We start from the raw sequence: 72,089 nt of genomic DNA on the forward strand, positions 1-72,089 counted from the left end.
GCCAGTTGTCAAACCCTGCCATCCAAAAACTTATATCTACTTACATCTTTCTTACACCATTTCCCCCTATGGACCCTTCAATCCAGTCACATTGACTTCCTTGTTCCACAAACAAGACACTCCATTTCTTGACTCTAGGCATTTTCTCTGGCTGTCTCCCATTCCTGGAATACTCTTCCTCCTCATCTCCCACCTCTACCTCCTGGCTTCCCTGACTTCCTTCAAGTCCCAACTAAAATCCCACTTCTCCAGAAGTCTTTACCAATCCCTCTTAATTCTAGTTCTTTCTCTCTGTTAATTATTTCCTTTTATCCTGTATATAGATTGTTTGTAAATATATGTTTGCTGGTTGTCTCTACCATTAGATTGTGAGCTTCTCGAGGGCAGGGCCCTCTTTTGCTTCCCCCCATCCCAACACTTAGCATAGTCCCTGGCACATGATAATTACTTATTAAGTGACTGACACACAAAGGCACTGGCAATGATACAAAAAACTAAGAAATTATCATCTTTGCCCTCTGTTTTTCCAATGAGGAAATCTTCAGGGGTTCCCTATGAACTATAAGGATGAAAATATACTCCTCTTGTTTTTCAAAGCATAATATGGCTTCAACCAAAGGTATTGTTTCTCATGGCTTTCCTCACTTTCTCCTGATACCTCGATGGATACCAAAGGAGCAGGAAGGCCTCTAGAATGCTGAGCAGACTTCATATTACAAACTTAGGCAAAGACATGGACAATGATAGCAGGGATGGACTGGCTAGGATCTACATCCTTGGAGGTAACTTCTGAATCAGTGAGAAAACAACTCCATTTGAAGATTTCACATAACTCTTCTTCACTCACCCTGGCATAGTGGATAAAGCCCTGGACAAGTAATGAAGGTTACCTCTGTTCAACCCCTACCTCAGACATTGTTTGACCCTTTGCAAGTTACACTCTCTCAGCCTCAGTTTCCTCATCTAAAAAATGAGAATAACAATAGCATTTACTTCACAGGGTTGTTGTAAAGATCCAACAATATAATGTATGTAAAGCATATTTACAGACCTTAAAATACCACATAAATGTTAACTATTATTACTATGTTCCAGCCAAACTGGACCTAGCTGTTCCAGAATCTTGTGCCCTTGAGATAAACCAAATAAAAAAAACAAAAGCCCCTGGGTGGTACCAAGGAACCCCACCTTACCAGTAGGGCACTAAGCTCACCATCTCCATGTTTGGACTCCATTTACTCCTTGTTGAAATACTTTCCTTCCTTCAAGGTAGCTCTGGAGCAGCATGGTCCATGATGCCTTTCCTAAATCCTCTCATGAAAGTAGCATCTGCTATGAAGTGTCCTAGAGCACTTAGCCCTGATGTCTCCTGTGTACTTATGTACTTCGTGACATGCTTATTCGTACACATGTACAGTGGTAAATTTTCAGTATGAGCACTGACATCTTGATAATCAGCAAACACTACAGATCAGGGCTGGATTTATTGTTTTGTTGATTGTTTATATTTAAGAAAGGGATGGAAAAAGTGTTAACAATGAAGATTAAACTTATGAATGGGTTACGGGTACTTTTTTTTTTCCTTTGGAAAGACAGTTGTTAAATATTTACCAGTTCTACATCATAAGCTCTTGGAGTACATAGTTGAAGTCATTCTTCATCTTTGAAACTGTAGCACTTAGCACTGTTTTTTGCATGCGGTAGATCCTTAATAAATGTCTGTTGGATTGAACTGATTGAACTAAAGGGAAGAGGGCTAAAGAAATAAAGATAAAGAAAACTTTTAGCACTGGAAACAGAGGAGGCAGGGAACCTTTCCAGCTCTAAGTGCTATCCAGTGCTAGAGGCTTTACTATTTAGTGCACTCTTCTGCAGGTTCTGTTTTGAAAAAGGTAGATAATTACCCTTCAGGGATGGCTAATTGGCAAGAGGTGAATTCTTTTATTTATTCTTGACCACAAACTCAGTTTTCTGTTAGGAGTTTCCAGAGTAGGGTGGGGTTCCCTGATGCCACTCTGGTGCCTGTGTTCTTCATGTGGTTTGTCTCAAGAGCATGCACACACACACACACACACACACACACAAAACCCCAAACTATTTATCCCTGGCATTTACAGGAAACACTAACTGGGTTGCATAAAAGGAGAGATTGATTTACATGCAGCAACAAAGGAAAAGGAGCTCTAGATGCAAACAAGAAAACTCCAAAGCAGTGATCAGATCTGCTGACTACATAAACTTTATCTAATTTCATTTATTGTAAATGAAAACTTTTGTACCCCACTCTGCTCACCATACACACACCTTCACATCTATGTTTTGAGAGACTGTTGAACGTTGTCATCAAAGAGCTAAGATGCAAGGCCGAGAGAGTTTCTGCAGACAGTCCTTCAAGTTTCCAAATTCTCATTAGGTTTCCAGTAGCATCCCCTCATCGAAATTTACATCTTCTTTCTTCTTGATAGATAGTTATCTTTCAAAGACAGTGATTTTCAACTAAGCCCATGGTACTCACCCCAGTGAGTAGGTCCTCCTCTCCCTGAAGGTTTTCTGACCTTTGCTTGAAACGTCCTGTCGTTTCTCTTGCAGGGCTGCTGGCACAGACATGCCCCATTGAAATGAAGGATGTCTTCAGTGTATGCTTGCTTCAGAACCGCATTCCACAGACCTCCCTGTACCCAACACTGCCAACTATTATTGAGTGACTTAGGTTATGCCTTTCTTTCCTGATGCTACCCTGTTCTTTAGCTACATGTGAGTGGAGATCACATTTTATGTCCCTTAGCCGCTAGCCAAGTGCCTTACATATAGTAAAGATAGTGAGTGTTTTAAGGTTCATGAAGCACTTTACATATATTATTGCATTTGATCCTCAAAACCACCTTTTGAGGAAGGGATTAAAAGCATAGAGGCAATGTGGGACAGTGGTAGAATGGTGAATCTGGGGTCAGAGGGAGCAGGGATTGAATCCTGCCTCTTCCACTTAATAGTTATGTGACCTTATACAAGTTATTTTACCTTTGGGGGCCTCGGTTTTCTCATATGTAAAACTAAAGGGTTTGGACTAGCTGTACCTTTGAGCTCTACATGTATGATCATATTTTGGAAACTGAGGCTCAGAAAGGTCATAGGATCATAGCATCATATATCTAGATCTGGAAAGGACCTCAGAGGTTGTCTAGACCAAACAAGACAGTGCTGGCTAACTTTGGATGGATTTAATTGTGCACAGATGTAGCACTGCCCTTCTGACTGCTCTCCATAGGACTTTGGTTATCACCACATTGAAAGTTCTTCACCTTGGAGCTTCATTCACCTGTGGGCTTCTTCTCAGACAGGAAGTACTCTCCATCCTTGCGCCTCTCCCTTTAATTGTCTGGTTTTTCCCCAGAACTTCCATTTTCGGGTGGTTGGCCCCAGACCAACCATGTTTTCATTCCTCTATAGGCAGCAATCCTGACCCATCTCCACAGGATTTTTTGGATAACTGTATACCCTGTAGTCACCTTGTCTTGAAATTGCTGTTGTTGTTGTTGTTTGGTCTTTTCAGTACTGTCTGACTCTTCATGACCCTATTTGGAGTTTTCTTGGCAATGATACGGGAGTGGCTTGCCATTTCCCTCTCCAGCTCATTTTACAGATGAGAAGCTGAGGTAAATAGGGTGAAATGACTTGCCCAGGGTCACACAGCTAGTGTCTGAGGTCAGATTTGAACTCAGAAAGATGAGTCTTCCTGATTCCAAGCCCAGTGCTCTATCTTCCGTGCCACCTTTCTATGCAGTTTTTCCATAACTGTGTGTATGTTATCTCTTCCCAATAGTTTGCAAGTTCCTTGAGGTCCAGGATTGTCTCATTACTGCCTCTGTATCCCCAATGCCTAGTTTTACAGAAGGCATTTAACAAATGCTTGTTGAATTGAAGTGTAGCTAGTAATGATCAGGATAGGGACTAGGATGCCTCTGCCATCATCTCCTATCCTTAGCCTCAGTCTTGCTCCTTCTTGCACGCTTTGTTCCCTGGTATTGCTTTTTATTTCCTGAAGCATACAGTTGATTGGGCAAGTTAGACAGAATGCCAGGAACAAACCTGAAAGCATTTATGCCTACTCTAATGTGGTAGTGTATATAGAAGCCTTTGGTTTCTAACTGACCAGCAGCCTCCACTCAGGAACCAAATTAAATTAAACTGTATGGGAGGGGGAAAATTCCCAGATGAAGTAGGGATACTCTGCTTTCAATGGATTCTGCAGAGACTCAGCACCAGTGACAAATGTTCCTAGTTACTCTGCCACCCACTTGAAAAGCAGCAGGCATTAGGAGACAAATAGCATCCTCTGGCCTCACCCTATTACAGCAAGCCTCATTTTGATGGAATGCAAGTATTGCTATGGAATGGGGGGGGCAAAAAAAAAAGAAAAAAAATGGCCATGGACAACTGCTTTTAATGGAAATGGTATGATGTCCGCTTCCCCTTTTCTTCTTGGTTTTAAGTCAGTGATCCCCAGAGAGAAAATATGAAGCTACAATGAAAAGGCTTCATTTCAGAAAGTCTAATATGTAAGTTCCCTCTTCTTTGATGCCCTGGTAAGGGGGAATGTTTCCATTGTGTGTGGGTTTTTGATATGTAGCTTTGAAAAGAATACTAAATCTTTCCATGAAAAGGTTGTATATTCTACTCTTTGCTGAGCAAAGGGAGTTGTTGTTTTTGAATGAGAAGGAAATCCCACTCCTAGCTCTTACTTATTCAGAATAGTCCCTTTCCCTGGGAGTCTTATAAATTCAGTGCTCTTTTATTTTTATTGTTAGTGAGATGATCATTTTATTCTTTAACATGAAAAAGAAATATTACAGAGTGAAAAGGGAGAATTCTAAAAATATATAATATGTACATACATACACACTTAAGGTAGTCATCGTAGGATCACAGATTTAGAACTGGAAGGGACCTTAGATTTACAAATGAATGAACTGAGGCCCAGAGACCTAGTCCAGGTCAAACAGGGTGAGGTTTTGAACTCAGGGCTTCTGTCATTAAATCCAATGCCTTTTTCCCTGCCATGGGAGGCGATTGTGTAAATATCAGACTTAAAGTGTATCCTTAGCTATCCTTTAGTCTAGTGATGTCAAACTCAAATGGAAATGGATCACTGCTGCCTGCATATTGACTTAGAAAACCACAAATCAACATTATCTATGTTGTATCACATTTTTATTTATTTTTGTTAAGTATTTCTATTACAATTTAATTAGGTTTGGGCTTCACTCAGGAGTTTTGCAGGCCTGTTTGCTGCCTTTCTGGCAGCTATGAGTTTGACACCTCTGCAGTCCAACCCACTCATTTTCAATATGAAAACCCAGGGAGATGAAAAGTCTTGCCTAATGGAAATACAAATGACTCAGACAATTCCACTGCAGGCATCATCTTTTGAAGCCACTGTTACATGCTTCACAGTTAGAAAAGGCCTTTTCATGTCAAAGTATGTCATGTCCAGTTCAGAGAAAGCAGAAGCTTTCCTAATAGGAATCCAACAATCTAGAATCTTGGATTAACCAGATGTTTATTTTACTAGACTTCACGTGGACTCAGATTTTTAGAGCTGGAAGCTATCTGAGAGCTTATTTAGTATAACTTTCTCATTTTATAGGTTAAGCATTAGAGGCCCAGAAAGTACCTTAAGTCACACCGCAAGCTAATGGCAGATCCATTAGATCTCCTATCATATAGCTCAGGGTAGCTCTTCTACCACACCTGGACTTTTAGGCAAGTGAGAAGAAAATATATTAATAACCTCCAGGAGATCTTCTGAAACTAATGTGCCTTGAGTTCAATCATTTTTACCCTCTGCATCTGTACTGAAAAGTAATGCTCAGACTAATTCTTCTGATTATTGGCCTTAGGCATTCACTAGCTGTGTGACCCTACGCAAGTCATTTAACTCTGTTTGCCTCCATTTCCTCATCTGTAAAATGAGCTGGAGAAGGAATGGTAAACTACTCCTCTGTCTTTCCCAAGAAAACTCCAAAATGCAGTCGAAAAGAGTTGGAAAAGATTGAAAAACAAATGAACAACAAAATCATTCTGAGGCATTATAAGGTCACTCTACCACATCAAAGAAACATTAAGGCAGTATAGCATAAAGGCTACTGGGCTTGGATCAGGAAAACCTAGTTTATATGCTGTCTCAGCTACTAACTAGCTGTGTGAGTTACTTGTCCTCTCTTTCTTATTCCTTCTTCATCTGTGAAATAGGTTTAATAATAGTACCTACCTTGCAGAGATAATATATGTAAAGCACTTAGCTAATTTAAAGTATTCTATAAATGTTAGCTATTATTATTAAATTAGGCTCCAAATATACTTCCTATCATGAAAGGAAAGATTCACGTGTACTTAATTTTTTTTGACATCTGAATATATTTTATTTGGGTAATTTAACTGAATCCCAATTGTGCTATGATAACCTCAACATACATTAATTTTTAGAATATTTTAAGCTCAAGGAAAAGTAGTTATAATACATTTTTTCATGGAATTACCATGATGATCATTTTTACCAAGGCTGTTTTTTTTATAATACAAATATGTAATAGATTTCACTGTTTTCATGTGTACTTTAGAAACATATTTGATATGGTGCGAAACAAAAAAAAAATTCTACTTGAATTTCAGTTTACCAAAAGATAAAGACAAGAAGACTTCAAGAACTCTGATAATCATTAAAAAGTAGTATTTCTTCATTCCAAATTTTAAAAAATGGGATTTCATAGATTTGACACCTTATTAATGTTAATATTGAAGTGGAAATAACATCATGAGGGAAACTCCAATTGGATTTATAGGCCTCATTATTTCAATTTAATTCAATTCATCAAATTTTTATTAAACTTACCTTCCATCAACTTTTCATTGACCTTGTATGTTCTCATTTATATATATTTTCTCCCCCAATTGGAAGAAACTCCCACTCTCTTTTTTTCAAACTCACAGGATAACTTCAACAAGATACCCACAGAATGGGCATATAATTGCAATCTGCATCTTTGAAGAGAATAGTCATACTGATGGACTTGCATATCCATTTAAGTATTTGCCTACATATATTTCATTTACAGGCTGATGGCAAATGGAAAAACTGTGTAACATACAATCCCTAATCTTAAAGATCTTATTGTATAGCTCTAGGAGATAAATCCCAGAGGACAAATTATGGTATGGTAGAAAGGATGCTTTCTGTGCAGTCATTTTTCAACTGTGTCCAACTCTTCATGACCCCATTTAGGATTTTCTTGGCAGAGATACTGGAGTGATTTGCCATTTCCTTCTTACAAACAAGGAAACTGAGACAAACAGGGTTAAGTGACCACCCCAGGGTTACCAGCTAGTAAGCATCTGAGGCCAGATTTGAACTCAGGAAGATGCGTCTTCCTGACTCAAGGTCGGCATTCTATCCACTGCAGTCACAAGCAAAAACTACAATGAGACCAAAATTGATAACTTGATTACTTTTGATATGAATGGTATAGTCATAGTGTGACATTCAGTATTTGATCTCCTTTTCCACTAATTAAACCTACAAACATTTCTATGCAACTAAAATGCCTTTTTGCTAAATCTCTCACTTATTTCTACTGTTTATTGTCTATTCATTAGTTGTGAGCTTCCTATAGAGGAGAACAATGAAAGCTTATCTAATTATTCTTTATCTAATTAGGTCATCTGAGTCTCCAGTTTCTCCTAACTCCCCCCACTCCAACCACAAAAAAAAAACCCACTATTTGTTCTATTCTGTTTTCCTCATATTTCATACCCTTGGAAACAGGTGTAATTTTTTTACCCCTCATAAGGATTTGCTTCTGTTTTCTTTAAACATCCTACTTCCAAACCTCTCAGTAAAAAAAGGTTCATTGTATCAGTTCGGGCAGACACCTGTGTTATCCCAAGAAGATGAGAATCTCTCTGATTCTTCAGGATCCCCTGGGAAGGAGATTCCACAGCTTCCCCATAAAAGCCAATCCAGTGTCTTAACTGCAATCAGGAAGTGCTTTCTTCTATCTAACTTAAATCTCTCCTGCAGTAATGTAAGCTCATCTCTGCTATTTCTGCCAAACAACTCCAGTGCTCCAAGAATGTTGTTAAATCTCTCAAGATAAGAAAGGACTCCTACACCCGTTAAGAGTGCAAATTTAAAATTCACTTACTTTTTGTTCACTCACCACTACAGTATTTTCACCCAAAGAGCTTACATTTCTCAATTAATTATGCTTTCTTAACAGTTTCAAAGAGTCATAACTGAGTTGCAGAATGGGTAGTTGTTAATTAGAAAAAAAAAAAAAGAATGAGTATATTGTCATTCCAACTCAAAGTAATTGCATAGAAAGCACTCCAAGCATATATGGGAATATATGTTTGATACATATTTCACTCAACCTACAACTTTCAAAAAGCTTTATTTAGCTCAATTTCAACAATAATCCAAAGGCTAATGTTAGTTCTGTGCTGCTCTCCATAGAAGAAACTTGAGCTTAAAGAGAATTTGGGGGCTCACAGATGAATATGGGGTATCATATATATATATTTTCTATTGCATATTTGCATGTACAGAGTTAGCTAGATGGCTTAGTGGATACAGCACTGGGGCCTGGAGTTAGGAACTAAGTTCAAATGTAGCCACAGACACTTAACTAGCTGAGTGACCTTGGGCAAGTCACTTAACCTTTTGTTTGCCTTGGAGGCAGCTAAGTTGCTTAGTGAATAGAGCTCTGGGCCTGGAGTCAGGAAAACCTGAGTTCAAATGTGCCCTCAGATACTTGCTAACTTTGTGACCCTAAGCAAGTCACTTAAGCTCTGTTTTTCTTTAGTCCATTGGAGAAGAAATGGCAAACCACTCCAGTATCTTTATCAGGAAAACCCCATGGACAGCACTGGCACAGTATGGCCCACAGGGTCATGAAAAGTTGGGCATGACTCAATGATCAAACAATAACAATATATGTATACACATACACACACACACATATACAAATCGTGTATCAACTGCAATTTTAAGCTACATTAAAGTTTTAAGATTTATTGTATATGGCTTTATATAATCTTGTACTAAGTGGCAGAACTAGGATTTGAATCAGGGTCCTCTGATTGAAAATGGAGCCAATTCCTTGGTCGAGCTAATAAAATTTGGTGAAGAAGGAACTGAGTGATGGGATGGAGGACAGAATTGTCACAGGGAAAATCTTCCCTACTTTACTGTGCAATGACTAATTCTGCTCTGCTTTTACATTAACCTACTAAATTTGTACTATGTTGCATTAATTCACACTTCTTTGGATGTTATTTTGTTCATGTTCTCAAGTTGTTTTCCATGTACGTGTATGAATGTGTATGTGTGTGTGTGCATGTGTGTGTATACTCTGCTCTACTAATATCCTTTCCTGATGCCTCTTTGAAGTGTGAAAGTTACTCTGAGTCCTCAAATGCCACGCCAAATTAGGCTGGGAAATACACTATTTGTCTATTGTCTGATGACCAACCTAGTGAAGGTTGGAGAGGGTCATCGACCAGATTGGTTGCAGAGGTATGATTTTATTAGAACCACCAGTTCTCCAAGATTATCTAGTAAATTATAGCAGATTGGTTACCTACATTTGCAGAGGGAGTGACCTCACTGATGAAGCATTGAATTATTTAAGCCTTCACTTCTGCACAGGAGTATGAACTCTTCTTGTTTGCTTGTATATGTATACCCAGTGCTTAGCATAGTATCTAGCATATAGTGAGCACTTTATAAATGCACCATATCTATCTGTCTGTCAGTCTGTATTCAAGTTGTCTAATGTGTTTATACATGGTGAGTATTCATTTGATGTAGTCACAGGTACTTCATAGATGATATCTCCTGTTACATATTGAGATACTCGAGGAGAAGGGATAAAACCATGTGGAAAGGGCAGGACTGAAACCAGGTAGAAGTGCAAGGTTGGTACTTTTTGGGGTTGAAGGATTTGGTAAATACAAGTGAGTGTATTCTGGATGGGGGGACTTTTACTATATTATTAGGGCTCCTGAGTTCTCCCTCTTTTTAGCCATCTACTGGCTTTTCATTCAATGTCAAGAGAATCACAGAATGTCAAAGTTGAAAGGTTCTCACAGGCCATCTAGGCCAACCTGGACTTGATCAGGAATGCCCTCTACAACATCCTTAGCAAGCAATCATTGGTCCTCTTCTGAAAGACCCCCAATGAGAGAGAACCCACTGTCTCTTGAGGCAGCCTATTCTACTATTGGACTTCTCAAATTGTTAACTGGTTTTTCATTACATCAAGCTGAACTTGTCCCTCTACAACTTTCACTCATTGCATATTATTCTGCTTGGGGCGAAGCAGAACTAATCTAATCCTTCTCCAACTGATAACCTTTCAAATAAGCAGGACCACTATTATATCTCCTCAGGTTTTCTCTTCACACATCTAAGAATTTACAAGTCCTTTAATTAATCTTTGTATGCCATTGTCCTCTCATCATCCTGATTGCCCTGGAGATAAATGTACTCCAATTTGCAATTCATGTTGTAGATTGCTCTTGGTAGAAATGAAGCCAAAAGGAAAGAAAGGCCAAGCACATACAAACAATCTGAATGGGAATAAAATATTGCTGAGATTAAAGATTTTAGTCAACCCATTGACATGGTAGCTCTGATCTGTTGCTGTATGATATTTGCATAGCTGAAAGAAACATGTTAGTCTCATGTTTCTCCTTCATGGAAATTAGGGCCATTTTCTCCAGGGAAGATCCCTAAAGAAATATACAGTGCCACTTTGTAGCTATTATCAAAATCAGCTTCATGACCACTGATACTTGATTCTAACCATATTATAACTCCAGTTCTGCTGGGGTGGTCCCTTTTTGCCAGAACCCTGCTTAAATGATTCTTCTGCAGAATTGGTCTTGGACCACGCGTAGGGAAATGTCTTGTTTTGGTTTTGCAATGTGTGAATTAAATTCACTATGGTTGCTGTGGTTTGGTATTCATTTGAATGAACTCAAGTCATTGTCAGTGCCATTACAGTGAAGAGCTTTAAAGAAGACCCAATACCCCCAAGAGGCCTGGGTAGGCAACCTCAAATGGGTGGGCCTTACCTACAGAAAGCAGCAATTAAGTGGTTAAAGAGCAACCAACCCAGTCAACTTGTAATTTGTCTTATAGAAATTTGAGTCAGCACGCTCTGGGAAGCACTTTGTGCCAACTGAATATGGAGATGGTGAATGTAAAGCATGGAAGCATAACAACTCGATTACTGACTTCCTTTTTATAAAAGAAATATTGTTTTAAGCAAGTTGTTCTAATGACCAAGTGTCCCACAGGAATGTGTCAGCAATTGCAGCAATCAGTACAGAGCACTTGCTCCCCTCCCCTCAATATTACCTTATCTCACAACTTCTAAGTAGTAATAGTGGCAATGTCTTTTGCCTGGAGCTAAAGGGAAGGGGGGAAATGCAGGACATCAACCTTCATTAGTCAGAAAGAAATAAGAATTACATAAATGTAAAATGCATTCCCTGCCTTAAACATTATAGCCCAATACAGGATAGACTATAATTGAGATCCTTATGAAAAGTGGAGCAAATACTGTCTTTTTATTTCCCCTGAGAACTAAAGTAGGGGTTGCTCTGTGAGAGATAAAGCTTTCAGCTTTTCACTATGTCTCTGCGGGAGAGGGAGATGAAGGGCAACTTTGTGGGACTTTATCAGCTAAGGATGAGGCTAAAGCAGAAGCCAAAGGAAGGCAAATCAAAGCATGCAAATATTTCTTCAATCAATTTTCTTGGCAAGAATTTCCACAGTACTCCCATTATTGTATCCTTCCCTTTACTAGTAAGGAAAGTAACCCAGTGAATGGATGGCCTGTTTATCTAGTTGTTGATGCCAGGAAGCTGAGGATAGCTAATATGGTGAATGACAGGATAAGGACTCAAAAGTACATTAAAACAAACAAGATTAAATTTAACATGGATATTTTAGTATCCTCTGCTTATGTTTTTTTTTTAAAGTCAACTGCACATTAAAAGCTGATATTTATTGAGTGTTTTAAGATTTACAAAATATTTTATATACATTATTTCATTTGACCCTCTCAGCAATTCCAAAATATAGGTAGTTCATCTATTATTATCTCCATCTTACAGATGAAGAAACTGAGGTTCAAAAAGGTTAAAAATCAATAAGCATTAATTAAGTATTTGCTATGTGCCAGGGACTGTGCCAGACCCTGGAGACGCAAAAACAAAACAGTCATTGCCTTCAACAAGTTTACATTCTATTAAGAGGAAAATATGAACTCATTGTAGCAAAACCAAAATATATTCCAAGTTAATACAAGGTGTTGAGGAGTAGAAAGAAGCACTGGTAGCTGGTAGGATCAGAAAAGCTTTCATGTAGATATTGGTACTTTATCTGAGCATTGAAAAAAGCTAGAGGTTCTAAGAAGTAGAAGAGAGGAGGGAGTGCATTCCAGGCATAGGAGACATTGAATTTGCAAAGGCTAAGAGATGGGAGACATATTGTTGTGTGGGAAGAATAGCAAGTGGGTAGTTTGGCTGGACTGGAGAATGAACGAAAGGGAACAATGTTTAACAAGCCTGGAAAAATAGGTTGGAGCCATATTACGAAGGGCTTTAAATGCCAAAAAGGCATATGTATCTAATTCTAGAGGCACTAAGAAGACTCTAGAACTCTGAGTAGGGTAGTGACAAGGTCAGATTTGTGCTTTTATTAATACCATGTGGACAACTCAGTTAACAATCCCTTAATAAAAGAATTTATTTTGTAACTTGGACTCCATCAAAAGGCCACATCCAAGGACCTAGAAGGCTACATCTCAAAGCTGCAAGTTCCCCACCCCCTGGATACAGACTGGATTGGAAAAGGGAAAGACCAGAGGCAGAAAGACCAATTAGGAGTTTATTACAATAGTCTACCCAGAAAAGAAGAGATGGGACCTGAATGAGGGGTGGTGGTGATCATGAGATTGGAGTAAAGGAGACAGATGTGAAAGATGTTGTGGAGGTAGAATTGAGAGGACTTGGCAACTGATTAGCTCTGGGAGATGAGGGAGAACAGAGAGTTAAGGATGATTTCAAGGTTGTGAACTTAGATGAATGGAAGGATGGTGGTGCCCTCAGCCAAAACTGGAAAGTTATCAAATGGAGTGAGCTGGGGCATGGGCTCTGGGGAGAATGAGTTCTGTTTTGCACATATTACGTTGGAGATGTCTAAGGGAGATCCAATTAGAAGTAACCAATATGCAGTTAGTGAAACGAGACTATCTCAGGAGAGAGACTAAGGCTGGATATCTGTAAATAATCTTCATAGAGACGATAACTGAATCCATGGGACTTAATTGGAGTACCAAGACAAAGGTATAAAGAGATGAGAGAAGAGCACTTAGAATGGAGCTTTGGGGACACTGACTTGCCCGTGATCATACACTTAGTATGCAGCAGTTTCCAAACCCAAGTCCATCCTGACCTCAGATGCAGTTCATGTCCCATTAAATGCTCTCCCTGCAGTTTATAAGACTGGGAAGACCTAGATTAGTAACAATTCATAAAAGATTTGGAGATTTAATTAATTGCAAACTCAGTATGGGCTAACAATGTGACCTCAGGCTGGATTAGTGACAATAGAAGCCCACATTTCTATCACACTTAAGTTTCATAAAGCAGTTTAAGTATATTATCTCATTTGATCCTTTCAAGAATCCTCTGAGGAAGGTCTTATTATTAATGCTAGTTATACAATGAAGAAACTGAGGGTCACAGAGCTTACATGACTTGCCCAGGATCACACAAGAAATAAATATCTAAGTTGAGAACTGAACTCAGGGCTTCCTGACTCCAAATCCAGCATGCCATATGGCACCTTTTAAATAAAATATAATGTCCAGATCAAAGAGAGGTAATTAGCCCACAGTATCCAAAAGGTTCAGACCACACCAGAAGCAGTAGACCGTGTTTTAACACGGGATATTTATAAACTAGAAAGCAGTCAGTGACCAGTATGGTAAAGAGTCTAGAAATCATGTCCTATGAACAGCTGTTGAGTGACACAAGGGTGTTTAGCCTGGGGAAGAGAAAACTCAGGCAGAGAAGACATTCCACTTGCATGAAAAGCTTAAATGACAAAAGAGAAAATGAAGTCATAAATTCATATTTAATGCTATGAAATTGACCAAAGAACACTGCCTTCTGGCCTGTAATTATTTGAAATAGGAGATTAAATCTTAGTATACAAAAGCCTGCTGGAACTTGGAGGTGAAACAAATAGAGATTTTCATTTGAAGCAACTGTGGGAAGCCAGTTTGCATCCAGTTCATTTTGTCTTCATTGTCTTGACCCTCTTCTAGGGCCCCAGAAAAACCCAAACTGTTCTACTTCCTAAGACTTGAATGTAGCCAAGGGGCCGAATTAAGAACATTCTGTCCCCATGATGGGGCTATAATGCATTTGGCATGAAAGGACTGGCCTCACTAAAGCATACGAGCCTTATTACCAGAAGGGTGGATGGACACCAGGCAATGAATTTTTTTTTCTGTTCCAGAAGCTCATAAAGATTGTCTAGCCTTATATTTGTCACCAGAGAGCCTAATAAAATCCTAAGGGCCAAATATCAGCTAATAGCTCATCAAGGGCAGGGACTCTGTATTCTTTATAAGCTTTATAAACTAGAAATAAAAGACCATGCATACTAAGTCTCCTTTACCTTCTTCCTAGGCCAGTGACTTACTTGATCAAAATTACCCTCTCTGGCCACCACTCCTCTAAAGCTTTTATCTTTCCCTATTTGAATGTCAGTTTCTTGAGGACAAGGACTGTTTTACTTTTTGTATTTTCATTATCGGCACAGTGAATAGTGCCTGGCACATAGTAAGTGCTTAATAAATGATGCTTCATTCATTTATTCATGACATTCATTCATTCTCTATAATTGAGGAAACCTCTGCTTCTAACTCTCATTCCAATGACAGGGGGGCCATGTATACAGGCTTATTGCTTTCCAGTGAGAAACACCCATTCCCATGGATGCCTTCATCTACCTAAGGTTCTATGATTTGCCTTTTCAATGAGAATATTCCAGTAGTTATCTTCCAGGCATCAAAGAGTTATTTGCACGTTCAGAACAGCTCACAAATTGGGTTACATCATGAAATTTGTGTCTTGCTGTTAAAATGACAGGGCATTTCCTTTGCTAAGTAATTATAATTCCAATGGCATAAAAATAATTGAATAACAAAAAATAAGCCATAAATTCATAACTAATGATATGAATAGTCACTAAAAGGAACACTGCACACTGGCCTACAAGTATTTGAAATCCTCAATTAAATCTTATCACACTCCTCCAGTGTTCCCTTGTTGCTTCAAATTATGAACTTCTGAAAAGCAACTTTTCATCTTTTTCCCACTAAACCAGAAACTTTTCAGATGTCCCTGTTTTTCCATTAACACTACCACCATTTTCTCCGGGACTCGGCATCAAAATGTAAGAATCATGCTTCACTTCCTCCCTCCATTGCCACCCATATTGAATCAGTAATCAGGTCATGTCCTTTATTCCTCTGCAGCATTTCTTTTTTTTTTTTAATGTAAAAAAAAATTGTTCTGAATTTAACAAACACCAGGAAAAGAACATTTCCCTATACAAAGAATAGAGGAAGATATATGTAAAACAGTGAATCTCTTTTATGCATAGCAAGCTTTAGAAAAAAATTAACATGTTACTTTCTATGTTGTCATGTTTGTGTTTTCTTCTGAATTTGCCTCCATTTTCTTCGGAGTATATTAAAAAATTATTCAATGGCTTTCTTTTGTTTATTCAGGGTTTTTTTTTTGGTAACACGATCACTATCTCACTTCTCCCCTCCCTTAACTCACTAAATCCTATCCTCCCCCCACAAAAGTGGGGTAGAACAGTCTTTGTAACAGTTGATCTGCAATGTTTCTCATATCTACCTCTTTCCATTCCTGTAGCTACTACTATTATTTATTTATTCCCTTCTAACATCATACTAATATTAGTGTCGAAGGCTGAAGAACTAACTCTGCAATTCAGCATACTGCACAGGTAGTTGGGTAATGTGGTTAACCCAAAGTGGTGCATGGACACTTGGCTGGCACATCCTGGGGAAGCCATTCCCACTGGCCCTGAAAGAAAGAAGAAGGACTGATGAGACTGCTTTCCTTGTATGGGGGGAGGACTCATGCTCAAGGTCTATACACTTTTATGAGTGGATCCTTGATTTCATCAATGTGGGTCCTCCTTATATTAATGTATATAGAAACCAAATTCTCCATATTTTCTTTCCTTGGGTGATATTTGTCTATGTTTTCAGATTAACCAGTTTTAACTATAGCTTCCCTACCCCCCCACCCCACCCTTGAAAATCTCATTCTTTGACTCAAAAACCTTCAGCAGTCACACAATGCCTAAATAAAATCCAACAAAATCCAATAAATCTAATCTTCTCTGACATTGAAAACTATTATATCCCATGGGTGGCTTCTATACAGCTGCTGATAAGATCTTCCTAAAGCTTGTGACCTAAAAAAAAAAATCACCCTTGATGGTAGGCTTTCTGTTCACGTCATCTAGATAGGTGTGACTATATTATATATCCCTTCAATAAACTACCATAGCTCCTTATTGCCTCTAAGATCAAATACAGCCTTCTGTTTGGTATTTAAAACCTTTCACAACCTGGTTACAGCCTACCTCTCCAGACTTATTAATGCTTTATTTTATTCATGTACTGCTAGGTCTAGTCAAACTGGCCTTCTTGCTCAGATATGCGATCCATTTCTCATCTCCATTCCTTTAAATGAGCTACCTCCCACACATGGAATGTCTTCCTCACTTAGAAGAAGTACATCCTAGAATCTCTGGTTTCTTTCTTTTGTTTTGTTTTGTTTTGTTTTTGGACAATGGGGTTAAGTGACTTGCCCAGGGTCACACAGCTAGTAAGTGTCAAGTATTTGGTCTGCGGCTGGATTTGAACTCAGGTCCTCCTGACTTCAGGGCTGGTGCTCTATCCACTGCACCACCTAGCTGCCCCTCTAGTTTCTTTAAAAGCTCGGCTCAACTACCACCTCAACAAGAAACCTTTCTTCATTCCTTTCTAGTTGCTAGTGCCTCCCCCTTCAAAAATATCCTAAATTTATTTTGTATATATTTATATCTGTACCTGTTGTTTTTCATGATAGTATGTAAGTTATTGAGGGCAGGAACTATTTAATTTTTGTCTTTGGATCCAAAGTACTCAATACAGGGGCTCATTGATGAATTCTCCTTCTCTCTTTCTTCCTATATACATTCTATATAGCTATACAGAAGGAGTGCCTCTCTTTTTTTCCTTGACCCTTCTCTTCTTTCTCCACCTGACTTCTTTTTTCTTCTCTCCCTGCCTTGTTCACCATTGACAGAAGGAGTAAAACTTGGAGGGTTTCAAGGTATTCAAGAAGGATGTTCCAGAGATTTTTAAAGGACAAATAATAATATCTACTGATGATGCTAATTTATCAGGAAATCACATAAAGGTCCTTCACAATATCCTACTTTAGTGTCTCGATGCTGTGGAGGTGACCCTAATCAGGGGTGGGGAACCTTCAGCGTCAAGGTCACATGCGGCCCCCTAGGTCCTCAAGTGCAGCCCTTTGACCTTACAGAACAAATTCCCTTAATAACAGGATTTGTTCTGTGAAGTTTGGATTCAGTCAAAGGGCCTCACCTGAGGACCTAGAGGGCCACATATGGCCTCGAAGCCACAGGTTCCCCACCCCTGCTCTAGATTCTCAAAGATGTCTGCCAACATTGTTTAAACTCTAGGAGGTCTTGCCAAGATGGAAGGACTTTCAAGATGGATCTGGTGATAGACTGTATCTATTGACCGAAGACCAGTTAGCTCATCACCACCCACCCACCCAGAACATGGTAATTCATGAAGAAGGTAAAGAAGAGTTTTAGTCACCAATGAAATCATGGGTTCTTGACCCTTAATTGGTATTTCCAAAACATATGAAGTCTTTATTTTATTTTTATGTAAATAGCATTTAATTTTTTCCAATTACATGTAAAGACAATTTTCAACATTTGTTTTTTTATAAGATTTTGAGCTCCAAATTTTACTCCCTCCCCTTCTCCCCAAGACAGCAAGCAATCTGATATGGGTTATACATGTACAATCATGTAAAACATATTTCCACATTAGTCACGTTGAGAAAGAAGAAACAGAACAAAAGAAAAAACCACACACACACACACAAAAAGAAAGTGAATATAGTATGCTTCAATCTGCATTAAGACTCCCTCAGTTCTTTCTCTGGATTTGGATAGCATTTTCCTTCATGAGTCTTTTGGAATTGTCTTGTATCGTTGTATTGCTGAAAAGAACTAAGTCAATCATAGTTGATCATTGCACAGTGTTGCTGTTACTGTGTGAAGTCTTTATTTTACTAAATTAAAAGAGTATAGCAGTGAGACTATGATGTATGCCTTTAAATGTGAAGTGTAATTTAGAATTTTAAATGCTTACAAAAATAGAAATCATTCAATTTTACTTAGTAAGTTTCGGTTCTCAGTAGGAACTGTAATTATCTCTTTAAAAGTCCACCTCTTTTATTGTTCTTACAAACTAGATGAAAGAATGAATAAATGAAAAGGAATGTATTAAGTGCTAAGCTTCTATGTGCTAAACTCTGAGAATACAAATAGAAAAGCAAGACAATCCCTGCTTTCAAAAAGCTCCAACTCTAATTGGAGGAGACAACACATATAGGTAGGAGGGGTTTGGTGATTCTTAGGGCAAATCAGTAAAGCAGATAGTAAGTCCTGGTGGACTAAAAAACGTAGTAGTGGCAAAGGATACGGTAAAACCTAGTCATCCTTAGGCCATAGTGGCACAGTCTGGTGGTTACTTTATGGCCTCCTTCCTTACTGAAAGCTTTCCTGCTCACCCAAGTGGTTTCAGGTTCAGCAACTAAAAATTTCCACTTACTGAATGACCCTTATTTTGTCAATATTTACTTATTTTGACATATCATATTCTTAAAAGGTGGCATGGCAATCATATATTAATTTTCATCTGAAATTAAGATGACTCAAACATTACCTAGAATGTTATTCATTAAATTGGCATATGTGTTTCATTAAAGTGAATTTTTTAAAAAAACAACTTTTTTTTTTACTAACATCCCTATGAGACAGTTGTATAGCCTAAGTAATACTCAATGGGTCTATTGAAACAACTCACTTAAACTATTTCATTTTGGTTGTAGTGCTTAAAATCCCAGTGAGTGGAAGTGGCAAAGAGACAAATTTAGGTCTATTATCAGGGGAAAAAATCCTAATAATTAATTTTATGAGATAATGAGTTGCCCCTCCTTGAATGTCCTCAGAGACTAGATGACTACTTGTCAATCTCATTATAGTGGGGATTTCTTTCACATCTGAATTGGACTAGTCCTTTGAGATGCCCTTCAACTCTCATATTCTATGATTTTGTGATTTAAATCTTTCATCTAAAGGAACCATTACATATGATATAAAGAAGGCAATTTCTTCTTGTTACTTCAATATATACAATTACCCTTTTAAAAAAAATTAACAATTATTTCAGCAAAAAAAAATGAGAAGTAATATCTTAATAGTTGCTAGGGGTCTCCCCAAACCCCCTCCCCGCCATTTTGTTAGTGTAGAAAAGTGTGAAGAGCATTGCATTTAGAGTCAGAGAATCTGAGTTCAAAGCATAATTACTAGCTGTGACTACTTACATGACCTGGAGCAAGCCACATTACCTCTGTAGGCCTCAGTTTCCTAATCTGCAAAAAGAGGAGGTTAGATTAGATGGTCTTATCAGTTATAAATCTACGATCCTACAACCCTAGTTGGAGTTCTTTGAGACTCCCAGACTTGCTAGCCTATATTAATTTACATGGGTGTATGTACAAAGAATGGGGAAATTACAATGAACCACATTATTTTCACATTTGAAATCAATTTGCATAACTTTATGAGCATTTCACATATACTTCTCTAAGTACATGTTGTATTTACCCAGTAGACTATAAGCTCCTTGAGGCCATGATCTGTTTTGGTTTTGTATCCCCAGAACCTAACACAGTATCTTGGACATACTTCAATATTACAGCAGTTCTGTGATTTCATTAATGTGTATACTACTACTGCTATCACTACTATTACTACTAATAATAGCTGGCATTTTATAGCACTTTTAGGGCTGCAGAGTACTTTACAAATATTATCTCATTTGACTCTCCTGCGGGAGGTAGGTACTATTATTATCGCCATCTTTCAAACAAGGAAACCAAGGCAGACAGAAGTTAAAGGACTTGCCCAGAGTCACAAAGCTGTCTGAAGCCAAATTTGAACTTAGGTCTTCCTGACTCCACATCTGACAGTCTATCCACTGAATCACCTAGATGCCTCTATCACATCCATTATGCCTGATTACTCTTTTCCATGCTTATCCCTGTATTCTCGTAAGTTTGCCATAGTAATTCCCCTAGGTACAGTGAAGGTACCAATGGAGCTTGTGGGCTGTCATAGTTAACTTCCACATAGTCAATGTTAAATAAACGTTTGTTTAATTAATAAGTGACTCAGGCTCAGGAATCTGTGCTGTACCTAAAATGCCCTCTCTCTGTAACAATAGCTATATGATTACGATACAATATTTAATACAATTGTGTGCATGCTGCATTGATGAGGAGAGTAAGAGGAAGGATACATAAACACAGTAATTATGTATTTCCTGTATCTATTGCAAATAAATGCTCTATTTCAGCATTTCTTTAACATTCTATACGACCTTTTTGGTATTTCCTGGGGGAGTGGGAAGGGATGTGAGTATGTTGTAGGTCATCCAAAGCAGGAACATGTGGGCGTTTGCTCAAATAATAGAGTATGGAGGTGGGATACTGGAAAAGGAGTTTTTCCATACATCTATTAAGACACTACTCACTCGGCCCAAGAGACCTAGACTTTAATGAAAATAAATTTAAGCACTTCAATTAACTTGTCCTCTAGAATACTAAACCAAATATGACAATAGCACTGTGATTTGCGGGAGTTTCATTTCATAGCATGAGAACAACTGTAGTCCTGGGAAATGGAACTGGAGGCCTTTACAAGGCCCAACCAACAGACACCATCTTAGTTATTGGAGGCCTAATACTACTAAATGGTAGCTCTAATAATTTCTGCTGCAGCTGATTGTAAGTGGCATTCAAACATAAATTATGAAGAAGAGAAAGCAGCATCTCTCAGCTAAGGAGTCATTGTGATAGATTGCCCAGGAGCAGAGTCAAGGAATTCCACTACCCTTTAAGTACTGAACATTTGCTGAGAGTATTTCAGGAAATGTGTTGTCTAAAATCCAAGGTCAAATTTATTGCTTTTAAACTTATAAAGACGCCACAGAGGTATAATTTCTTGGGATGGGGGACACAACCCTAAAGTGAACTATCAGAATGGAAGTGGGGGTGCAGGTAGAAATCCCTCATTGCTCCATCTGCGCCCCCCCCCCCCCAACCGCCTCTCCTGAGTACTACGACTAACCGTGGTTTCTGGGAAGCTTTTAAGTGTTGAAATGAGACACAGTGACCTCATCAGACCAACATGTTTGCATCATGATGTCGTTAAGTATCCACCCAGACACAGACACTTTCAAGCACAGAGATGTCTATGAACAATCCTCCGCTAGCCCCTTCAGGGCCAGTGCTAAGATTGTCCTGGACTTGGGAAGTTTCCAGCATACCAGTGACAGCACAATTGTCTGAGTGGCTATACTAGGACCTAGAACACAGAATCTCAGATTTTTTTTTTTTTTATCTGTAGATCTCTTAAAAGCAGATGGTCCCCCAAACGACTCCTATCGCTGCCTTTTTCATGTCACTACAAAGAAAGAAAAAAGAAAAGAAAAAAAATTGCGGAGCCTGGAAAAATAAGTGCTTTTGTGGCTACATTTGTTTCAAATGTTCACTTTCCTGCTTTTTAATGTATGTTCAAATCTACAGTGGAAAATTTCCCTTGCTAAGCAAATTAAGAAACCCCACATCTGAACTCCTTGGGTGACTTGAACCAAAAACCAGCTCACAGACAGTGCGGAAGTGATTTACTTGGAGAGCAGCTGCACCAGAGAACAAAAGTGGAGTTGGGGAGAGCTGAGCTCCTAGGACAATCGATGCGGATCTAGAAAGAGCCTCAGCGACTATCTAGTTCAACCCCCTCATTTTAAAACACGAGGAAACTGAGGGACTAAGGAAGGGTAAGTGATTTTGCCCAAGGTCACTGACACAATTAGCCTCAGGGGGAGAATTTCTGCCCTGCTTCTCTGCCTCCAAAGTCAGTCCACCTTCCCCTGTACTCAGACTGCTCAGCCGCAGCTAACTCTCTGACTCATGTTGACTTTCCCTCAGTTTACTTTTTGAAACAACAGGGAGTTTTTCAGGAGATTATTCTATGAAAGGTGAATTTTCTATCCTGAATATTGAGAAGGCTTCTTGCTGGAGTTTTCATTTTCTCTGTCGCCAAGAATAAACAACCCTACCTACATTTTTTTTTTTTACCAAACTGGTTTTCTCTTCAGGTTCTGCCATAATACAGGATATATTTTAAGCTACAATAGCTTAAAACTGCACTAAGACTTTTGGGACATGCTATACTATAGTTTTACACCATATAATCTATTCCTGTTCCTTCCCTAAAGAGAATAACAGACTCCTCCTGCCTCAGAAATTAAGACGAGAACATATCAGGCCTGCAAATTCATTTCCTATCCTTTGCCTTATGTCCAAGATCAATCAATAAACATTTATTAGATGCCTACTATGTGCCAGGCACAGTGTGAAGTGCTGAAGACACATAAAGAGGCAAAAAGCCCTCAGGGAACTTACACTCTAACAGGGAGACAACTTGCAAACATGTACATAGAAAGTAAGCTATATACAGGATAAATAGGAAATAATTCATAGAAGGAAGGCCTTGCAATTATGAAGGGTTAGGGAAAGCTTCCTGCAGCTGGTGGAATTTTAGTTGGGACTCTTTCAAATAGTCTCTCTGCAGTTGTGGGTGGCTTCACTTTAAATGATTCAAGTTACCGGCTTCTGCCACATCCCTTGGGGAATCACTATATTCCTGAATCACTTTTAATTTAATTGGTCACCCTTTGGGGAGATAGTGGGGGAAATGACTTCATTATCCTTGGTTTAAACCAATGCAGTGTCTCCAGACTACTTGTGGAAGAAATTGAAATAGGCTTATGACTCAGTGACAACATTTCCTAAATGCTAATCAATCGGGCTCTAACAGGCAAACCATTAGAAATCCAACTATCATCTCCAAAGCAGAGGTGTGCTGGTAACTATTTAAAAACCAGATCTCAGGAAAAAAAAAAGTAGGGACAGCACACTTTCAAGTTTAATCTGCATAATTAACATTTTCTCCTTCACTTTCTTAAGTCTAGACCAGGGGTGGGGAACCTGCGGCCTTGAGCCAGACTGCACTTGAGGACCTAGAGGGCCACATGTGACTCAAGGCCACAGGTTCCCCACCCCTGGTCTAGACAATCAACAAAATACATCAAGCCTTGCTGTGTTATATTTGCTGATTTGTGAGGTGCAAATACTCACACTGAAAATTTAACAATTGGCTTAGGAGATCCCTAAGTGCTGGTCCCAGCAGCACCTTTGCTATAAATTCTAAATCAAATATGATTAAATCCTGGATACCCAGTCTTGGTAATTTGTGATCCCTTCAGCCTGTGATAAGTGTTATTCTCATTCCCATTTTACAGTGGAGGAAACTTAAAAGGCAACAGTTAAGTGACTTGTCCAGGGTTAATTCAATTCAATAAACATTTATTAAGTGCCAACTATGTGCTAAGCACTGGGGACACAAAAAAGAAAAAGAAAGGCAGCCCCTGTCCTCGAGGAATTTATAATCTAATGGGGGAAGACAACACATAAAAGGAAGCTGGAAAACTGAGTTGGGGAAAGGATGGACACTAGTGGGTATCGCTCAGCCAGTAAGTGTTTGATTTGCACTCAGGTTTTTCTGACTTCAGATCCAGTTATCAATCAACCATGCCATTTACCTGCATAAGCAAAAGAAGCAAAGTTTGATTAGAATTTCATCAATTTGATTAGAATTTCATTAATACACAATTTATGATAATTCAGATAGGATCTGACCACTTTAGCTCTATCTGAAGAAAAAGGTTTGCTAAGTAAATTAAAAGACTGTAAGAAGAATAACAAATGATTTTCAAGCTGATCTACACATATTAAAAGCAGCCTTTTATTTGTCACTGATATATGTGTAGTAACCCTTAAATCAGAGCTCATTACATAAAGGGTCCACATACACTTTGAAGGATTTTGCATATCTCTGGTTCAGGTTTATTGTCTTCAGCCAGAGAATCTGGAAACTTCATCATATGGAACCACTCAATGTATTCCCCTTGCAAACACAATTCACAAAGCTCAAAGGAGAAAAAGTTTATTTTCAGGTGAAAAATAAAACAAAATAAAAACCAAAAAAATAAATAATGCTTTTAGCAGAGTTCATGGAAAAATCAAGACCACCAATGAGTGGCCCATTCCCAAAGACTTGTATAAACAGTTGTGCTTCTCTCTGTAATTATTGCTACACTATGTGACACTCATCTGATCATGGTGGGTCTTCATATCGCCATATCTAATATTGCCAAGTCTTCATTCGTCTTCTTAATAGATTCCAATTCTAAATATATTCTTATTAATAATTATTCTTAATGCTTATATAATTCTAAATAATTATTGTAATTCCATAATTCTTAATAACAATAGTAATTTTCAGTAGATTTCAAAAAAGTAGCATATCTCTAACCCTTCTTTCTAGAGTAAAAGGCTCTGCGTCATGTTTCCTGTATCATTGTCTCCTATATTTTGGAATTCCCTCCACTCTGTAGCTTCTCCCTTACATTGAGCTGAAATCTACCTGTCTTTGACTTTCACTCATTTCCCCATTCTGTCCTCTCAGGGGAAAACAGAAAAAATCTGATTGCTCTTCTAAAGGTAGTACCTCAAACACTTAAAGATACCTCTCATATAGTCCCTATGTCTTTTCTTTCTTAAACTAAAAATGCCTATTTCCTTCAATTAATCTTTATCAAGCATGGTCTCCAGTCATCTCACCATTATGGGTTGCTCTCCACTGAACTTGTTCAGTTTTGTGATAGATTTAGAACTGAAGAGGACCTTAGAGACCATTTGATCCAACTTCTTCAATTCAAGGATAAGGTGCAACTGAAGCCTTCTAACATTAAGTGATTTGCCTGAGGTCATATCTGTAATAAACAATAGAGCTAGGATTTGAACCCTGGTCCTCTGGTTCCAAATACAGCACTCCTTCCATTATATTAGCAGTGTCCTTCCAACTCTATGCACCATTAGATTTCTTTTCAAATAGAATTAATGTATTCTGGTAAATGTTTAACAACCAGCTCTATGAAAAAAAATCTATCTATCTATCTATCTATCTATCTATCTAAGCATACTCACAACTTTAAGTTTAACCTGTATTATTAACATTCTTTCATCATTTTCTAAAGTCTTGAAAATTGACTAAACAATAAATCAAGCTCAATCAGCTCTTGAGAGTTGGTTTGCAATGGCTCCAGGACACCCCTGTGTCATTGTATATAATGTGGTTCAAGACATTTTCCTTTACAAAGAAGCAGAGCAGGCATGACCTAAGCCCCTTTGAAGTCAAAAACCCACAATCAACAATCCACACATGGTACAAAGTAGAAAACATACACACAAACTATGTTATATAATCAATTTAGAAAGTAAGACTTACAAAAGAACAAAGATGGGATATTTTATTTTATTTTTTATTACATTAATATCTATTTATGGAATAAAACAAGCATGTCCATAACATAGTACAATTAAAAAGAGGATTGTACATGAAACTGCATGTACAACTTGCTATTCCTTTAAAATAAACAATAAAATTATCATGTAAATTTCTTTTTTCTTCCTTTTTTTCCCACGTTCCCCCAACCCTGCCCTAGAGATAGCTACCATTAGACACAAATACGTATATATATGTGTGTAAAATTGTTCTACACATACTTCAGTTTACCAGTTCTTTCTCTGGATGCAAATAGCGTCTTTCTTCCTATGTCCTTTATAGTTAATTTGGGCACTTATAATAGTCAAAATAACTTATTCGCTCAAAGTTGTTCTTAAAACAATACTGCTGTTACTGTATACAATGTTCTCTTGGTTCTGCTCTTTTATTTCATGCAAGTCTTTCCATGCTTTCTAAAATCATTGAGCTCATCATTTCTTACAGCACAGTAGTATTCCATCACAATCATATACCATCATGTTCAGCCATTCCCCAGGAGGTCCTGCAGTTTCCAGTTCTTTGCCACCTCAAAGAGAGCTGCTGTAAACATTTTAGAACATACAGGTTCTTTTCCTTTTTCCCTAATTGTTTTTGGAAATAGACCAAGTAATGGCATTGCTGGACCAAAGGGTATAATAGGCAGTTTAACAGCTCTTTGAGCATAATTCCAGATTGTTCTCCAAAATGGTTGGATCAATTCATGATTCTGCCAACAATGAATTAGTGTCCCGATTTTTCCACATTCCCCCCACCTTCTATCATTTTAGCCAATTTGGTAGGTGTAAAATGATATCTCAAGGTTGCTTTAATTTGCATTTCTCTAATCAATAATGATTTAGAGCATTTTTTCATACGACTATAAATTGTTTTGATTTCTTCATTGGAAAACTGCTTGTTCATATCCTTTGACCATTTATCAATTGGGATGTGACTTGTACTCTCATAGACTTGACAAAATTCTTTTATATTTTAGATATGAGACCTTTATCTGATAACCTGTCTAGAAAAAAATTTTTCCCAATTTTCTGCTTTCCTTCTGCTCTTGGCTACAATTGTTTTATTTGTACGAAAACTTTTAAAATTTAATGTAATCAAAATTATCCATTTTACAACTAACTTTGCTCTCTATCTCTCATTTATTCATAAATTGTTCACCTAACCATAAGTCTGATAATTGACATGTTCTGTGTTATAATTTTCTTGTAAAATCTCTTTTTATATCTAGGTCATGTATCCATTTTGACCTTATCTTGGTAAATGGTGTAAGATATTGGTCTATGCCCAGTTTCTGCCCCACTGCTTTCCAGTTTTCCCAACAATTTTTACTTCCCTCCTTTTCAAGCCTTCTCTCCTCTCTGTACCCACTCCCCTGTATGTTCTTCTTTCCCTGAGACCACAAGGATCACCTTGCCACATTACTAACATTCAATTCATGTATCCCCTCTATATTCCTCTCTCCGCCTTTGATACACTTTCCTAGTTTGTAATGTAGTTTTATAAAGAACATTGATTCACCTGTAGACAGAATGTCATATGGTTCTGGCAATAATGTCCCAGGCCTGCCTATTCACTGTTACCACCAACTGACCTCTATCATCTTCATCTCTTTCATATATTCATTTAGAAAGAAGTCTCTTGGGGAAGCTAGGTGGTTCAGTAGATAGAGCACTGGCCCAGAAGTCAGGAAGTCCTGAGTTCAAATACGGACTCAGACCAAACACTTGACGCTTACTAGCTGTATGACCCTAGGCAAGTCACTTAACCCCAATTGCCTTAAAAAAAAAAGTCTCTTACTACTGTCTCTGCTGTTGCTCTATTACTATTGCTATCGCTGGCTACTACATCTGATTATCTTTCTTGCATTTCTGTTGCCTGAGGTATTAGAGAAGTAAATCATCTCTTCAGATCTGGTTTTCTTTCTAAGAATGTTTCATTATTATTATTGAATTTATTCAATTTTATTGAATGTCCATCTTTATTATTGAATGAACATCTTATTTTTAAATGTGTGGTTAAGCTCAGATTTGCAGTGTAGTTCACCTTCAGCCATATTTTGAACTTCCTTAATCTTTGGAACACATTATTCCATTCCTCATTTTCTGGCAGAATAATCTAGTGTTATTTGAATTTCCTTTCCTTTGTATTTGAAAGATTTTCTCTTGATCACTTGCTGAACTTATTTCAGAATTGAATTGTTAAATTTAACCACTATGTGTCTTGGAGTTTGCATCCTTGAGTTTTTTTTTTTCCTAAAAATGATCTATGAACTCTTTCAATTGGTATTTCATTTTCTGTGTCTAGAAGTTCTAGACAATTTCCCTGTATTATTTCTTGCATTATAGTGCTCAGGGCTTGGTGTTATTTCGTTTGTTTTGTTTTTTGCTTGTTTGTTTTTTTGTTATTTTTTCTGAGAGACCTTCTTAGGTTGTCTTTAGATATTCTGTCTTTAAGATCAATATGTTTCATTTGCATAATGGGCATATTTTCTTTTGATATGATTGCTGTTTGCTTCTCTTTGTCTATATTGTCCTTCCCTTCTTTGTATTTGTATTCCCAATCTATTATTCTCTCATGTTTCTTTGATGAAACATCATTACAGTTTCAAGTTTTTCTATTCTGTCCATTATTTTTGCTGTTTAGATCATAAATTCTGTTCTCATAATTCTCATTTCTCTTTTAATCCATTTAAGCATAGTATGTTGTGGTTTCATGCTGTCAAATTCCACAAGGTCCTCTGTTTCATACATACACATATTTTCTGAATTGAGCAGTAGCTTTGATGTTCTGAATAAAAGGTCATAAAATCCATTATTCAATTCAATCATCACTTTTAAATGCCTATTATTTTCCAAGCATTGGGCATTACTGGACAGTAGAGCCATCAAAACAAAAATACACAAATGTAACAATTCCTTCAGTCAAGATCTCCTTGAATGTAATTGGCAAGGATTCTTATAATAATGGAATCAGTGCCACTGGTTCGGGTGACATGTGGTGGAATTTGACCCTAATTAATCCCCTAAGATTTTCCTCCATTTTATATGTTATTGTAGTTAAGTTCTACTTAAGAACTGTCATTTCAGCTAGAACAGTTCATTTTAGGTTGCTTTGTGTCTTTCAATTGAGCACATGACCTACTAATAAATTCAAGTATTTTTGTTTCAATAAATTCAAGTCTTTTAATGATTTTAGCCTTGTTTCCATCTCCATAGACTGAAATTCACTGTTGGCTCATAATGAATCCTTCTCTGTGGCCTTCTTACAACTCTATTAAATCTTTGTGAACACTGTCACAATGGCTTGGTTCAGCATTCCTCCACCAGAGAATACATTAGAAACCAAACAAAACACTGTCATACATGAAGGAGTTCATAAAACTCAGCCTGTGAAAGGCCATCCACAAGCTGTGCAAGTCACGTTCTAGACTTTTGTTTGACAGACTTTCCCAGCAGATTGGCCTGAAGTTAATAGAGAAACTGTACATGAAATGAGAAAGGGAATCGGGTCAGCTGACTTACAGGGGATCTGAATTTGAATTCTTTCCACAGCCCTATGAAACATGCCAAATTGACTATCTCTACCATCTTCAACTAGCACCATATAATGGATTAAAAAACAACAACAACCTGAGACTTTCAAATATTCCTGGCTCAGCATTTTGGATTTCTCTCAGCCAAGAGACCAGAGAAGGTGTGTTTGTGCACATGGCTTGTATGCAGACAGGGGCCAGACAATAGTAGCATACCCTCTTGCCCTATTTAGGACCCTTCTTAATATGATTGAAGGAACTTAAGAGAAAAGAACAATTGTTTTCATTTAGTGTTGGTTCTTATTCAAGTATCATTATAGATAAACCCTTGCTTCCTGTTTCCATAACTGCGCCCTCCAAGCAGAATGGCCTGACCATCAGATACCAGAGGTGTCAGGCCCAAGTACAATTTCTCACCGAAGTCAACAGAGTCAGCTTTGACATTAATCACTGTGCTGAAAGTTATACTAATATTGTTGTTGTTGTTCAGTTGTTTCAGTCCTGTCCAACTCTTCATGACCCCATCTGGGGTTTTCTTGGCAAAGATACTAGAATGGCTTTCCATTTCCTTCTCCAGCTCATTTTACAGATGAGGAAACTGAAACAAACAGGGTTAAGTGACTTACCCTGGGTCACATAGCTAGTAAGTGTCTGAGGCTGGATCTGAACTGAAGAAGATGAGTCTTTCCTGGGCCCAACACCACATCTACTGTACCATCTACCTACTGATTATGCTAATATATGTGCATATATAAAAACACATACACATATAATATATGTATGTTTACATGTATACCATGTATTACATATTTTATGTATTAGTTACCTGCAAGTATAGGGTTAAAATTACGCAGTGAAAATGAATAGCTCCCTTTTCCTCAGTTTCAAATACCAGATACAACATGGTATAGTTCTATAGATGACCCCTGGGCCCAGTTAGGAGACCTAGGTTTGAGTCCTGGCTACTTACTGGGGAAATCACTTCACATTCTGAGGCCTCAGTTTCCTTTTCTGTACAATGAGGCAGCTGGACTAAATCTCATCTCAGATCTAGCTCTTGTTTGTGGTTCTAAGTAGGATCACTGGGTCAGGGATTTAGATTTGGAAGGGGTATCAAAAACTTTCTAATGTACCTTGCTTCATTTTACAGTTAAGGAAATTGAATCTCAGAAAGTGACTTGTGTATGCACATGAAATAGTTTTATTGTGATCTATAACATTAAGTCTGTTTGGTTAAATGAATACTGTGGGGGAGGATGGGAAACACTGTCACGGCCCAAATTCAGTAACTTGATTCCTGCTCAGCATCTGACTCCCTGGGTGACCTTGGCATGTCAATTAATTGGCCTGTGTTTCACTTGTTTCAGCTGTAAAATGGAATTGGTAATAATTACCTGTTGCCCAGGTGCAAGGTTTTATTACCACCAGCTGGCTTGGGTTCTCAACCAGACAGGGAAGCTGACTACAAAGGCTGGTGAAATAGCTCATTCCAGGTGACCTGGCAAGCATAAGGCACAGTAGGCCTAGAGTCTGAGGTAGTGGTGCAAGGGTCCTACAACCAAGATAGAAAAGATGGCAGACACTTCTCTATGACAAAATGAAGACTTCAACCCAAATTCTAAAAATGCATCCAGGCTCCTAGAAAATGGGCAGAAGCTCAGGACTTTAACTAGACAATACATGTTGAAGATACTGAACTTTCAGGCGATTCAGTTGTTTTTGTATCACAGTGTTAATGAGTGAGTCTTCAGTAACTCGTGCATTGACAAGAGACTCCGTGTGCACAGGAGGAGGGGAAAGGGGAGGATGGAAGGTGAACACATTTAAAATCCATCTTAGTGGATTAGATGAGATAATACTTGTTAAGACTTAGCACAGTACTAAGATTTTTTTTTCAGTTGTGTCAGGTTCTTTGTGACCCCCATTTGGTGTTTTCTTGGCAAAGATACTGGAGTGGTTTGCCATTTCCTTTCTTCTCCAGCTCATTTTATGGACGAGGAAACTGAGACAAACATAGTTAAGTGACTTGTCCAGCATCACACGGCTAGTAAGTGTCTGAGGCCAGATTTAGACTCACGAAGATGAGTCTTCTTGACTCCAGGCCTGACACTCTAACCATTGCACCACCTAGCTGCCCTCTAGCTCATAATAGGTATTTAACAAATGTTTGCTTCCTTCCCCTTCCCATTTGCTGATAGACGACCACAGCTATAGAAAAATTCCATAGTGTTCTAACATTTTGGAGTATAGCATGATGCAGTGGAAAGAATGCTACACTTGGAGTCGTGTGAACTGAGTTCAAATCCTAACTTTGCCACTTCTTGTGGGACCTCGGGCATATAATTTAATCTTTCTGGGTCTCAGTTTCCTCATTTATAAAACAAGGGTGAGTGAGTTTAGATCAGCAAGTATCAAACTCAAATTGAAACAGGGCCACTAAACCATACATTAGAATCCCTGCAGTATTGACTTAGAAAACTACATATCAACATTATCTATATTTTATTATATTTTATTGATTTTGTTAAGTATTTCCCAATGACATTTTAATCTGGTTCTAGGAGGCTTCAGAATGTTATGAGACTCATGAGGCCTTCTGGCTCCCTGTTTGGCATCTCTCGACTAGATAAGCTTTAAAGTTCCATTCCAACTGTAGATCTATCAGCATATTCCTATTCTTCCTTCTCTTGTTCCCCTTCATTCTTTCTTCTAAGTCTCTCCACACACCCATCTACCCTTGCCCCATAGAATTGCTGGATATCAAAGCTCTGCCACTCGTAAAACTCCCAAACATAGACCTTGCCTCACATAGGGGTAACCACACTGTGCATTTGCCCAAAGGAAGCCAAAGGGATTTTCTGGAATCCCCACTCAACATGCATTTAGCTCACAGGGCATATCCACATCAGAATCTGCCGTATTATATAAAAGCTCTGATTAATCATTCCACAGGGCCATATAATGACAGGCATGCATTTTTTAACAGCAAAGGCTGAGACCAAGAACTTGAACATGGTGGCTGTTATGATTTTATATCTACCCAGTGGCAAGTGCTTAGTGCATTTAGGATAAATCACAGGAGGATGAAAAGAGCTTTTGGTGCCTCTATAATTGGTTTTTATTTTATTTATGGTAATTATTAAGCAGGTCTCTAAAAGCTACATCTTCCCAATGATCATGATTTTTTCAGCCTTTTAGCAGTGCCTAGGTTGGAAAAACAGCTTCCTTCTCCAGGGAAAATAAAGGTTCTGGCAGGGAGCTGGCTATTTCTTAGCAGAAGGTGATTTTTCAGATTTGCTGAGTGGATTACACAGAGTTCACTGAATAAAAATGCACAGTCTGGCCTGAATCAGTCTTTTTAAAGCATGTGGCCTCCTACAGAGCATGAGGTGTGCAAGCATCTTTTTATCTCTGAGCAAAAGGAATGGAATAGATCCCTGGATCCCATGATAGTAATAACAGCTACCATTTATATAGCGCTTTACATAAATTATTTGATCTTCACAACAATCCTGAGAGGCAGGTACTATTATTATCCCCATTTTACAGGTAAGGAAAATTAAAGGCTTAGGGAAAGCAAGACATTTGCCTACAATCAAACAGCTAGTAAAACAGGATCTGAACTCCGATCTTCTTGACTTCAGGTCCAGTGTTCTATCCATTGTATCACCCAGCTGTTCCACTGTGTGCTGCCAAATTGATGCTAATTTATTGCTGCCCTGCCAAACCGGAGGTGAAAATCATGCCACAACCTTGTATGCCTAAGGACTACAATTGGGAGGCTTCCAATACATCATATCATGAGATTTAGAAGATAAGAACTGCCTAGTCCAGCCTTCTCTTTTAAAAAGTGAGGAAACCGAGGCCCAGAGACATTATTTACCTGGAGCAACATCATGCAGATAGTAAATGGCAAAGCCAGGATTCTGTCTTTTTTCATTGCTCACTGTCCTGGATGATCTATGTGGCTGGTACTGCTTACAATGTGAATGAAAGCAAATTATTGCCTGCATCACCCAGGACAATAAGATGTTCATATTTCACTTTTAAGAAAGCCCAGGGATTCTTTCTCTAACCAGGGATGCATAAAAGGCTGTTCTTGAGTATTTTCTCCTTTAAAATAGAGAAAATCTGCTTCTGCACTTTCTCAGCAACAAAGTTGCATTTGAGAATGTTTTCCTCCTGCCCAATAATTAAATTTCTCTTGATTCTAATCAAGTCTATTTCCATGTGTGATTGACATAGAAGCCTAGGACTTAAAGACAGGGACATGTGAGATCATTTAGCCCAATTCCCTCATTTTACACATGAGGAAAACTAAAGCCCAAAGAGGAAAAACTCTCCCAAGGCCATGGACATAATAAAGAGCAGAGTGAGGTTTTAAACATGAGTCTTCCGACAGAGGGGTCCAGGATTCTTTGCCCTACATCACGTTGACTCCAATACTTTGGGGTACAATTTTTGAAAATTTTATATGTCAGGGGGCAGCTAGGTGGTGCAGTGGATAGAGCACCGGCGCTGAAGTCAGGAAGACCTGAGTTCAAATCCGGCCTCAGACCAAACACTTAACACATACTAGCTGTGTGACCTTGGGCAAGTCACTTAACCCCGATTGCCTCACCAAAAAAAAAAAATTTATATGTCAGATTTTTCTTCATCAGACCAAATAGTCCTGATGGACTTACTAATATGTCCCGCTTTCTAGCACTATTAGAGTGTATAGAGAAGTGTGGATATAGGCTCCGGAGTCAGAGAACCTGTGTTCAAACACTATCCCTGATGCTCACTAATTATATGACCTTTGGCAGATCACTTAACTTTTTTTGGCCTCAATTTATTCCACTGTAAAATTAAGTGTAATAAGGATTTTTCTAATATGAAATATTGTTTCACAATTTAGAAACTAGAAATATAAATGTGAAAATAGAATAACTTTAATTTTATAATAGCCTTGTTGAGTTTCTGGGGTCCATGACCCAACATCTTTTCCAGATATATTTGTCTGTGTTCAATTCTCTCCTATCTTGTGAAGTTCATCTCACATACTTCTCTGTACTTACACTTACTGAACTTTGATGTCTATATGTATAACCATATCTCCAGCTTAAGTTCATGAATATTAATAATAATTATAATAGTTCAACAGAAGAGAGGAAGCATGATATGGTAGAAAGACAGTCAGACTTGGAGTCAGAAAAAACTAGGTTCAAGGCCTGCCTCTAATATATAAGAGCTGTGTGACTCTGGGTAAATCAATTCACCTTTCAGTACTCCCAGGTAATTCTCTTTTGTTGTTGTTCAGTTGTGTCCAACTCTTTGTGACCCTATTTGGGATTTTCTTGGCAAAAATACTGAAGTGGCTTGGCCATTTCCTTTTCCAGCCCATTTTACAGATGCTGAAACTGAGGCAAACAGGGTTAAGAGACTTGCCCACAATCACACAGCTAGTTAGTATCTGAACTTGGATGTGAACACAGGTCTTCCTGACTCTAGGCCCGGCACTCTAACCACTGTGAAACGTAGCTGCCTGATGACACATTTTTCTCTATAGATGTAGATATAGATAAACACACACACACACACACAATTGAGCAGTTGCTATTCTTCATTGGTAAAGGGAGTTTCCTCACCTGACAGCAATGAAATCAGAGATCCAGATACCTTCCCCCTCCAAAAAAAATAATAAATCAACAGATTATTTTCCTAACAACAAGCCTGTGAATTAAACAGTACAAGCATTACAAGTCCCATTTTATATATGGAGAAACTGAGGTCCAGATAAACTGATAGACCAGTACTGGATCACAGGACCGTAGACTTAGAGTCATAAGGGATATTAGAAAAAAAAATCTAATACAACACTCTTATTGTACAAATGAGGAACCTGAAACCCAGAAAAGTCAAGTGACTTGCTCAAGGTGCTGAGTTTGCGAAGACAAAAACAGAAGAGTCTCTGCCCTTGAGGAGCTTAGAGCTAGAAAACTGTGTTACCTTCATTATTCCAATAATATAATGAAGTACAGTACAGCATAATGGATAGAGTGCTAGATTTAGAGTCAGGAAGGGATATCTGGATTCAAATCCTGCCTCTGACATTGACCCACTAGCTGTGTGATCATTAGTAAGTCATTTTAACCTCTCTGAAAAACTCAATTTTCTCATCTGTAAAATAGAGGCAGTAATGCCTGTGGTCCCTATCTCAAAAGGTTGTTTTAAAGCTCAAATGAGATAATGCACAAAAAAAGGCTTGGTAACCTTAAAGCTATTTTTATTATGATCAGTTTTTGAAGTATCAGAGACTAATAAGGTTGATGAAAATAAATCAAGGATAAGGTTGTGATGATGGGAAAACCCATCACTCAGATTTACTGTCTCTCATAATTTAACCCTCATAAATTGGCCCAAGAATCAATAATAGTGGATTGAGGAAATTTAAAATAAGTTTTTTCTTTTTTTAGGAAGAGAAAGACAATAAAAGAAAGTAAAAAACATAAGATTTCAACTGGGATAGTAAAAGAAGTAGAGGACAAAAGGTGGCAAAGAACAATCCCATCTTTTAAGGTTCTAGAAGTATCAGAAAAACTCTTTTATAACCAAGAAAAATCAAGCCTTCATACTATTAACACTAGAGCAATTGCAAAATACAATATAGTTACCACTGTAACAAGAGACAAGAGGTGCCAGAAGGTCTGCAGCCTATCCACTTAACACTTACCTAGGATATATAAATTCATTTTCTATATCTGAGATTATTTAGAATTAAAAGAGAGTACATTTGAGATCTCACATATTTACATTATGTAGCTCTTAAAAATATTAGGTTGCCATCTTTGGGTGAACAAATTTTATTCTGATTTTGGTATCATCAGATTCCTAAGATCATCACTATGTCCTTTGCAAACATGCAGACACTAGTATTTTCCTATTGCCTTTACTTTTCGGGTTTGAACTCAAGACGTGGTTTTCTAAAAATGCAAATAATCAATTTTGCAGGTGAATCCAACAGCACTACTCCCTCTCCCCAAAGATCTTTTCAAAGTTTGGAAACGAGCATTGAAGTAATTGTTTCTAATACTTAGCTCTAAGGTAAACAAATTCCATTATTATGCATAAAAAGACCTTCTCAGTCTATCCTTAACATGACCAATCTTTCCCCAAAAGCACATCATTTGAAGATGCAAGAATACATATCCATTCAGTTTAATTCAAGCTTATAAGTGTTCATGCTCTATAGTCTCTGACTCTGCTATTCAACTTCTAGATCCAAGTATTTTTAAGATTTTTCCAGTATTAAGATTACACTTCATTAATGCACTCTATATTTTAGCCAAATTGGACTATTAGCTGTTCTCCAATTTTGTCCTCCTCCCTCGTACCTCTGTGCATTTGTGGGGGTGGGGATGATCTGTAACAAAGCCATCCCATACCTCATGACCACCGGAATCTTTCCACGCCTAGTTACCGCCACCTCCATAAAACCTTCTCCATTCTACTCTGATCCAATGAAAGCGATCTCTAGCCACAACTTCAACCAACAAGTATTTGTTAAAACTTCAGTGTGCCAGGCATTGCGCCAGGCACCTAGCTTGGGCAGCTAGATGGCAGCAGTGGATAGAGAACTGGACCTGGAGTCAGGAAGACCTGAGTTCAAATCTGACCTCAAACAATTACTAGCTGTGTGACCCTGGACAAATTACCGTTTGCCTCAGTTTCCTCATCTAAAAAATGGGGATAATAATAGCACCTACCTCCCAGAGTTATTGTGAGGATCAAATGAAATAATAGCTGTAAAGCACTTGACACAGCTCCTAGTACATAGTAAGTACTATATAAATGTTATATATTATTATTAGCATTACTATTAGGCACTGTGGACCCAAAGACAAAAGTGAAATAGTCCCTTCCCTCTAGGAGCTTACATTCTAACAAGGGAGCCACTAGGTACATATCTAGGTATGTACAGTCAGGTAGAAAGCGACAACAGTTAACATTAGAGGGAATGATCCCAATAGCAACTGAGGAGAGTACAGTCCTTGAGCTGAATCTTGAAAGAAACCAAGGATTCTAAGAGGAAGAGGTGAAGAGTGAGAACATTCCAGGTACAGGGGACACTTGGTATGAAATACAATGGAGTAACAACTTGTGAGGAGTGGTAAGAAAGACAGTTTGTCTGGACCATAGAGCTTATGAAGAAGAGTAAGATGCATTAAACTGGAAAGGCAGGATGGGGCCAGATTGTAAAGACTTTAAAATGCCAAACAGAGGAATTTTTTATTTTATCCCAGAGGTAATAGGTCTAGAGATCAATGAGTAGGGGAATGCCGTGGTCAGTCCTTCAGTACAAAAGAAGCACTTTGGTGGCTATGTGGAGGATGAATTGGAGAGGAGAATTATTTCAGGCAGAGACACCAATTAGAAGGTTGGGTGAGAGGTGAGGAAGGTTTGAACTGCAGGGGCGGTTGTGTGAATAGAGAGAAGCGGATGGATGTGAGAGATACTGTTGAGACAGAAATGAGATTTGGATATATGGAGTGAGTGAAAGTGAGCATTGTGGATGACAAAGAGGTTGGAGCCCTGAAGGATAGTGCCTGCCTATAAATGCTTTTTCATTCACTCATTTTTTTTCAAGTTCTCAAGAAGGCAGGTTTGGGGCAAATATAATCAGTTCCATTTTGGACATTTTGAGATCATACACGTCAGAGCTCAGGAGTAAGACTAGGGATGAATATAGTTGAATCCTTTGGAGTTGATGAGGTTAATAAGAGAGAGTAGAGAAAGAAAAAAGAAGGGTAGAGTCTTGAGGGACACCCACAGTTAGGGGGGCATGATATCACTAATGATCCAACAAAGAAGACTAAGAAGCAACGATCAGATGGGTATGAGGAGAGAGTAGAGTCATGAAAACCTAGTGAGGAGAGAATATCCAGGAGGGGAAGTTAATCACTTAATTGGTGAATGCTGCAGAAAGGTCAAGAAGGATGAGAGCTGAGAAAAGGTCATTAGATTTGGCAATTAAGACATCACTAGTAACTTTGGAGAGAGTAGTTTCAATTGAATAAGATTAGAAGCCAGGATGTAGAGAACAAGAGGAGAGAAAGTGTAAATCTTGGATTCGACTCCGCTATCATCACGCCACCATGCTGCCACTGTTGTTGTTCAGTCATTTTTCACTTGTGATTGACTCTTTGTGAATCCATTTGGGGTTTTCTTAGCAAAGATGCTGGAGTGGTTTGCCATTTCTTTCTCCAGCTCACTAGGGTCACACAGCTAGTAAGTGTTTGAGGCTGGATTTGAACTCAGGTCTTCCTGACTCCTGATCTGGCACTCTATCCACTGTACCCCTAGCTGTCCATGCTACCACTATCAGAGAGACCAATGGAATATTATGCCCAGTGGAAACACCAACCTATACCAGGGAAGAATAGACCAAACGAGAGCAGCATAATGATATCAGCTAAAGACACTGATGGTCCTGCTACATTGGAGACATAAGTTGCCTCTCCACACATAAGGTCTGGCCACATATTTCTGCATCTGTGGCCTTCATGAGTTATAGCTATACTAGGTTTGTGTATCTGTGGAAAGGTATGGTCCCAGATTATGGAGAATACTTAATTTTGTTTTTTCTTACTTTGATATTTCATTAAAAACTTTTTCTTTGAGCTAATTGTGTCTACTGACTGACTAGAGAAAAAAAGTTAAGTACAGTGGTGTGGGCTCATATGGTTGAATGGATCCAGGCCTATGGATGATCTTAAACCTGGTGAAGCCCATATGTGGTCCCTGTGCTTATGAAAGTAGTTCTCCCAACAGTTACAAGCGAAACTACTATTCTGAACCCGATCCAACCTTTAAGGAGGAACTGGTTACTGAAGTATAAATGACAAGAATCTGCAGAGGAAGTAATTGCTCCATTTTAGAGGACATGAGAGATAAGGAGATATATTGCAAGTGCATTGGATTTTAGAAAAACAGTTTTCAAAGAGTTCAGAAAAAACACAGCTAGTATCACATAGCCTACAAAGTTTACACCGGAAATTTGTAGAAGAGGGATGAGATAGCCTTCAGAAAAAGTTATGACCACACAAACCCAAAGGAGTCCAGTCAGGAAGAAGAAGGCAAACTGTCTAAAGAAAGTGATGCATTCAGGAAACTCTTTGACCAACTGACATTTTAAATACATGAACAGAAGATAGAAGCAAGGGCAGATAACTGAGGATGAATACAAAAGAGTGGCTCAATCCTGTAAAAAAAAAAGCCAGAAACATTAAAATTTAGATAATAACTATAGCTAGCATTTACATAGTGCTATAAGGTCTTCAAAGCAGTGTCTGTATTTTATTTCAGACAATCAAAGGGGCTCTTAAAAAGTTTTATGGGGGAAAGAAGATGGGAAGGATAAGATAATGATAATTGGAAATAAAGTGAAAGTAGAATTGCTTGACTCTTATTTTGCTATTCCTTTCTCTACCAATGATGATTTTAAGACTAGACAGTATAGAAAACAAATGGTCTTGGGTAAAAATGGGAGTTGAAATCCTCAATGAATGAAGAGATGGTTAAAGAGGGTACCAATGAGTTCAAATAACCAAATCTGAGCTAACTACATTAAAGTTTAACAATTAGCTCTCTGAAGAAAAAAAAAAGAAGCCTGGCACACTTTTAAACTTAATCTGCATTATTAACATTTTCTTTATATATTTTTCCTTAAGTTGATATAATCAATAAAACAATAAATGGAGTTCTAATTTCTGATGTATAAATACTGACACTGAAAATTTAAGTTTTGAGCTGGTTCCAGTACTCCAGCCTGATTCTAACATCAATTCCTTATTCTCCTTCATTTCATCCATCACACATTCCAAGTTTCCTACAGTTTATTTACAAGGAAAGAGAAAATATGCAAATTCAGAAATAACAGACTGGGAATAGTCTGTATGTGAATAACTGAATATGTGAATAACTGAATATTTCCCAATCCAAGACTAAATGGCACTTGAATTTCCTATGCTGTTTTGAGTAGTTTTCCTGGGCCTAACTTGACCCATTATGGGCCTCTGTTTTCCTATCTGCAAAATAAGAGAGAGGAGGGGATTGAAGGAACTAGGTGACTTGTCAGGTCCCTTCCAGTTCTGAATCTATGCTTTTCCAATCCTTCTATGGTTTTTTTTTTTCTGACCTAGAGCATCTATTCCCTTGTAACTGAGGACAAAAACATCCCCTTTCATTCTAGAACATGCCCAATGGAATTAGGAGTTTGGACCAGATGGTCACTTGACTTCTAGCTCTATGCTTTTATGAATATGTAGTCAATAAGTAAATTAAATCACTGAATATATTTTCTTAAGTTAATAGTACCAAATATTACATGAAAATTCATCTAACAAAACAGACCTCAATTCTTTTATAATTGTTGCCTTTAAACAATGGCACTGAAGTACAAGTTAATTTTTTCAACGAGATGTTCCGTATAATGATGGCTTTACAGGTATAAAACAGTATTTCATCATTTCAGAAAACCTGCAGAGTTCATTTTTTTAATTAATTTTTATCAATATCTTTTATTTCTATATTACTGTATATATATTTCCTAACATATCCCTTTCTTTTCCCCCTCCCACAGGGCTATCCTTTATCACAAGAATGAAAAAGAAGGGGGGAGGAACATTTCATCAAAACTAACCAAAACATCAAAAAAAAATCTGGCATTATATGCATTGTTCCATGACTATAGCCCAACCCCAACTCCACTTTTATAAAGAAAGGAGGGAGGTAATTTATCATATCTCTTTTGGAACAAGCTTAATCACTATAATTATATAGCATTATTACAATTGTTTTATTGCTCTTCTATCCATTTACATTGTTGGAGTCACAATGTATGTTGTTTTTTTGGGTTTTTTGTTTTTATTTTGAATTAGTTCATTCCTATGATTCTCCAAATTCATAATATTCATTGTTTCTTACAATGTAAGATTCCATTATATTCATATACCACAACTGCAGAGTTCATGTTAAAGAAATCTATTCTTTCAATGCATCCCTTCCTTTGAAGGTAAGTTTGTTGTTTTCTTTTTCAGCAATAAGATACCTACTAATGAGGCTTCTGGTATATTTAAAACTACAAGCTTTAGACTTCATGTTAGGAGCACTAGGATCCAATCCTAGCCCTGACACTTGAGAATTGTGTGACCTTGGTCAAGTTGCTTTACTTCAGTTTCACATCTCATCCATAAAATGGGAATCATAGTACTTGCCCTGTGTACTTTCCTTATAAGGATATTGCAAGGAAAATGTTTTGTAAAAGCCTTAAAGTGGGAAATAAGTGTGATTGAGTTATTATTATCTACAAAGATTAATTCAAGTCTTTGGTACACGTAAGTCATTTCTCCAGGGATGGATCCTCTGTGGCAGGGGAGTCTGGGCTCTGGGAACTCTCAGGAAGGATGCATAACTATGCAGAACAGGAAACTCTCAATCCATTATTTAGCAGTTTTGTAATCCTAGCTGTGGCTCTCAGACCACTTGTAATGTTAGCAAACTGCAGGCTTAGAAAGGCAAGGACACCAAACCTGTGTGGGAAGGAGGGGAAAGCAGTTTCCAAAGGCAGGATTGTTTGGCCTAATGAAGGTCAGCTGAGAAATAAATGGTGCCCACACACATTTTACGAATGCAGGGAATTTAATCCGGCCACATCTTTAGATGGAGCTCACTCTTCAGTTTCCTGTTGGGCTTGGCATTCTCGGCCCCTATTATTCAAAAGTGCACTGGAGATGGGGGTACTTGAGAGGCTGAGAGCACACCTTGCTTCTCACTTTCCCAGCTTTCCATTAGCATCACAATGGCCAAACCCATGGTTCTGAGCTCTTTTCTCTTGAGTAATTTGTATGGCACTTAAGAGTATACTACTTTTCTTAAAATTTGGTTCAGATATGAATGTCTCAAGCCCATAGACAGCCTATTAGTGACAAATAGAGAAGCAGTGACACAGATATTACCAATTAATACCAAATGACTGACTTTGTAATACATAGAGGCTTTTAGTTGTTTCTTTTGTATTTGTTGTTGGTTGGTTTGTTTGCTACTATAGCAGTTGTACTTTCTTAAATCGGATATATTTAAGTTGATATTAAAATTACGTTATAGTCCAATCAGTTAGCCACAGACCAGCCTCCTGTAAGGAAGGCATCCCAGAAGCCTGTTGGCTACCAATAACCCGCCCATTTGAGAATTAAAAATCTGTCTCATTTAATCCCCTAAGTAAAAATCTACTCATATAAAGGAGAGGTGAAGTAAGGAAGCTTTTGCAGCTAGAAGAGAAAGCTCTGTAAAGATTTGACTTTTTCAAACATCATGGAAATTTCTAAAAATACTCTTCCCCTGATTGAACCTACCCTAGGAACAAAAACCTTTAAGCACAACACACACACATACACAAACACACACAACCAAACAACAAAACTGGACACAATATCCTCATCTGACAATGTATACAACATTCTCCCTAGTAGTATCCCCAAACAGTGACCTCATTTACATATACAAGATTCTGAACTAGTAGTCATTTGTCTCTAGGGTGACAGGAAGTAGATGTATTGTGTTATCTGTTCTTAGGACCATGATTGTTTTGTTTTGTTTTGTTTTTTAATTAAAGTTGAGTTTCTTTTGAGTGGTTTTTTACTGACGTAGTAATTTTTTATTTGTGGTGTAGTGATTATTCTTGTTTGTACTTATTTTATTCTGTATCAGCTCATCAGACAAGACAGCAATTAATTGTGAGTAGAATACCACTCCTGATGCCAAGAACAGCTGGATTCAAGTCCTGCTCCTGACATATACCAACAGTATGACCCTAGGTAAGTCACTAACTTCACAGTGCTCTAGATTGTAAGCCAAAGAGAAAGTGTGGAAAAGCATTGGTGAAGGCAGTGTCCTCACCAAGGACTTCCCTTTACCAATGAAATCACAGCTCTTATCCTTATTCCTATCAGTTCATACAGACCTTTTCACATAAGAACTGGATTCTTGCAAATCACAGTGAACAATTTCGTGCAGTAGTTGTCAGCTATTATCAATTCCCATTAGGGTCAAGAACCTTAAAGACTTGTCTGAAAAGAATCACAGAGGGAAGCACTAGAGATTATTTCCATTGTCAGCCTTGCTATCATCCGGAAATTTTTAACATAAGTGAATCTTTAATTAACTTCAAAAAGTGCCTGGTGCTTGTTTCTCAGGTATGTAAACATGGCAGGACAAAAGTCACTATTGTTTGGCATGGGGAGTTTTCAAAACATCAATTAAAAAGAGCAGGTATGCCTGATGAACACCCACCTTGACAGTAGGAAAAAATTAGTGCTAATTATGAGTGTCCCTATTGCTTCACCAAGCAGTTGTTCCTGATTATACACTGGGCAACTGGAAATCAAGCTTTGCCCTATCTCTCTCTTCAAATCTTTTCTAGACCACCAATGGAAGCATTCCAAAGTAGTTTAAAAGGTAGCATAATGATCTTTTCCCCTCTCTCAACAGTTAACTAAGTCCCTCAAACTTTATTCTGACAGCTGAGAAACATTTTAAAAGAATAAACTAGTTATCCCAGTTTTGGAAAAGTCAATGATGCATTGCTTAATTCTGGTAGAAAATCAACTCATAAACTTTAAAATGAAAATTTTTAGGGCTTCTATTTCAAGATCGGTAAACTTTGTTTTTCTTTCTTTCCTTCCTCATTTTCTTCCTTCCTTCCTTCCTTCTTTCACAATGTCTGACACATATTAAGTTCTTAACAAATGTTTCTTGACTTTCCTCTTTCTTTCCTTACTTCTCTGCTTCCTTCCTTCCTTTTACTGCCATGGCAGTACCTTTTTCTTTGGAAAATATTTTAAAAGAAATACTTAGGTTTAAGTTTGGAAAGAGAGAGGTGGAATTGGAGTTGTTGCTTAACATATATATTTAAAACCAAAAAAAACCCCTTTATTTGGGGAAAAACAAGCACAGAATAATATATATCCTTATGAGATGAAAAGCAGTTGTCATCCTGTATATTTTTGAGAAAGGCAAAACTGAACTGGAGAGGTTATAGGCTCTTATATGTTCTATGCCTGTAAGAAACAGGGACATAGAATAATAGTTAAGTTTTAAAGCTAGAAGGGACCATATAGCCCAATGTCCTCATTTTACAAATGATGAAATATCATTTATAATTTCTAGTTGTGACAGCACAAAATTCCAAATGAGGTGATAGAAATACTTGTTAAGAATACAGTGGAACAAATCATCTTTTTACTTTAAACTATATAGCCAAGCAGTTGTGGATTAACTCTCACATTTACAATCAGAAACAAACAAACAAAAAAACTGAGGGAATCCTCCAACACTAGAAAATGTTTTTAAAAGTAACTTTGGGCTGGCTCATGGGTTCTCACTCAGTACTTTGATGAAACCCAAGCCTGGAGAATTGAAGAAAAAAAACATCATTTCATTTTATTTTCCTGTTTTCCCAAGTCTGAACAACACATGATCCAGGAGTGACCAGCCTGGAGCTTGGACTACTCAGGTAGAGCATACCTTGGAAGAGATAAGAAGTGTCACAAAGCAAGCACTGTGTGTTTAAAGACTTGAAGGTGAGAAGAGAAAGGAAAGGAGTCTCAGGAAATCTGAAAAGGGCACTGGAGACTGGCAAAGTAACTCAGAGAATAGTTACACTCAAATCAGATACCTCTGTGTAAAGACTATTTGCTGGGGGACTCTCTAGGTTACCTGAATGCTTTACTCAGCAGCTAGATTCTGGAGATAAGAGGGTATTATTCTTTTCAAACCGTAGTTCCTTGGGATGATAATGCTACCATATAGGATCCATTTCAGTGTTTAGTTCCAACTGGTAATCACTCATAAAAAAAAAAAATCTCATCAAGTGTCCCTAGCTGGGAGGTCAAATCATCTTGGTTATAGATACTCTGAGTGAATCGAGGCAAATGCTAATTATGGCACCTTCTCAGTGTTAGAATGTTGGGCAGGCAGCTGTTACCAAGATTGTTTGGCTTGATTAAGTTTGCCAGCTGCCCAGAACCTGGCCTGGAGATAGGAAAAGACTACCTGGCCCAGAACGGGACAGTTTACAGCCTTGGGAATAGGGAATTATGTGAAGAAGTAAGACTCCTCTTCTATAAAATTCTAGACACCCTTCATGCAGTTTTCCTTATATTAAAAAAATAAAAATAAAAATTTTTCTCCAGAAGATCTGTAAGCTTTAAAGGAAAACTAAAATCTGATTCCTTTGCATTGTACCAGGGAATGGGGCAGAATTATGAAAAAAAATGTTAAGTTTCTGAAAATAACATTTCCTGAAAATACCTCTAATTTACATTTCTCCTGGTATAGAATGAGAAGGGTTTTGAACTACAAGCAATTTGTAGAATAGAAAAAAATCACACCAATAATAATTGGGTGTTCAATGTTTGTTTTGGGGTTTGGATATGTAATTTTATTTGTGGAGGGAACTCCCAGTATTGAAATTCCCTCCACTGATACAGATCAGCAACTTGTTTGTAATTTATCGTCTTAAAGGGTTGCCTGGGAACACTGAGCTGTTTCATGACTTGTCCAGAATCACACAGCCATCCTGCATCAGAAACAGACAGCTAAATTAGGTCTTTTTGATTCCAGGCTGAGTCTATCAGAGAGACTCCATCCATTGCTCCATGCTGCCTCTCAATAATAAATTATGAGTATGATAAGAATAATTATATAATCATAATCACAGTTTCTGAGCTTTACCAAAGACAAATGAAAGCCCATACTGTAAATGCTACCAACAAAATTTATGAAATCCACTCATAAAATGTATCTAAGTCATTCTGTAATCGCTGTTCTTATTCTCACCACCAAGAAATTGGTTATCTGCACACACAAAAAAATCACTATTTAGCAGGGACATTGGGAAAAAGAAACCACTAAATATCAGTTCCTGGCTGCTGATATGAAATCAGTGCCTAAGCTGCTCATTAACATCATTGATTCAGGGTAGAAGAAAAACTATATTGTCATTGAGAAATACACTTTAAAAATGGGTGTTAACATTAATAATGGATTACTAAATAACAAAAAGGAACTCTTGAGTTTAATCAGAAACACTGATTTACAAAAAATTAGTCCACTTTCTCTCCTCCTTTCTGCTCTTCCCTAAGCCTACAAATTGATTCACTATTAGGTGTTTTACTGACAACTTTTCTTCCCCAATCTAGTAATGACTATAAGGTACAAAGAGTTCTGGACTGGAAGTTTGGAGACCTGAGTTCTAGTTTAAGATCTATAACAGTAACCAGTTGGAGAAGTGACTTTATGACTATGACTTACAGACTGGAAGACCTGGGCTCAAATACCACCACAGACATTTACTATCTGTGTAACCTTGAACCAGTCACTTAATTTTTCTGAGCCTTAGTTCCTAATCTGTGAAATGTGGGAGATGGTACTGATTTGTTAGTCAGAGGACCTGGGTTCAAAGTCAGCCTCCAGCCTATGCTACCTGTGTGACCTTAGGCCAGTGGTCATTATTAAACTAGCGGTCTCCTCTTATTCAAAAGTTCTGTGATTCTAAAATTCCCTCCTGCATATTGCTCCTCTAGAGAAAGAATGTGTAGATCCCCATGAGCTAGGTTTGATGGGGCCTCAAGTTAGCTCCTGAGGTAATACTGATTCCTTATAATTTAACCTCATCAATGGTGTTAAAGCCTGAAAAGAGAGGTTTGGTGTCTGAATTGGACTAGATAGCTGGTATGGGTATGGGTTTGAGAGAATCAACTTTTAAATTTTCAGCATGAGCATTTACATCTCAAAAATTGACAAATACTACAAATCAGGGCTTGATTTATTGCCTTGTTGATTATCTAGATTTAAGAAAGTTGTGGGGAAAATATTAATAATGCAAATGAAAATTAAAAGTGTGTTGTATATACAATTTTTCTTCCTAGAGAGACAGTTGTTACACATTTACCAGCACACTCCTGCTTCCAGCTTTCAGATTCTGTGATTCTGTGAGATCATGGAGATCCTCACCATTTATCAGTTTGCTGAGGATCTAAATTATATGTTTTTTTACAGAACACTTTTAAGAAACTATCCCAATCATGTATTTTTATCAGTAAGTATATAAAAATTTGTATCAATGGGACAACAGAAAGTACAAATATTTGTACCGCTGGTATGCTGGGTTTGTTGGCAGGTAAGCCCTCCTTCCCCATACATGCCTAAAAATATGAAAGTGTTTCATACGTACGTACATAATGTGCACACATCCTTATAGGAGCAGAGACGTGATTCACCTAAAGTAGTGAGCAGTAAGTGAGCAAATCTGGAATTCCAATCCTTGTCTCAGGATTCCAAATTCCTAGATACTTTCTAAGATTATTGTGTTCAGAGTCTTCCATGAAAAAAGAACTTTTAAAACACATAAAACTTCAATATGTATTTTTTTACATTTTTCTGGAGTTTTTTTTCATTAGTTCATTGTGTTAAATACATGTTGTATAATCTCTTCTACTGGCTTGGCAGGGAAATTGGTCTTTGACATGTGTGAAGAACCATCTGGTTGAATGTCATTCTATCTTCTCTGTTTCCAAAGGTATTGCAACAAACCTTCTTGGGAAACGAAAAAGAAAACAGTGCATCAGCTTCCCTTGCTTGAATTCTTCTTCTGACTAGGCATAAGGCCTCTCTGCGATCAGTGGTTTTTTTGTGGCCTCTTTCAATACTTGACAAGTAGGGTGGAGGAATTGTTAAATTGATCATAGAGAGTTCCATGTACCTTTGGTGGTACTATGTCCCCAAGTATGCTGGGGATGGAATGACCTTGCTCAGACATTTCCATTGATGTGGTAAGAAAATCCTCCCCTTTCCTCCCCACCCAGAAGAGAGAAGGGGACAAAAGTAGGTGAGAAGCAAGCAAGGGGAGGAAAACTCTCCCTCTGTATTAGACTTTTTTATTTTCTCCCTAAGAAACTTCATAAAAGCTAAAAAAACATTTTTAAAAGAAAGGCTAGGAAGAGAAGACCCAAATCATGTTCTTTGCATAAATTAACAAGAGTTTAACTTTTGCAGGGTGTAGAGGATTTGGTTCTGAGAGAAGACTTGATCTTTTAACCCGTGCTGGCAGATGTAAAATCACTTATCCTGACAAAAAAAAAGTCCAAAACTCCCTCGTTCCTTCCTAGGGATTTGGAGGTGGGATGTATCTCATGTTTTGTTAATAGAGAGGAATAACTAAAGCTCTAAATTAAAGCTACAAACTACTTTCTCTTTAGGGAGCCTAGAAAACAAGGCCTTAGGTCATTTTAAAGCTCTCACTGTCCAACTGAGAAATTAACATTTTCCCCATATGTATTAATTACCATCCAAAGTCATGACAAAGGTGATCAAATGAGCCCTTTCCATTTTTGGTTTTCAGATTTCCTGAGATAGGGAAAGAATTTGGGATAATTGATTACATGTTGCATACAGTGCACTTTCTTTAACTTTTCCTTAGGATTCTAAGAAAAAAAAAAACCAAAAGAAAATTGAGAGCTATTTGGCAGCACTTAGTATAGATGAAGATATTTTCCCCCTTATCTTCCGACATGTAAATCATGACTGCTTCCTCTAAAAAAACTAAACAATGTGGAAAGAGACAAAGGTAGAAAAACAGATGGGGAGGAGGAGGAAGAAGGAGGGCAGGTAGAGTCAGAAGATACAGAAAAAGATGAACCAAGAAGAGATAGGACAGAGAAATCGGATAGCCCAGACAATACCAGAAAGGGATTGGTGTGTAACAAAATGTGGCCCAGGGCAAGCTCTTAAATAGAAGGCTCCCTGATTGTTTCCGCTGCTTAGGTAACTTTCCACTGCTGGCCACAGAGGGAATCAGTGTTTCATCACCAAAAATCTGTGTCCCTCGTATCTTAGTCTTTTTTCTTCACTTCGACTATATTTTTTACCCATCCCCTAAGTGACCTTTTAAATTATTCATTTAGAATCCAAAAACTATTTCAGGGAAATCTCAGAATACCAAAAACTAACAAACAAAAAAATAAAATATATTCAAAGAATGTTGGTATAAGCCCTGTCTCATTACTCACTTATCTTGACCCAGATTAAACCATTTTACAAAGTTTTTTTATGGTGATACCATGTTCCATCCCAGTACTAGCATAGCACTTTTACCAAAGAAGCAATATAGCACAGTGAGTGTAAATAGTGATTGTTTCTGTTCTGACCACAAACTCTGAGGATATGCCCCTCCCAGACTGATTCTTTTTCAATAGGCAAATTAGGCTGTCTTTTGTCTCAATTCTAGTATAGTCCTTAATCACTGAATGGGCATTGCCTCAGGCAAACTGAGACCTGGGAAAGACCTTAGCTTAAAAAGGCCAAGGTCCCCCACTGCATCCAGGGCCATTGCCAGTCATCTTGACCTGTCTTGCTACTGGATTCCATTGACTCTGGAAAAGAGAGGGGGGCTGATGACTTTGAGTAGCTCTGCCCCACTTACATCCAATTCACTTGTAAGTCAAGATGTCACCTTCCTGATGTCATTGGCCCTCTTCAAGAACAAAGGACAAACAACAACAACAATAAAGAACTGAATAGTCATAGAGAGCTGGCTTTCAAATCTCATCTCAGACACTTATGAGCTATTTAACCTATTTAAGCTATTTAAGTGAACAAGTCACTTAATTTTTTTAAGCCTCACTTTTCTCATCTGTAAAATGAGGGTTTGGAGCTGGTGACTTCTAAAGTAACTTTGAGTTCTAGATCTATGATCCTGTGAAAAAGTCCAATCTTTTCTATATAGGTCTCAAATCCATTCCTTGGTTTCTGGTTAAAAGTACTGTCCGTACAGTCAACAGAATGTCAACTTGAAAGCTTCTTTAGATACTGTTCACAAAATATCCTTAAATTAGAATCTCCCATTCCTCATACACAGCTCAGAAAAATACTTGGCAAAGCCCAAGACAAATGTCTAAGCTGGGATCCACAGCTCCCTGGCCATCTTTATGTCATGTTCTTACCTACACACCATCATCTACCTCCAATTAGACAGTTTACCTGCTTTCCTGGAGCCCTTGGTTTCTGATTGAACAGCCTTTGCTGTTTCTAGCCCAACGCACCCCACCATCCCACCAGGGGAGTGACTTCTGGCCATTTCTTTCCCTTCCATCTCTTGCCCTAATAACAATAATCAAACCAACACTGTCATTCTTGGAAAGGACATGTCTATCAATTGATCCACAGCAGGTGTCCATAATCTTTTTGTGTATCACAGACCCATTTGGCAGGATAGTGCAGTCGATGGACCCCTTCTCAGAATTATTGAAGAAAATTCTAAATTTCAGTCACAGTTTAATGAAAATAAAAATATAATGTTTTTCCATCCAAGTTCACAGACTCCCTGAAATCTATCCATGCACCCCTTAGAGATCTGTAGATCCCAAGTTAAGACCCCTTACTGTATAGTATGACTCTTCTCACCATCCCTTTGACTTCCCCAACCAAAAGATTCCATCATATATATTGACTTCCCCTACTGGAATGTAAACCCCTTGAAGACAGGGACTATCCTACTTTGTGTAGAATTGATAAATTGGTAGAATATCTGATATGTAATAAGTACTTAGTAAATATTTTTCATTCATTTATTCATTATTTGCTCACTCACTCTTGGGGCTTCATGCCTTAAGTTTTTCAAAAAGCTCAACTTCCTCCTCATTTTTCACCAGCACACTGCTAGTCCAAGTGGAGAATATCAAACTTAAGTTCATATTTTCATGTGTCATTGTCTTCTCACTGCTAATATTTACAAGAACAGCATATCTAAAGCTTACTTATATATTTTTATTGTCCTAGCCTCAATCAGTAGGAAGTCCTCATTACATTTAGGATTTGGGAAAATAGAGTACTAGAATTAGTGTCAGAAGACTTGGGTTCAAAGTCCAACTCTGTACTTACAAGGGATACAACCTTGGTCAAGTTGTTTAACTTCTCTAAGTGTCAGGTTTTTCATCTATTTAACAATTCTTTTCTTTAATGGAGTGCTTTCTCCATTGGTGCCAATCTTTGACCTTTTAATTGTATGTGACTGTTTTCCATGTCTTCCCATAAGTCTTCCACAAGAAGTCCCTCTAGTGTACTAAGGGCCTTCTTCCTGATCTTTTGACATTCTGATGCAGTAGCAATTCAGTCCATAAGCATTTATTAAGTGCTTAGCATTTTGATAAACACTGGGAATACCCCCCAAAAAAAAATCTTCATCCATACTAAGTGCTGCCAAATAGCTCTCAATTTTCTTTTGTTCTTATTCCTAGAATCCCAAGGAAAAGTTAAAATGCCCTGCATGCAACATGTAATCAATAACCCCAAATTCTTTCTCTACCAGATACACAACATGTATTACATCAGGAAATCTGAAAACCAAAAATAGAGAGAGCTCATTGGATCAACTTCTTTTTCATGACTTTGGGTGATAGTTAATTCAGATGGGGGAAATGTTAACAGTCTCTGTTCCCATGGATCATTCTAATTCTAATGATGGGGAGATAACAAGTAAATAACTGGGTACATACAAGATCTGTCTAGAACAGCTAGAAGGAATGAAAGGAGAAATCTGTGACCACCTACTATCTCTCATGCTTGATATATGACTGACCCACTCCTTTTCTGGTCACACATTTCGTTAATATTACCTATACCACTTTGTGTGCACAATTCATCATTGCTGTGTAGTTAAAATGAAAAGATGATTTGTGCTGTACTATGATGTATTCCTAACATTTCTATAGCCTCATCTGAAACCCTGTGCTATTACTTCTAGAGATTATAATTGACATTTTCTCATCTTTAGAAGAGGAGGTTGTAGGTGATCTACAATTGTGATTCCCTGGAAAGTGTAATATTCCATGATTTCGAGTCATAGAGAACCACCAGAAGAATTTTTTTGATCCTGATCTATGAGCTGATCGGTTTTTAGATTCTCCTGATGAGGACTACTTCTTCTCCAGGATTCAGGTAAGCAACTGCAATTTAAAGTCCTAAAGATATGTCCAACATAGAGAAGTTAAGTGATTTGACCAAGATCACAGATCAAATGTGATCTGAAGTAAGATTTAAACCCAATTCTTCCTGATCCTGAAAACCAGCTTTCTATTCATTATGTAAAATAAGTGTGGTTTGTTAAATACATTTTTGGGTCTATTAAGGAATCTTAGGTGACTACATGAAAGACACATTGTTGGAGGAGAGTCTTTAAGGAAGCATTTTGGTCTGAATCAGATACTTTATTATAATCAGCAAACAATAAATACAGTGAGAGTCTGTATTCTCAGAATCTTTCAGTCATTTGTCTGACCAAAAAGACGTAGTATACTAGAGAATAGCATTTGCCAAAAACAAACAAAAAAAACTGTTTTGTACCTTTCTCATATTTTTAACAAGGATATTCCCTATATGCATATAGATGATTCTCATAAAACAATGAGAAAAAAAGAATATCATTCTATAGTAATTGACTTCCTCCCAATTATCCTTTTTTGATATCAGTATCACCCATTATTTTTCCAAACATTTAAAATTTTATCTTCTTGCAGATGGGTAGGGGAGAGACAGCAGTAGAGCACTGGCCTTGAAGTCAAGAAGACTTGAGTTAGAAACCCACCTCAGATACTTTCTATCTGTGAGTGACACTGAGCAAATCACTTAACCTTTAGCAGTTTAGGAGTCCTCATTTGTGTGAAAAACAAAAAAAAGGCTATATTTCAATAGCCTATAAAGTTACCTTTGAGCTCTACTTCCTGTATCTCAAAAATAAATCCCTCAATGTTTTCAAAATTGTATAATCTTCAGCATCAACCTCCTCCATATACACTTGATCTGGTCCAGCTGTGCTTTCTATCTTTGTTTTCTTTTGTACCATTTCTACTTCCTCATAGTGAGACCAAATATGGTGGTTCAATTATCATTGATAGAAAAAATGGTTTGTTATAGAAATCACGACAGAGCTTTTCCATTTTTTATCTGTTTTTTTACTCTCTTTCCAATTTTAGCCTTTAATGTCATAGGAATAATTTGGCTTTATTGGATCTAATACAAAACTTTCAATAAGCTAATTTTTTGCTATAGCATCTCCTGAGTTTTATGAGGCAGTACTGTTTATAATCTTCTACAGTCTCCTGCAGATGAGTTTATATTTGTAGCACTGTCTTAGTATTGCCAATGAGATTTGGACATTAGAAAGGAATGCTTGTTTAAGCCAGACATCCTGACTATCATTTTTTCCTTTCTCAACCCCCTGGAGATCTGCATTGACCCTGTGACCATATAGGGCCAGACTTGACTGACAAGCTAGCTTTTCAATCCTACAGGAGACAAAGAATGAAAGCCATAAAGAAGACATGTATGGATTAGAAGCAGAGGAAAGATGGGCAATAGAAAAGCAGCAAAGTCACAGGTAACCCAGGAAAGTAGCCCCAACAAGCAGTGGTATGGGAGACTAGAAGAACAGAGGCTGTGGAGATCAACACCATGGAAGGGAAAGCAGAACCACTGAAATGAGATCACTATTGTGAATTCTGAGGCATGTCTAAGAAAGTCCTGTTTTTGTGGCTCTCTCCCTTTCTCTTCCCTTCTCAAGAGAGATGTGCCTGTTCCCCAAATCTTAGGTTATTAAGAGTTTACTTGCTTTTATCTTGTTTTTAATTCCCCAGAGCAAAGAAAGTAACTTAGACCAAGATATTGGAGAGAAACAGAGAGACAGAGACAGAGAGACAGCATATTTACTAATTGTTTACTTGGTTGCATGCCATATCTTATTTTTATTGCTATTATTTGGTATTGATTTTGTTCTTTGCTCTAACAAGTTGATGGTCTGTATAAAAACTCCCACATTTGATAAATAATTATTTCCTGACTGTTAAGATACAGTAAATTTCATTTTTTATGATGTTAATCTTTGTTTGCCATATTTACTACATCCCACTCTTTTGTTGAAGAAAATATTTATGATATTAAGTCCTCTGTATAGTCCACGAACCTTTGACCTCTTTCATTTCTTGATCCTCGGACATACTTTCCAATGTGGTTTGTTTTGTTTTGTTTTGTTTTGTTTGTCAGCTTTACCTATGCTCACATTTGCACTGAAGTCATATTTTATCAAAGTATATTGTTTATAAAGTTCCAGATCCTCTGCAATAAGCATATGTACTTAAGCCATTTTGCTTTTCTCATCAATGCAATGCAGGATGGCCAAGTGTTCCATCAAAGGATGATCCTTGGTGCCTTTGGATAAATAACAAAAACAACTTCTTTATTTGCTTTTCCAAGGAGAACTTGAGGGTAATCAAGTTAGACACAACTTTCTAATCTGGTTTTAACAAGAATGTCAATATTCTTAACATTTGAGTTCCTCTAGCAGTATGTGAAGTGTGAGTTGTTGGATAATGTTCTCATTAGAGTACCAGCATTGAAGTTGATGTTTATAGGTGTCATTATAATTCTTAACACCCTGTGTACTTCTTTCCACAGTTCTGACAGTCTCACTGTAGAAAAGCCCATAGACAACTAAGACCTGTTTTGTATTTTTCTTTTTTCAGGGGCTCTGAAGGCCAAATAATTCATCATTTTGTGACTGCCTACTGGTGTTGAGACTCTCCATAGTTAACTATGTTGGTCTTTGTAAAGCTGACACAGTTGAATGCTTGGCCTACTTTTAAAGCTTTTCTATAATGATAAAGCTTACATTCCCTTGACATAGCTTTCAAGAACCCAGGATTGCCACAGAGAGATAAAGCAGAGGAAGAAAACTATAGACCAATCTCACCAATGAATATTGATAACAATTTCAAATTAAATATTAGCAAAGAGGCTAAAGAAGTGTATTCAAATGATTATTCAGTATGATCACATTAAATTTATATCAAGAACATAAAGATGGTTTAATGTTAATAAAGTTATATATTTAACAGACCATTTTAATAACAAAAGCAATACAAATCATGTAATTTTATCAATAGATGCAGAAAAAGCCTCTGGCAAAAAATAACACTCAGGCTAAAATATAGGAAGAAACGAATCTTTCTGTCATATGATAAACATGTCTATCTAAAAGCAAGAGCTAGCATTATTTATAATGGAAATGCACTAGGAGCCTTTCCAATAATATCAGGGATAAAGCAAGGCTGTCTACTGTCACCTCTAATATTTAACGCAGTTTTAAACTTTTTACCTAGAGCAATAAGATACTAAAAAGAAATTGACAGAACAAGCATCAGAAAGAAGTAAAACCATTTAGTGCTGGCAAAAAAAAGTTGAGACTAAATGATGAGGGCCTACAATACCAATTACTGGGAGGTAATGATTCTATTTTTAACAAAAACTGATAAGAAAAATTGGAAAGCAATTTGGTGGAAATTAGTTTAGGCCAACATCTAACAATATATGCCATAATAAGTGGCAAACAAATACATAGTCTAAATAAAAAAGATCATATCAATTTTTTAAAATTAGAGAAATATTTCACAACTCTGGCTAGTGGGAGAAATAATATCAAAAGCACAGAGGTATTCAGAACTATAAAACAGGCAATTTTGATTATATAAAATTGAAAAGCTTTTGTGCCAATAACATTAACATGATTAGAATTAGAATAGCAGTAGTTAACTGGTGAATGAACTTTGTAGCAAATGTCTCTGATAAAGGTATGGTATTCAAGACATGTTAGGAACCTAATACAAATACATAAAAATAAGAGCCATGTCCCTACCAGTAAGTGGCCAAAGTAAACGAACAGGCAGTTTCCAAAGAAAAAAAAGTGAGCTATCAAAAAATCACATGAAATAATGGTCCAAGTCACTAATAAGAGAAACACAAATTAAAACATCTCTGAGATTTCATTTCATTCCCCATAGAAGGGATGCATTTGTTGGTGGACCTGACTTATGTAGAGAACAACTGGAAAATATACTGAAGAAAGAGTCAATAAACTTGTGTGTGTGTTTGTGTGTGTGTAAACCCTAAAAAGGATAAAAACAAAGAGAAAGGTCCCATGTATGTGCAATAGTCAATAAACATTTACCAACCATCTGTTATTTTTCACGCACTGTGCTAAGCCCTGGAGATAAAGAAAAAGAAAGACAGGTCATGACCTCAAGAAGCTTACAATCTGATGGGGTAAGATAATAGCTAGGGAGAAGGAGTGACAGAAGAGGGTACCTGGTTTGGTGGCATGATGTTCGTGGAGTCAAAATCAAGTAGAGCAGCTGACGGCAAATGAAGTTAGCCAGAAATCACTGATGCCCTTTGATTACGGAATGGCTGAACAAATTGAAGTATCTAAATGAAATGGAACATTATTGAAGTTTAAGAAGTAATCAATATGAAGAATTTAGAGAAATTTGAACTGAGGCAGAATGAAAAAAAAGCAGGACTAAATTCATGATTATCACCATCCTCAAAGAAATCAGTGGTCTTATTGATTTGGATGCTTCTACCCGTGTTACAGAGAATACAACCTATCCATGCCTCACCATCTCCTAAAGGAAAAGAGCACTGAAAATGTCAGAGCTTTAATTACTGCAATCATCAATAGTGACTTTAGAGGGCCACCAATGAAGAATGCCTGCTGCCTCCTGGCAAAAAGGAGATGGACGACGGCTGTAGAATAAGGAATATATTTTTAAACACGGCCAATGAGTCATTGGATGATAGATCGAGAGCTGGAGGAGACCTCAGAGGCCATTTAATTCAATTTTCTAACTTTGCAGATGAATGAGCTGAGGTCCAAAGAGATCATCGCTTGTCCGAGGTCACACAAATCATAATCATGTGAAGCAAGACACGAACCCAGGTTCTCTGAACTCCAAACTATTGGGGGTTTTTTTTGCCTTACATGCTACATAGATTTATTTTGCTTACCTGTATTTACTTGTTACAAAGAAGGGTTCTATGAGGGAGTGAGGGTCATTGAGAGTCATTAATGTTCTATTGATGCTCTTTTGAAAAATAGAACATTAAAAAAGAAATATAAAGAAAAATAAAAGAACCAAGGGTCCCCTTCACAATCCAGTGAAGTACTAACAGAGGACTTTTATATATAATAACTAGCACTTACATAGTACTTTAAAGTTTGCAAAACACTTTACAAATATGGTCTCATTTTATCCTCAGAACAACCCAAGGAGGTAGGTATTATGACTATCCCCATGTTTACAAATAAAGAAACTGAGGCAGAGGGAGGTTACAGAACTTGCCCTGGATCACACAGCTAGAAAGTATATGAGTCAAGATTTCAGTTATGTTCTTTAAAGTTTCCAAAGCACTTTATGTACATTATCTAACTTGAGTTTCACAAGCACCTCTTGAGGCACAACTAATATTATGATCCTAATCCAATAAACATCAATTAAGTATCTACTATGTGCCAGGCACTGTACTAAGCATTGAGAATACAGTTAATAAAAAGACAGCCCCTGCCCTCAAGGAGATTACAATCTAAAGGGGGAGAGACAACACATACAAGGAGTCAGGAAAGCAAGGGAGAGGAACACTTGGGGATACCCAGCATAGCATCTTTTTACATGGAGTTGAAACCAAGTAGAGCAAGAGATGCAAAGCAATGTGAGCTGAGTCCAGTTTCTGCTCTGTAAAGAAAGGCATTAGGGAGGAGTTTGGAACTCCACTCTTTAGCCCTCCAATCAGAGGGGAGAAGAGGCTGAGGGAGATGGTGTCAATCAAGGCTTGAGTTAGCAGCCTGGTGGTGAGTTTAGAAGTGATTAGCCTATGCTGGGTGGGCATCTCGTTCAATGGAGTTGAAATTAGGCAGACAGCAGACACAAAGTGGAGTGAATTTTACAGATGAGGAAAAAACAGACTCAGAGAAGTTAAGTTATTTGCCCATGATCAAACATAACTAGAATTGTCAGAGATTATCCTCTATGCCATGGTGAGATTTTATTAATAGTACGTTTTCCTACTGAATCGATTAACTAGCCTGGTTGTTTGGGTGGTATGTAGCTTCAGACTAGCCTAATAGTCTCAAAAGGACCAAGAAGGCATCTAAGGAACTCAATGTCAATGTCAATGTTGTAAAAATGGCATGTGCCTCTTGGAAAAACAAATAGGTTCTAAGAAAAGAATTGCCTTTTGAAAAGTAGGAAAAGTGACTTTGACTCATACTGATATGTTAAGCTTCCTTATATAAATAACAGTGGCCCCACCACCAAATACACCCTATGCCCTATGCAAGAACCTAAGATTTGACTGACAAGTTCTAAAATTTAACCAGGCTTCTTTCCATGGAGTTTGTGAGCAGAAGACAAATTACTCCAGATGATGAAGTCCTTCTCTTACTGGTTCTTAGAGTTTAGTCATCAAAAATTTCTGTAATATTTTCTTGTCTTCAGAGTGCTTTCACAACAGAGTGCTTTTCTCCTTTGATCCTCACAACAACCCCGAGGAATTGTAAAAGGAGACAGGTTATCCTCCTAATGTAGTGGAAAGAGCATAGACCTTGGGTTTGAATCCTAGCTCCACTGTTTACTTTCTAAAAAATCTTTGAGAAGCCACTTAACTACTCTGGGACTCAGTTTCCTTACAAGTAAAATGAAAGGATTAGATGGGATCATGTCTTGGGTCCTTTATGGCTCAATAACCTATCATCTATGATAAATTGTGGAAACTGAGGCTTAGAAAGGTTCAGTAATTTTTTCCAAGGTCACATAGCTGGTTAGTGATGGAGCTAAAGTAAAACTCAGGTCATCTGATCTTTGGTCCAGTGGTCTTTCCATTATATCACTATACCTCACTAGGTTTGCCTATTAACAGTTGATCCAGATTTATTTTACTGACTAATCCATTGCTTATGTTTATTTTACTGTATTTATCTTCTCCCTCCCCCAATTATTCTGACCCACAAGAAGAAACTGAGGCCCTTAATAAAAAGAAGCATGAAGTTTCAATTTTCACATGAGTCACGACTTGTGAATAGGAGGATGTTCTTTTGTCCTAGGCTCTGTGCATGTTGCAAATCAAAAGGGGATGCTAAGAGTTTCATGCATGTAAACAGCTGGAGCACAGTGTTAAGTCAATGGGATCTAAAGTCTGAGGCTTCTTTTGTCTGTGGAGGGAATGAAGTTAGAGGGAATCATTTTACATGATGAAAAGGACTTACTTCTTTATAAATATGATAAACCTATCTTAATACAACAGCTTTGAACTCTCTGAGTGCCTTTCATCAGAGGATTCTAAAGCACTTCACTAACAGTAAGCCTCGAGACCCTTGGGATGTAGACATTATTTCCATTTCACAGTCAGGGAGACGGAAGTAAGGCAGTTTAAGAGACTTGCTCAAGAGCGCAGGACAAACAAACAGTCCAACAGAGCTTCTAAGTCTAGATCCAGTCTCCAACCACTAGACCACATGGTTTTGATTTCTGTGGGGGAAATATTATTTTCAAATGTATAGATTAAGTGCCAGCTAAGCATAAGGAGAAAACGCTTTCTACTTGCTTCAACATGCATTCTGACGTCTGGGTTGTTTTTACACCAGTAGGATTTTCAGATGATTAGCTTGGAGTGCCTGTTGTATAAACTGCCTCATATAGGGTATGAGAGCATTTGAAGGGTAACAGGATAAAGGGGCTATCCACTATGTGGTGACTAGTTGAAGTCATAGGATCACAGATCTCGAGCTGGAATACTGTCATTTTAGAGATGAGGAAACTGAGATTCAGGAAGGTTAAGCAATTTGCCCAAGGTCACAGGTTTTCAGCCTTTAGAGACAGTATTCATTGCATAGTACCATGCTGTCTTCCTCCATTCTATTTTAGCATAGTCTTCTGGTAACCCATACAAGACAATCTGATGCCATGCAAGATCTTATGGGATAGATGCCAGGGTTACTAGTTTTCATTTTGGTTCTACAGGAAGACGCTCCCAAAATGCAAGGTGGCTTCTGAATGGAGATTTGGCAGTTTGCACTCTGAGTAGGAGGACATAGTAAATACCCTTTGACTTTAGCACAGCATAGATTGGACTTGGAAATTCTCCTTCCAGAGAGGGAAGATTAAACCAGGAGTGGGGGGGAAGGGTGTTGATGTGTATGTCTAGGTTTTAAATATGTATAAACCACGGAAGTCACAGCTTCTACATTTTGCCCTCATCAGTCCACATCTAGAATCTTGCGTTTACTTCTGGACATCATATTTTAAGAAGTACTTCACCATACTACAGCTCTTCCATAGGAGAAAGAGAGCAAAATAATGAGACACAAAACCATACCACAGGAGGATCAGATGAAGGTAAGTGATACTTTGATTTAATGGGTGCTAGTGCTCCCTTTACCAATGCAAAGAATAGCTCCTACCTGTCTTAGTAGTCGTTTTTCTTTTACATTAAATTAAATATTTTTCATTTAACAAAAATCTATTTTCTCTTCCTCCCACATTCCACTGCACTGGGGAAAAATAAGAAAAACAAAACCTGTGTAACAGCAGAGCAAACAAATTCTCACATTGGCCATATTCAAAAATTGATTTCTCATTCTTCACTCTGAGTCCATCACCTCTTTGTCAGAAGATTGGTAACACAGATTATTGCTAGTCTTCTGAACTCATGGTTAGTGATTGCATTTGTCAGAGTTCTTAAGTCTTTCAAAGTTGTTTGTCTTAACAACATTGTTATTATTGCATAAATTGTTCTCATGTCTCCACTCACTTCATTTAGCATCAATTCACATAAATTTTCCCTGGTTTCCCAGTACCATTGTTTTCATCATTTCTTATGGCATAAAAACCTTTCATCACATTCACATACAATAATTTGTTGAGCCATTCTTTAATTGATGTGCGTCCCCTTAGTTTTCAGCCCTTTGCGACCATAAAAAGAGCTATTATATATGTTTTCCTACATAGGCATTCTTTTCCTCAAAAGTCATTTGATATGATTTTCTATAGGCAAAAACAAACAAAAGAGTGGCAACGATTTATCACTTGGTAGTCAACTTACTGGTAAAAAGCCTCTCTAAATCTTCAAACAACCAAGCACAATCCATCACTGGGCCCATGCTCAAAGATTGTCTAGGTTGGGGGGACCTACCAGAGCCTATAATGCACTAGTATAACTTTTGAGAGCCCAGAGTCACCTTTACGTGTCACAAAAAAAAAAATATAGGTTCAGGAGTTCCCCTCTCACATGTAGGCCCCCAAGAAGAGTTCATAACCACTTAAAACCAGAACTCACAATCTCCTACCAATGGATTTACTTTTACAAATCAGACAGAGGGTACAATCAGTTCAAAACAGAGGCATTCAACAAACTATCACAACAAGGAAAATAGCAATAGAATATTTTTCTCATAAACTTTAAGAACACTCTTCCATAAATAAATATATATATATGTGTGTGTGTGTATATATATATATATCTATATCTATAGATATAGATATAGATATAGATATACACATATTATCCATGAGAAGAGTGTTTGGGGAACATGTAGTAGTATTTAGGGAACATGACATGTAAAGAGTACCCATGTAGGAAACATATGTGGCTAACACATATGAAGGGATATACATATAGGGAATGTTGTGTTGCCAGGAAGCCAATTCTTGCAATCAATTGAGGAGGGTATTAACTTTACAGGAGTACAAATTAGATGACTTCCACCAAACTAGCTGTTTTCTAGATTAATATTTAGCTTGAAACCATGATAAGGAAACTATAGGAACAGTCAGTGATAATGAAAATAGGGCTACTATGACTAACCTGTGATTTTGTCAGTTTTAGTGTTATATTAAAGATTATGATTCTAATCTTCTACTTCCATACCTTTCTTTCAGTATAATTCTTGACATATCTCTCCACAAATCTTCAATGGAGAATCTACTCAAATTCACCAAAGGGCTTTCTCTTCTTCTTTAAATATTTCTAAGATACCAGGTTAGCCTTTGGGTCATCCATTTATTGTGTTTTATTCTCACTATATAACTGATCCAACTCCTTTCCCAAAAATACACACCTTCAATAGTGTTTTATACAACTTATCTCATGCAAGTTGATAACATGGTGAAGCCCACTTACATGCACAATATGTCTTACCATCGGTCTTTGAGTTACTTGAATTTTAATTTTCTGAGAACACGATGTTTGGTGATTAGAAACCACATACAGTAAGATCCCTGGTAGAATACTGGAATTAAAAAATTGGAGTTTTTTGTACCAATAGGCAGTTTGCAAACATTAAAAGAATCGAATAAATTCCCATATGGAAGCTGACCTGACCCAGAAGTGTGCTGGAGCCAGAACAAACTTCACTTTTCAGGATGAGTATTTGCATTTTGGAAATCAGCAAATGCTACAAATCAGGGCCTGAGTTACTGTTCTGTTGATTTTCTAAATGTAAGAAAGAGATAGAGAAAAATTTAATCATTCAGATCAAATTGAAAAGTGCCATGCATACATTTTCCCCCTTGGAGAGTTGGTTGTTAAACATTTACCGACGAACCCCTGGCCTGATCCTTTTTCTTACTTAATTTTGGGTCCAACTCATTGCCCACCTGCCACACCTATCTAAGATATGTATATGTATATGTTGAGGGAGAGGAGTTTAGAGTTGATGAGAAGACCCGTGATCAATTAATTTCCTTCCAGCCTAGTTGACAAAATTACAGAAGAAGATAAAAGGGATTGGTAAGAGACAATGAGATGGTTAAAGTCTTAAACAAAATGTAAAGAAGTATTTTCACTTTGTTATGATTTTCCAAGGTCTGAAAAAGTTCTCCAATGAGACGAGGTGGGAATTAGAGAGCAATTAGGTATTTGCTGACCAAATGTTCAGCCATGCCCCTTCCACAGAGGTGGAAGCATCTGGAGTCAACTGGACAGCAGTAAGAACTCCTGCACTGAGCCTCTTGGGGGGAAGAGCAAGCTTTTGGCCCTGGAGCTGAAGAAACCTGGACATTAACCTAAGCTACTAATAGAAATTACACGAACTATGTAGGTCCAAAGGGAAAGGGGTTCTTAGCAAACCCCAGGACAAAATTTTCTTTTAGAGGAGTTCAAAATCTTGGAGAACAACATGTATGGAGATCAGCAAATATGAAATAAAATATACACAAAGTAATATTTGGGGGGAAAAGGGAATAGTAAGAACTAAGAGAGTCAGGAAAGGCCTCTTGAAGGCGGTGGAACTTGAGTTGCTCTTTGACAAACAAGAATTCTAAGAGGTGAAGGTGATAAAGAACTACTGACTTGGGGAACAAGCATCCTGAACAAGGGCACAGAGAACATTGATGGAATGTCATGTAGAAGGGACAGCAAATAGGACATTATGACTGGAATGTAGATTTCATCTGAGGAGCAATGTTTATTCATCTATGGTTAGTCATAAGTGGTTAACCTGGAGAATTAGTCATTGAACACACACACACATATGTATCTATGTATTTGTACATACATGCATATATTGATTGGAACGATGTTGAATGGCTTCTGACTGAGGCAGAATCAATCTCACAAAGAGGTGTCAAATAAAAAAAAAGTTTGTCCCTTAAAGTCTTGCATGGATTCAACTCTCCTCTCTCTGACTGCCCCATCCCAACTCGATCCCCTCTTACTGCCCTCCCAACTACTCAGGGCTATGTCCCACTCTCTCCTTCCCTTAAACTTACACATCTTGTATTTCATTTCCCAGAAAAGAAAGGTCTTATCTCCAAAGTCCTTAGCACTGTCAAATGGCTCAATATCAGAAACGGATAGGATTTTATCAGTGGAAATGACATTAAGGAAGAGGCATTACCATCTGTTTTGCCACCACACCTCAAGGACCATGAGACTTTTCCATCTTACTTGAGGCTGAAATCATTCCAATGTGTTGCCTCCCTCACTAGAATATGAGCTCCTTGAGAGCAGAGACAATCTTATTTTTCTATTCTTATCTCTACCACTTAGTGTAGGGCTTGCTCATAGTAAGTGCTTAATAAATGTTTTATTTATGCATTCATTTATCTTTCTTTATGCCAACCCCTTTAATCCACTTAATGAATCCATGCTAATGGGTTAATGGGAGAATGCTAGACTTCAGGTGCTAAGGCCTTCCTTTGCATCTTAGAGATGGAGACCATTTTTAATGATCTTTTGAAGAAAAATGTTCTTGTCTTTGTGTTTCAACCTAAAAATAACTCTTTTTCTTGAGAATTTCAAGTGAAGGAGGAGATTAAGTTAGTATCATAGCAAAATAAGGAGAGAGGGGAGTTTGCCCTCCTCTCAAAAATTTTAGAGCTGGAAAGGACCTTCAAAATCATGGAAAATGAGTCTCAGAGGAGGTAAGTGATTTGTCCAAGATCACACAGTCAAGTCAATGATAGAGTCAGCATTTCAATTCAAGCTTCCTAAATCTAGTCCTCTGATTTTGGGGGGGATAGACTCAGATGTATAGAGCTGTAAGGAAACTCAGAAGCCATCTAACTCAACTCTCTCATTTTACCAAAAAAAAAAAAAGAAAGAAAGAAAAGAAAATGGAGATCCAAGGTCACATTGATAGTAAGAAGTACAGGCAAAATCTGTACCTAGGTCCTTAGATTTTTACACCAGCGCTCTTTACAATATATATATTTCCTTCTTTAGGGTCTTTTTTAAAAAAAATAAAGTCTTTATATCTATTTTCTTTTTTTCTTTTTTCTTTTTTTTTTTTTTTTGGCTAGGCAATGGGGTTAAGTGACTTGCCCATAACATGCACAGTTAGTACATGTTATGTGTCTGAGGCCAAATTTGAACTCAGGTCCTCCAGGGCTGGTGCTCTATCCACTGCGCCATCTAGTTTTGACAGTGGATAAATGTATTTAAGGGCTTGTGGTAATTGACTTTAAAAGCTCCTTTCCAGTTTTATTTAATGTATTTCAATCCAACAAGTATTTATTAAGCACCTACTACATGCAAGGCATTCTGTTAGGACTATGTTAGGAATATGAAGGAAAAAAAACAAAATGGTTCCTGCCCTCAAAAAATTTCCATTCTGGAGGATAGAAGGATACAACATATGCACAATTAAGTATATACAAAACATGCAAAAGGTTAATGAGAGAGAGATTCAGGAAAGACCTCATATAGTAGAGATCACCTGACCTGTGCTCTGAAGGAAGCCAGGGATTCTGTGAGCTAGAGATGAGGATGGAGTACATTCCAGATATGGAGGAAAATCTATGCAAAGGTGAAGAGGCAAGAATAGGATTGACACATATGAAGAAAACCTAGTAGACCAGTTTAACTGGAAAAGGGAGTGTGGGGAGGAGAATAATATGAAATAAGACTGGAAAGGTCTCACTACTGATGACTGTGATCAAGACTCTTACTTCTGATATTTCCTTATAGACATGGCCAATTTAGTAATCATACACAAGCACCATTTTAATCAAAGTAGGAAACACATCCAAACATAGAATAATTTCATTATTAAATTACAAATTAAACAGGAAACAATTTTTGTGAGTTGCTATAGATAATACTATTAAAAGACATTTTGTTTTGTGGAGTAGCATGAGTCCTCTGGTCACCTCTTAAGTTCCTTTAGGTGTGAAAAAAGACTATTAATATTGAGTAGAGAAAGTACCCTCTTTGCTTCACAAATATCAAGTTCAAATTACAAAACTCTCCTGAGAAGGGATTGTGTTTTGAGGACCCCATTAATGGATTTGGTTGACATGGGTTAGCTCATAGATATTTTATCTATATTTATATGAAGGAAACTATGACAAGTGTGTTCATAATTTTTCACATGAGCATATATTAATAAGAATCAAATCCCAAAAGAAATAGTCTAAAAAAGTCAAAGAAAGCTTGTGGCAAAAAGAATGAGAAGTTCTAATTTAAAATACCCAAAGTTCAGTTTACTAATCAAAAAGTGGACTCAGAAGGAAGGAAGTTTATTATCTACTGAATTTATGATTCTAGTACATTCATTACAAAAAAATTGCATTTCTCTCTTGCTCAAAAACCTTTCAGAGTTCCCCATTGCCTAATGAATAAATACTTACTTGACATGTAAAGTCCTCTATGATATAACTTCATTATACTTTTCCAAGCTTATCTCCCACCTTTTTCTTGACTACTTGCCATTCCTTGAACATGGCTTGTGATTCCTCATCTTCCCACTTTTACTTTTGCCATTTACTCACCCTCAGACAACTTCTATTCCCATTCATATCTGACAATGCGTTACCAGTTCTTACAAGATCATAAGATTTAAAAGTGGAAGGGCCTGAGAAATTGTCTTATCATATCCCTTCATTTTACAGATGAGAAAAAATAAGACACAGAAAGGACAAGAGTTACCCAAGGTCTCATGGTAGAAAGGGGCAGAGTCAGGACTTAAACTCACATCTTCTTGCTCCAAAACAAGAGACAACTAGGCTGTACAGTGGATAGAGTGCTAAGTTTGGAGTCAGAAAGACCTGAGTTCAAATCCAGCCTCAAATACCTCCTAGTTTTGTGGCCCTGGGCAAGTCAGTTTGTCGGCTTGAGTTTCCTCAACTATAAAATGAGGATAATAATGGCGCCTGCCTCCTAGGGTTGTTGTAAGGATCAAATGAGATAACATTTCTAAAATGCTTAACATACTGCCTGGCACATAGCAGGAACTTAACAAATGTCTTTTTTCTTCCATTCTTCCAAAACCCAGTGCCATTTTTACTCTATTGAAGGGCATGGCTCAAGTTCCATTTCTTCCAGGATGGCTTCCCCAAAGGCCAGAAGTTATTTGCCCTTCCTCTGACTCTTATACACTTTGCACCTCTCTCAGGGCACTTTATATATATACTACATTGCATTGTAATTTCATATATATATTTATGTATGTATGTATGTACACACACACACAAACCTTAGTTCTCTGCCTAGCCTATAAACTCCTTGAAGGCTAGGACTACATATTATTCATTTCTATATACCCCACAGTATCTAAAAGAATGTCTAAAACACCGCAAGGCCTCAATAATTACATGCTAAATGAATTAATTAACCTCAGAAAATTCATTGATTGCAGTTTTGAATCAAACATCTGAAAAGTTTGAACTCTTTTGAATTAATACTAGGAACTAGGCATTTGCTGTGGTGGAAACAGAGAGAGAGAGAGAGAGAGAGAGAGAGAGAGAGAAAGAGAGAGAGAGAGAGAGATTTGAGAGTATACCTGGATAATATTCATGGTCTACTTTATACTCTCCAAATTGTCCCCACCCCAAGATTCCCATTTCTCCACCAACCAGCCCTAGGACTCCTATTGATTTCTCACTCACCATTAGCCCCCTGCTTTACTGGTTCCTTGCCACCCAGCTTTGTTTGCTTTATCTTCTCTCCTACCTTGTTCTCTGAAATCAGTGTTCAGTCCATCTTTAAATTTTCAGGTGTTCTTTGCTATTCTAAGGAAACAGACCTTTAACTGATATAACAACAGAACGGGGAAAAATTAAATTATAGACTTCTTAAGTTAATCTGGTGTTCCCTGCAAATGTGGAGTATTTAAAGGACACCTTTCCCTGGGTTGGAATTCCTGATCCAGTCAGTCAGTTGTATTCATTGTGAGCAGATCTAAGAAAAGATGAGGTTGAAGAAGAAACTGAACCTCAAAGCTAAAATAATATTTTGGCTCACTTTCATTAATTTGTTTTTTTTTTATATTGGTCATTTTCTAATATCTGCCCCCATCTTCTTATATTCCTTCATTTTAAATTACAAAAACAGGCAAAACCTCCCAACAAAGCTGAGTCAAGCATTGTGTGCAATACTCTACATAGGCTGATATTTTATCTATAATTCATTAAGAGTTGACAACATTGGTAAGTAGCTCTTATCCTCCCTTATCAACCTCTGAAAGCCCAGAAAATATCACCCCAGGAAAAACCCTGGAACAGCTAAACCAGAAGAAAGACAGGGTGCAGCAGTCCAGTAGCCCAGGTAGCTTGAAGGATTAACGGGAAAGGCTCCTCTTGCCCTGGAGGAAGAGGAGCAGTACTGAATGAGAGGCATCCCAGCAAGCTAGTGGAACAAAGCATACTATTTGCTATTTTTTTCTTGTGTTGTGTTTTGTTTCCTCTTTCTGGTGGTTCTTCCATTTGGTTCTAATTCTTACTTACAATATCACTAATGTGAAAATATGTTTAATAGGAATGTATATATGTATAGCCTATATCAGATCACATGCCATCTTGGGGAGGAAGGTGGGGAGGGAAGGGGAGAAAAATTTAAAACTCAAAAGCTTATGGAAGTGATTGTTGATAATTCAAAATAAATTAATTTAAAAAAAAGAATTGACAACATCAAGAAGACTGGCTGTTATAAGTTGTGAGGGGGCATGTATAGCGAAAGCAACAGTGAATTTTGAGACAGAAGACCTAGTTTTGAGTCCTGTCTTTCCTACTTACTAGCTGTATCTCTTACTTATGTTAGCAATTTACCTAAAGGTTTCTTACTTGTAAGAAAAACTTTATTTTGAGCTAAATTTTGCACTATCTTTCTACCTCTGAACTATTTCTATTTTCTTTCACCTTCCATCTCTCTGCTATCATATATGTGAAATATTAACTTCCCTTCACTTTCATATTGAGAGGTAATAGTTGACAAATTGTGGGTAACATTAGGGAAGGAAGAATGAACCTTTTTTCCAAGATGAGGCAACTAGGTGGTACAGTGGATAGAGTGCTGGATATGGAGTCAGGAAAATCTGAATTCAAATCATTCCTCAGACAGTAGCTGTGTGACCCTGGGTAAGTCATTTAACCTCTGTCTGCTGTGATTTTCTCATTTGTAAAATGGGGGTAATAATAGAATCAGGGTTGTTGTGAGGATAAAATAAGACAATATTTATAAAATGCTTTGTAAAACTCAAAGCATTATATATATATATGTTAACTATTATCATGTTAAAATTTATCTAAAGAGGTGTTATTTGTGCAAAATACCTTATTTCGAGCTTTTTTGAACTCCCTTTCCAGCTCTGAATTAAGATTTCTTCTTCTTGCATTCCTTTTCTATCGTGTGAAACATTTGATTCACTTCCCCTCACCTTCAGGTCCATAAGCAATTGTAGGCAAATTATTCATAAGAGTTAGAAAGGAAAAATGGGCCTTTTTCAAGACTAAATGCACCACATCTACCTTCTAACTCTTTGAGCAAAAAGTAAGAACCTGACAACCTCCACAAAACATAATATACAAATTCCCAAGATGGCAGGCCCCCAATGGTTCCTAGAACCATTAGAAATCAGACCCTTCTTCATCTCAATCAAAGCACAAAAAATCAAGTTATCCACCAAGAAAATGTGCCATTGTCTTTCCTGTCTTCTACAGATAGTCCCTCCTAACTTTGGCAAGCTACAAAACATTTCATCTTGATCCATCAAGACAGATATGTGTGGCCTATAATTAGTATCTTTTCCACAGAAGGGTAGGAGTTAGTTAGAAAAGCCAACATGACTAGTAATTTTTACTCATTTATTTTTAATCCCCAACATAGTATAGAGTAAGTTCTTTGGGGGACTGGGGACAAAGGTACATTTACTATCTGGACAGAGGCTTCTACCCTAAGCAGCTGTTCCTATTTAGAAATGAACCTTACAATCTTCTATCTACAGCTTTTTTATTTAAAGAAAGTTGCTTGAGAGTTTTATCTATCTATGCCCCCTGGGAAATTGGCAGTTTATTAGTCAAGTAAACACAGAATATCACAATAGTAGGGCTGCTGATTTTGTGAGACTGCTCAAAAAAGCATCACTGTTGCATAAATACAAATGGAGACAATAGTCCAGGCTCAGTGTTTCTCAGCAGACAATATCGGCTTTGTACAGTGGATGTTTTCCTTGGGATTTTTCTCCTCGATAGAGTGGTAACAAAAGTATAGCTTTCCTACTTTGTCCCAGAGTCAGGGATTTTAAGTCTATTGAAGGCGACTTTGTGCCTTATCTAAGCCTCTCAGGGATGGTCACTCAGGAACAGACGGGCAGTGCCCCAGTGGTTCCCAGACAGGAAAAAGCGGCCCCAGTGGGAAAGAGTGAGCAGGTCTCTGCTTAAATGGATCTGACAACTCTGCATAAAGCAAGATGTTTATCCCTGTTTATGGAGTGTCCCTTCCCAGCTTTATAATTCCCATGCCTGATGTTACTTTTAACAGCATGTCTGACTGTCTGGGAAGGGGCCACATTAGACTCATACTTTATAAAACCATAGTGATGGGTGAGAAACTTTCAGTGATGCTATTTGAAGAATTTCATTCTGTCCACCATCTACAGAGTAATTTAAATCTGTTTATATGTGCACGTGCATCCAGACAAACATATATATGACTTTTATGGATGGAAGAGGCTTTTATTATGGGCTAACTGTCACTTTAGTGAAAAGTCTGAAATTACTGGTTTGCCACACTCTTGGGTACTTTAGTAGCCTGGCAATACTAATCATTGATTAAGAACCTGAGTTTTAAAACTCAACAGAATGTAAGCTTCTTGAAAATACTTTTGTCTTAGTACCTAGGGCTTGGAAGATAGTAGCACTTAATACATGCTTGCTGAATAAATGAGTTAGTTTTTTTAAACCCTTTCAATTAGGCTGTGCGAAATTTTATCAAGCGTATTTGAGAGTTAAAATTGTCAAATATATTTGGGAGCTAAAAAAAAAATCACCTTCTTTTACTGTTGACATTTCTATTAGAGTCAGAAAGGAGAGGGAAGTCCCAGCTAGAGTTTAATTTTAAAGAGGATGCATGGTATCTTTTGGAAAGATTTCCTTAATCAGTTGGGTTAATCCTGACTTTTAACTCCAGATAAGAAATGGGATATCCCATAAGGAGGCTTTGTAGCACAAAGGAAATTTTTTTCCCCAAGTGAGGAATGGCTCCCAGTGTCTGTTATTAAAGTTACATTTATTGGTGATTATGTCTATTTCCTGTATAAAATGAGGTTTCAAAACAAACACTTGAAAAAAGTCAAGAGAAGTCAACTCAATGGTACAGTCTATAAATGTAAAAGAAGTGGCCATTTTCAAAGGACTGCCTCAATCAGTGGATTGAATAAAATGAATGTGAGGGCTTAATGTTAAACCCCACCTACTACTAATGTAGCATAAGTCATTCAGAGAGAGAGAGAGACAGAGAGACAGAGACAGAGAGAGAGAGAGTGAGTTCAGGAAGAATAATAGACAGGCTGCCCTATACCCAGCCCTAATTCTATCAAAGGACTCAGTGACATCACAAACCCAGTGAGTGAAACTCTAGGAACTGATGCTTCCCCCAACAACCACAGCGTGGGATTAATTCCATATAATTCACTGCAAACTTCTTAAATTGACTGAGATCATGTGGGAAACAGCACCCAACTGAACCATTTAAGTGTTGGCATCTCATATAGGCTACTTCAAACATTTTTTAAAGTCACCCAGGGAAGAAAGGGACAAAGCAGTTGGTTGTACTTTATAAGCAAATAGTGCCATCCAGCCTCCCTCACTTTCCATCAGACACTGTGACAAATTGAAACAGAGAACACCAACATGGCTACACTTGCCATCCCACCTTGCACTGCAGGGAAGATTTTATTGG

This window comes from Vombatus ursinus, unplaced genomic scaffold (genome assembly GCF_900497805.2).
Source record: "Vombatus ursinus unplaced genomic scaffold, bare-nosed wombat genome assembly UNPS02006779.1, whole genome shotgun sequence".
NCBI classification, from domain to species: Eukaryota; Metazoa; Chordata; class Mammalia; order Diprotodontia; family Vombatidae; genus Vombatus; species Vombatus ursinus.